Raw genomic sequence first — 72,089 nt, 5'->3', positions numbered from 1 at the left:
ATTGAACTTTTCAAAGGCATGTTTCAATCTCGATTGTGCCCTTCAAGTTTTGTGACTGGGATGCCGAGGATCACAAAATAAGGTGTGAATAACCATGCTAATTCACCTGGTACCCTTAATATTATCACCTAATCAATGTGCCAGTTAACCACACACGCTCCATTGATCTATGACAAACATTAAGTCACCCTTCGTGATCCTTACTAGTCCTAGTTAGTGTGCCGGTTAACCACACACGCTCCACCAACGACTTGGTAAGGTACAAAGTGTGAATTCCATGGACTAGCACCATGTTCACATTTTTCCTAAAATAACTAAGATTGGGAATTAAAAGAGTTTAGTTATTTTATAATATTCATTATACTTTTAATGAGGATTTAAAGTCATTGTTCTACCCGTTCGGCTAACGACCCTCCACCGATCAAGCAAGCAGTGGGTGAGAGTATACACCCATTAAGTCGCCATTTTATAGGCAACAACCTTATACCCACCTTATATACCGGCTTCGTGAATGAGGCCTACTAACGGTAAAATGACTTATTCTTATACATATATATAATAATTAACCATAAATGTTATAAATAGTATAAGGGTTGAATTTTAACTATTAAAACTCTAAGGGTTGGAATTAAAGTTTATTAAAGTGTGTGAAACTTTACAAATTCCAAATCTTGAGGGCAAGTTTTGTAACTTTGAAAAACTCTTAATTTCTTAACTTATGAATTAAAGGTTCATAAAAATGAAGACTCTTCATTTTCATGTAACTTATGTGTTTTAAGTGTGTGTTAAATAAGAGTGACCTTTGGAAATCCATAACTTGAGGACAAATTATGGACTCCATTAAAACACATAAATGATCAAGAATTAATTCTAAACAATTCAGCAAATAATTCCTATCATTTTCTAAATTCATAAGAACATGAACATGATCATCAAAAATTCAAGAATTATATGAACACATAAGATCATGGAATTTTGATATATGCTATTGTAAATGGATTAGAACAACCATTACACCAACTAAAATAAGTTTTATAACACCAAAACAGTTTAGGGTAATGTTTCTAGTCCATTTCCAGCAGCAAAAGTCGAAAAACTGCACTCTTTCGATCCTACTCGTCGAGTGCATGAACTTACTCGTCGAGTAGGTTGAAGTTTACCTTGGACTCGGCGAGTCCCCCCAATGGACTCGGCGAGTCCACCATGCAGACAGCAACGATTTCAACTTTTATCACTATTTTGCATCAAGTATCAAACAAGCAAGCCTAGGCTCTGATACCACTGTTGGGTTTTGAGCAATCTAACACTTCCTAAGTGTGCATGCAACCCTAATAAACCTTGGATCTATGTTTGTCTAAATACATGCAAAATAATAATTTTCCAAGGTTTATAACCTATCTAACATGACATGGAGAACATTTCAACATAAAAGAATTAGAAGAGATTACATACCTTTTGGTGAGTTTGGTTCTAAGGAGTTTAAGGGCCAAGCACCAATAGTGTGAATGCCTCAAATGGAATCACAAAACACCACAAACTCTTGGAAAACTTTGAGAGAGTATACACCCTTGTATAAAATCGGCCACACACATGCACACACACACACTAGTTCACTAGTTTTCTCTTAGGCTCCATTTCATGCTCCATAAGCATGCTTATATAGTGTGCATGGTTAGGGTGAAACCCTAATAACCCATGTCTTTTCCTTTCCAAGGATCCATGGGTTAAAAGCTCCATGGATCATCCATGGACTTCCATATAAGCCTAGCCCATTAACAAATGAGTATTAGCCCACACTATATAAAACAAATAGCCCATAATCTAATTAGTCTTCCTTTTAATCTCTAAATTAATTGATAATTAATTTAAGACTAAAACTAATTAAATAACGTAACTTCATATTAATATATTATAACTCATAATATATTAATAAACATATGTGTATAACTCTCATAAAATTATCCATAATAGTTTGGATGAGATGCAACCCAAATGGACCATGCCGGTCGGGTCAAGTATATACCAAATAAGTTATGGACTTAGACACCTTATCCAACATAAACAAGTCAAGACACCCTAGGACATGCTAAACACCTTTATCAAGTGTTATTAGCCTCTAGGATCGCATCTAAGTGTTTCTAAGGGAAGCTATTGTGTGTAGGGCTCAAGGAAAACTCCACCATGTGGTTCACGACCCTAATGATCCTACTAAATGAGTTTGCGGTCGTAAACTCATGAGTTTACGGCCGTAAGCTCATACTTATGTGACCATTTTCTGTTTGATGCTCTACAAGAACCTAAGAAGCATTTCTACTTAATGGCTTGGTCTATGGAAGAGTTTAGGGCATTATATAACTCCTTTTAGGAGTTTACGGCCCTGGGACCAAATCCCATGGAGATTACAGCCGTAATCTCCCTTGGAAGGGTGTTTTTGGTGTTTTCAAGATCCTAATTTAACTAGGAACTAAACTAGGCTAGTGTACAAGGCTTTAGAAGAGTTTATACCACCATTTGGCACTATTGTTTGGAGTTCACGGCCCTGGAACTTCTTGGGCCGTGAACACCTTACTCTTGGTGTTCTAATGGTATTTTATAGTCCTAAACTCATTAGGATACATGTCTGAACTAGTCTCTTGGCTTAAGGAAGGCTTTTAGGGTGTTTTGGCACCTAAAAATGGAGTTCACGGCCCAAGAACATCCTTGGCCATGAACTCACTTCTAGCCTTTGTTTCTTAATGATTTTGTGGTCTAAACATGTCATTGGAGTTTCTAGGTTGAGTTCCAAGGCTTGGAGGGACATTGGGCACACTTTGGCCCTTATAAAAGAGTTTACTCCCCAAGGTGTTCTTGGACGGTAAACACTCAGATCTTCGTGTTTTCCTATGATTTCTAGTGTATTAAGCATATAAGAAGCCTTAAAACAATACTAGATAGAAGTACTCACTTTCCGGAACGAAAGTCCGAAGATCCTTGAGAGAGAATTCAGCTTTTCTCTAGTTGGAAATGTAACTAATGAATAAATATGGTTCAGAATCCTATATATAGTCCTGGGATTTTTGGCAGAAAATATTTTATTCACGAAATGAACTCTAATATCATAGAGTTTTGAAATAACAGTGTTTCACAAAACCCTAGTGCATCCACTCTCCTGATATCTCCTTAAGTGTAAATCCTGAAATACTCAAACTTATACCCAAAAGTCTGGAAATTATCTGTAACTGTTCTAATCTTCTACTGACTAGATATGGTTTGTATAGAATGGAAATTTCGGGTTCTCACAATGTGAATTTGTTGTAACCATAATCTCAAGACAAGGTTAGTGACAAATTCAAACTCATATGGACTAAACTTGCCCAATCTCATTTTTCTTGCCACCCGGTAGCACAAGGGCCTACCATTTCTTCCAGGTTGTTATGCAAACAATTGTGAACTTATAGAACTCACGAGCATAGTCAACTTAAACTGAATGGGCATAGAAACAGAAATATGTCAACATAATGGGTTACAAACCTCAAGTTGTGCACTAGCGATTAAACAATAGGTTTTATTCTTGATTAGTTCTTGAAACTTTTCCAAGATCTGCAAGACTCCCACTGCCCTCTTGACATATGAGATTCTCTTGACAAGAACCGTTCCTAAAACAAATACTCATGAGTTAGTGTGGATTCTTATCAAGATAAACACTTCACACAATTGGTCTCAGTTGGTTTTTGTCTTATCCAAAACACCACAACTTACCAATCTCAAATGTACAAAAGTAAGAAACATGTTACTCTACATTTGACAAGTGTTATAAACCGTTCTTAAAATTATGTCACTCAAGTTACAATCTTAGAGTATGACTCTAAGACTTGTTTTGGAACAAAGCATGATTTGTCTTTTGATTTGACCATTTCCACACTTCACGATTCCTTTCCTTAGCCGAACAAATGTACTAAGGATTATTAGAGGATCAATTGTGATATGGTTCCATAATCACTAAGATAATCATAAAACAAGATACTCAAGCACTCTCCCATCTCTTCAGATTGGAGAAACTTTTATCTTTCTACCTTATTTGATTCTTCTTATCCGTCCTGCCATATATTGAAACTTTTCCAATGTTTCAGAATTACACTTAAACTTGTAAGTATAACCATATGTACTAAAATTTTGTAAATCATAACGAATAATCTTATCGATCTTTGGGTTAGACTTGACCATCGCACAACCAAGTGTACCCAATCCTTTAGTCCCTCACTTGACCCACACATGCATGTGAGCAAGGTCATAGTCTTAATTTCCCAAAGATATACAATACAAGTTGCATGATTTCAAGTTTCTATCCAACTGAAACTTGGGCGATGAGAATCTTTCCTTATTTGGTAAATTATGACACTACCATAAATGAACGAATCAAATTTTATTTTCCAATATTGCTTTCAATTGAAACATATAAACAACAATTTTTCACAAATGCCATTGTAAGGATAATTAAAATAAATAAAATCAAAACATTTTATTTTATTTTAAAACTTGCGGAAAAACTTATCCTTACAATACAAATACATATGAAAACGTGTTGCTATCTATTCCTAAGCAATATATCATAACTCTTAAGCAGCAGCTCAAAATTCTGATCATCGAACCATGCAATCGAAATCCATCTATTTGCGATCAGAATCAGCTTACTCTTTCCTTAAGCTTCCTTTCTTTTATTTAATTCTACAAAACATCAAAATGTAATTACATTACATCATGTATTAAGAATCTCCAAATAAGAACTTAATAGAGTTACATAATGGAATTTACCTAAAGTAGAGTCAAACTTTTGACTTTACCAGATCTTTTAGGTGAATCTGGCAGCTTTGTAACCAATGCCCCTTCTTTTGGAAAAAGAAACATATGGACTCTTTGGAAATGGTACAGGAAACTATCTCAAACTTATCCTTTCTCTTTAACATTAGGTCAAATGACTTGACTATGGCCGATCCCTTTCCACTGGGAAGAGAAAGCTTTTCTGGACTTCTAATGTTACCATTGTCAAAATCCATGGAAGTTGGGGAAGTTGATCTTCCAATCAAATTTTGATTTACCAGTAACCCAAATCATTGTTGATTTAGCAGCATCAAGCAAATAGGTAAGATCATTAAGGGTCATGTCTTGATCTGTCATCAGGGTTTGACTGAAGAACCAAGTTAAGAGCCAGCTACCTCAAGACTTCGACACCCGACTCTCCCGGCTTGCCAATAGGAATTGAGTGACATTGAACTTTTCTAGTATTTGATCTTGTGGGATAGGGAGAATAATTGGAGGAGGTGGAGGAAGTGAATCATGATTTCTAGTCCCATTAATGCACAACAAAGGGAATAATATTTCACCTTGATCGCCATGTGGGATATCATCTTCAATAGGATAGCTTGATCCTAAAAATTTGGGAAGACTATAGTTGTCTTAACTAGACATCTATAATGGGAGAAATTCAAGTTTAGTTGATTTAAAGTCCCTAATATAACACCCAATATGAAATATTAAGGCTAGGACCCAACAAACTATTTTATAACTTGGAAGAGGGATGCCGTAATCCAAGCTACAAAATCTTTCAAGGTAGGTAAATGACGATCTACCAATTTCCACCATGAAAAAACAAAACAAATTTATTAAGTTTTAATTAGATTTGAAACTCCTAGATCTTTTGAGATTCGTTGAACTTTGAATGGCATGTTTAAATCTCGATTGTGCCTTCTTAAGTTTGTGACTGGGATGCCGAGGATCACAAACAAAGTGTGAATAACCACGCAAATTGACTTGGTACCCTTAATTTTATCACCCAATCGATGTGCCGGTTAACCACATGCGCTCCACCGATCTATGATAAAACTTAAGTCACCTTTTGCCACACATTGTCAGTCCCATGTTAGTGTGCCGGTTAACCACACACGCTCCACTAACGACTTAACAAGGTGCAAAGTGTAATTTCATGGGTTAGCACCATTTCACATTTTCCTATGTAACTATGATTAGGAAATTATAAGTGTTTAGTTACTTAGTGTTTATCATTATACTTTTAATGAAGGGAGAATTATAGTCATTTCCTACCCGTTCAGCCAACGACCCTCCACCAGTCAAGGAAGCGGTGGGTGAGAGTGGACACCCATTAAAGTGCCATTTTATAGACAATAACCTTATACCCCCCTTAGAGACTGGCTTTGTGAATGAGGCCTACTAACGGTAAGATTGACTTTACTCTTATACATACATATATATATATATATATATATATATATATATATATATATATATATATATATGTATATATATATAAGTATTAGTTTTAATATTATAATAGTATATGGGTGTATTTTACACATTTAAAATACTTGATGGTTTAGTCTTATTAATTAAACTATACTCTTAATTTAATTAAACTTAAACCATGTCATTATGGAACTATTAAATCTTTTAATTAAACACTTTAATTAATTTAATGAAGTCCATAAAGTTTGAATTTTAACTTTTAAAATTCTAGAGTTTGGAATTAAAGCATTAATGTGTGTGAGACTTTACAAATTCCAAAACTTGAGGGCAAGTTTTGAAACTATTCAAAACCTTTCATATTCATAACATATGAGTTTAATGTTTCTTTAATAGCAAGACTCTTGAAAATCCATAACTTGAGGACAAGTTATGGAGATCATAAAACAATTTATGGAAAAAAGATTTTTCATGTTTTATAACTTATGAATTTTAATGATTCATCTAAAAGAAAAACCTTTGGAATTCCATAACTTGAAGACAAGTTATGGAGTCCATTAAAATCATTTAAAACAACAATTCAACCAATAATGTTAAAAGTTAATTCTAGATTAAACTCATATGAACTAGGTAATTCAAGTCAAACAAATTCCATGCAATTAGACTTAATCATATAAACTAATAGAAAACATGAAATTTTGACAATTACCTTTCAAATGGATTAGCATGATCATTATCATATCTTTAAAAAAAATTATGATTCAAAACAATTTTGAATAATGATCCTATCCATTTGGGGCAAAAAAAAAAACGTTTTTCTGCACTCTGCCCAGCCAACTCGGCGAGTCCATGAACATGACTCGTCGAGTAGCACATTTTATACATGGACTCGTCAAGTCCATCACCCAGAACGCAGAAAACTCCATTTTTTCAACTTTAAACATTAAGTAGCATCAAGTATAATTGAAAACAAGCCTAGGCTCTGATACCACTGTTGGGTTTTGAAAATTCTAACACTCCTAAGGTGTTCATGCAACCTTAAATACCTTGGATCTATGTTATCACTAATTATACATACAATGGTGTTTCCAAGGTATTAAAGCTATGACTAGCATACAATTGACATATACGACAAATGAAACTAGTTATGATAACATACCTTGTAGTGGAGATTGAAGTCTTGATGTATCTAGCCATAAGAGCTTAGACCCAATAATGTGGAAGCCTCAAGTGGAATCATAAATCACCATCAACAACTTGGAAGAACTTAAGAGAATATGGAGCTCACTAAAATCGGCCACCTTTTCTTTGTGACAACCCGAAATTTCTATTTTGTACAACATTTCAATTCAATAGAAGTCAGAACTGTTGTTGCTAATTTTCAAGCTTTTTGGAATAAGTTTGAGTATTTTAGGATTAGCACTTTAGGAGATATCAGGAGAGAGGATGCTCTATGGTTTATTGTGTAAAAATAATACCCCAAAGATCCAAGAGTGTGGAGTTTACGACCTAAACAAAGGTGTTTACGGTTGTAAACCCTTATTTGGGGGTATATAAGTGACACTTAGTCATTATTTACCTTTTTTTACAAAAACAATATCCAAATCTCAATTCTCTCACAAGTATCATCCAACAATTCTTCAAGATCTTCAATTTTTAAGTGTTTCTAGCCCTATTAAGTTGATATATTACTTAATCTAGTGATCTAACACACTTCCATCCGTGAAATCATTCCAAAAGGTTAGATCTTCAACTTTCACCAAGAACACCAAGAACAAACACTAGAGTTAGGACCGGAAGGTCCACAAAGTTAGGGCCCAAAGGCCCACAGAGTTATCGGACTGGAGGGTCCCACTGAGACACATTGACCAGAGGGTCAAACAGAGTTATAGCCTCGAGTGGCTAATGTGTGTTGCGTGTTGTATTTTGGGGAACTCACTAAGCATTTATGCTTATAGTGTTGTGTTATGTGTTTCAGGTACCAGTGAGGATCATGGGAAGGCACCAGCTTGAGCGTTACACACACAAGGAGTTTTATATTTTGATCTTGGGATATGATGTTACGTTTTGACTATGTGATACAATGGTGTTTTTATAACGATCATGAATGATAATGTGTTTTATAAAATGTGAAAAATTATTTTGGAAATTTGGGTGTTACACTAAGACAAGAGTCAACTCGTCGAGTCCTAGGAAGAACTTGGCGAGTCGTATCGAGTTCCATGTCACGGATTTAATGGCCGACTCGACGAGTCTGGTCTGGGCTGGGAAACCCTAATTTCGGGACTTAATACCCTATTTAAGCATCCTATTCTCCTCTTTAGAATTCCATTTTTCAGCCTCCACTGTCCAGAGCATGAACCACGAAACCCTAGTGTCTCCTTGCGCTTGTGAGCCATTTGTGAGTAATTTAAAAGCTCTTGAAGATTAGAATAAGGAGAAGGAGTTGGAAGATTCAAGGAGAAGTTGTAGATCTAGAACTAGCTTCTCATCCTTATCATTTTCTAGTAATCAAGTTCCTACCTTGACCTATGGTTTCTTACAATCTCTTTATGTCCCTTTTATGAGAGTTTTGGTCCATGGAGCTTGACCTTTGGGACAAGGACGTACCAAGTAGAGATCTGGGCACTCTTGAGCTTGAAAAGCTCAGGGTTGCCAGCTTTATCCAGCTAGGGCTCCATTTTATGGCTTAGACCTTCATTTTAACTTGGATTAAGTGTTCTAGCTTCATAGCACCTTGCATGTGTGTAAAGTTAGCAACTTTACGTGTAATACTATCCTTAAGGGTCCAGATCTATGAGTTGGAAGCATTGGAATGATTGTAATCGAATGAATGGAGATGTCACAAAGTAGACTTGGCGAGTCGGGTCGCAAACCCTAATCCCTTCTGGTTGTGAGTCGAATCAGTGAGTTGAGGTGGTGACTCAGTGGGTTGGACAGGACTTGGACTTAGAGGTTGAAGGACTCGACGAGTCATGAGGTGACTCAGCGAGTCAAGTCACAAGTTGTAGGGTTTTTGAATCTAAGAACTCGGCGAATCAATTGGCTGACTCGGCGAGTAGAGTCAACCTGGAAGGTTGACTTTGACTAGGACTTTGACTTTGACTAGAGTTGACATAACTTGACTTTTGGAAGGCAGTTTGGGACAAAGTGTTGTGCGTTAGTATTGGTATCTCGAGGAGCTAAAGTAGCAACGGTTCGGGAGTTGTCGGATATCAACTAGAAGAGTTTCAGCGGGATTTCAACAGTGAAAGGTGAGTCTCCTCACTGTGTGAATGGGTCTAAGGCCACAATGCTGGCCCATGTAGTTTTGAGTAGGAAGACCTAGGGGTTAGCCATAGGCACTATATGCTAGTATGATCTTCGGGACCAAGGTCTGATGTCGGGTGGGTGCCCGAGGAAGATTTGCATGTTAGATTATACTTGTTATCTGTGTGATACTTGTATGTGTCTGGTAGGGAGGTGAGTGTGGGCGAGGTCCCTTATCTCACCATTAGGAGAGTGTGGATGGGGTTCCATGTCTCATTAGTATAAGAGCAGGGGCGAGGCCCGGGATAAGAGAAAGGTGAGTATGGGTGGGGGCCCGTATCTCACAAATAACAGGAGTTTGGACGGGGTTCCATGACTCACCAGTAGTTGGACAAGGGCGGGGCCCAAGATAGGCGAGGCCTTAGAATAGGAATACAGTAGTGTATGTTTAGTTTAAGTGCTATGTGCTAAGGTTATATTTTTGTATATGTTTAGCAGGCGGGGCCTAGAGACAGGCGGGGCCTAATAGAAACAGATATGTACACCGAGCGGGGCTCGAAGCCAGGCGAGGCCTGATGCCGGACTCATCCGGAGCCCGTCGAGGCCCAGTGCTTGCAGTATGTGGATATGTGTGGTATGTGGTAGATTGGGAAACTCACTACGCTTCGTGCTTACGGTTTTCAGTTTTGGTTTTAGGTACTTCCGGTAGTGGAGGGAAGAGCTCGGGATGATCGCATGGCACACACCACTGGTTTTTAGCCTGGGAGTTTTTACTCTGACAATAATGTTTTGAAACAACGTGACTTATGTGTTGATGGAATGATTTGATGACTTGTGGTTTAATAACTTGAATTAAAATTGAATTTTTTGGTCATGGTTTTTGGGATGTTACAAGTTGGTATCAGAGCCTTGGTTTGAGGGATTCAGGCGCACTCTCGGGTGTGTTTGAACTCAAACTGAGGATCTGGTATACAAGTTTTCAGAAGGAACTCATTTTTACAAAAGAACTTTAAGAAAAGGAAAAGAAGTTTGGAAAAGAGAAAATAACTTGGAAAAGTGAAAAGAACTTGAAAAGACAAAAGAACTTTGAAAAGACAAAAGGGTATGGTGCATGCAATCAGCCGAGCTCAAGTAAGTACCCCAAAATACCCATATAAGTTATGTTATGATATGTTATGATATGCTTATGAGAATTGCATGCTAGATTAGGGCTAAGGATCTAGGAAGGATGCCTTATGTGCTTGTTATATGTGTATGAGCTTTATGAATTTTGATGTGACCTGGTTCCGAACCACTCGTCGGGAAATATTGGTTCCTCTGATCCCAGAGCCTGAGAAGTCACACAAGAAAGGAAAGCGTCAGCCTTCTTCCGGGAGGTGGTCCTGGAAGGACGCTCAGACGGTCAAGTTAGTATGGTGAGGGCTTAGATATTAGAGTATAAGGCTGGATAAGGAATTACTTACCTCGTTGGGACCGTGGTGAGGTCCTTTTAAAGTGGAGATCTTCCTTGGTCTCTGTGATCCAGACATGATCTATTGTCCTTATTGGAGAGCTCCGCTCCACATTCGTGTTCCGCCCAGTGATTGGTCCAGGAGATCGTGCTCTGTCTGGACGCTTTGCCGCCTGGAGCCGTTATCTCTTGGTTGTAACTAGAAGACAATAGTTTGGTGAGGGCGAGCTTTCTACGCGATCGCCCCGCTTGGGTCCAGGGTCGCCTAGGTTGTCGGGTCGACGCCCTGCTGGGGCGTCTCACCAAGGCTCGCTTGTTTCTAGCCCGCTCTAAGGGGCGCGTCATCAAGTCCCCCAGTCCAGTAGTCATAGCGTATGCTATCTAGCTATGATGTTCTGGACTTAAATGCCAGTACACGTGTTGTCGTTTCACTCAAATGTCGCTTCATTTCAAGCGATGTGACTTTTTGACGTGTGCGCGACGGTTACATCAAATGTCATATATTTTTGTAGATCCCGCCCTTTTTTCCCTTTTATTATTCTTCAAAGGGTTTCCTTTTCCATTTCTTATCTTGCCTTTTTACCCTCTCCCCTCTTTCTTCTCTTCTTCTTCCTTCCGACATCGTTGTTGCTCAAGGTTCAATCCCTACCTCTTCCGAGTTCATCACTCTTCAGGAGGCATATGGGCTCACTCCTGCTGATGGGATGGAGTTCCCTGTCTCTGGCTCTTTGATCACTCATCCTCCCTGGGAAGGTGGGTGTTTATCTGAAAACTTTCGATGCCAGCCTTCGTCTTCCTTTGACCGACTTTCAGGAGGAGGTACTCCGTCATAGCGGGTGTAGCGTCCAGATGTTGACTCCCGGTGCCGTGCATAAGGTGGTTGCTTTTGAGATGATCTGTCATGCTAACGGTATCATCCCTGACTACTTCGTGTTCAAATACTTTTTCCGGTTCACTACTACCAATGACAAGTATACCTTTTCTGCTCGTTGGGGAGGGCACAACCTTGTTGTTGACAGCAAACCTCCCAAGAATTGGAAAGACAAGTGGTTGTGGGTCAACAATGAGTTACTTGGCTGTGAGTATCCTCGAGCGACCACGCCCTCTAACACTATTCCCAAACTGTTTCCTCATAACCAAGCGACTGCAGATCTCCTGCGCTTTGTTCAAGTGGATGTGGATGTGATGTCGGAAACTATCCTTGTTGGCGTTGGGATCAGCCCTAGCTGGCGCTCCCGAGGAGAGATGCTTGTGTTCTACATGATCTCTAATGGTGAGTCGTTCTTGCCTTCCTTCTTTCCCTGTTATTCTTCATCTCTCTTCCCCCCCCCCTTTTCTTGCTTTGTTTTTTTTTCTTTTGTATTGATGTATACACATGATTGACAGATGTCGAGTGTTCTGTTTCTATGGAGTCTGTTCTACGATGTCGTTACCAGCGGAAAATGGAGCACCGCGTTGTTCCTCTGTATGAGACTTTGCCTCCCCCTCATCGCCTGATTGCTATTGCTCCGGTACCTCCTCTGCCTGTTGGCAGCTCAACCACATCGGGAAACCGCCCCGGTTCTCACACTGTTGTTACCCTTTCTACCGCGTCTCCCAAGCCTACTGGGTCAGCGACTGATGGTGTGGTGGACAGCAAGGTTGGGATAGTGGCTGGCGCTCGCCGGGTTGCTGAAAAAAGGAAAGCTTTCCAAGCAATGAGTGGGTCAGCGCTGACGGTAGTTTGGGTCCCATTGGGCGGCGGGTGATACAGCGTCGCGGTCTTATACGGCTGCTATCTTCCCCTCCTTCTGATTCAGGGGATGTGTTGGTTATACCTGATGATCACATTCAACAGTTTGAGGGTGTTGAGAGGGCGTCTCATCAACCCATTGTGCCGATTTCTTCTCATGTTGGTGTCAATCCCCCGTCTTCCAGGGGCATTCCGGATCAGTTGTTTCCAGGGTCAGCTGCTACCATGTATACGTTTGTCCCGGGATGGAATTTTTGACCCGATTCGGTTTTTTTTTTGTGCTCTGTTGCTCTTGATTTTACCCGGCATGCTCTCCCTCCTACTACTTTAGATGATATGGATTCTATGAGCAATGGCGTCTCTTCTCACAACCTTGCATACGCGGCCAGTCAATCCATGACATATCTAGCCGCCGGCTCTCAATGATTGCAACGGTTTGATGATTTGGAGCATGAGCATGCTGCCCTTATTGAGAGTAAATCTAACTTGAGGGGCAAAGTGGAAGATATGGGTGCTGCTATTGCACGATTAGAGGATGAGAACATGTCTTTGGTTTCTAGGAAGTTGGTGCAAGAAGATGTGTGTAGCGTATTGGAGGGTCAAGTGGAGTCTTTGACCCAAACACATGAAGGTTTGATGATTTAGAATGAGAGTTTGGAACTGGACATTGTGGATCATGAGCGAGAACTAGAGGTGCTGAGGGCGGACCGTAGCTAGCTCCTCGAGGTTGTTCTTGTGTGTGTCATGGATAAGCTTCTTGAGCATCCAGAGTTCACTGGTTGCATTAGGCGCATTCTTCATGTTGCTTTTGTTGCTGGTGAAGAGTCGGGTTGGTCAAATTTGAAAGCTCAGGTGGATTTCGGGACTTACGATCCTTCGGCTAGTGACTCTCGGTCTAGTTATTCTTTGGCTTTGGATGATGCTCTTCTTGGTTTCACAACTATGGATTTTGTCGGCTTGCTTGGGTTGGGTCATTTGGACATGGTTGGGGTGCGGGCATTGTGTGCCTTTGATGAAGGCGTAGTTGGGTTGGGCGTAGGGGCAGGTGGAGGTGGAGATGGTAATGATGATGGCGTTGCTATTGAGGGTGGCAATGGTGATGGTGATGGTGTTATTGGTGGGGGTGGCAACGGTGATGGTGATGGTGCTGTTGGTGGGGGTGGCAATGGTGATGCTGATGGTGATGGTGGTGGGGGTGGCAATGGTGATGGTGATGGTGTTGCTGTTGGGGGTGGCAATGGCGATGGAGGTGGTGTTGCTGGTGTGTGAAGTTGTTTGGATCTGCCCTTCTGGGGTGTGAAAAATGGTTGCTTGCTTTTCTTTTCTATCCTTTTGTTGTCGTTACATTTTTCTAAGGACAATTTGTGGCCCCTAAGGCCTTTGTTGTGTTTGATGGTTTTTGGGTTTTTGCGAACAAATACTGACTTCACTTTGGTTACTTTACTTATTTTGTTTGTCAGAGCATGCTTTGTGTTAGAATTATTCTGTTTGTTAAACTCATATATGTGTATGTGTGGTGCTTTTGGTATAGTATATGTTGCATCTAGGATTCGCTAAGTATCCTTTGTGTTGCGTTTTTCTAGAGTGTACGTATTGCATTGCATGCTGAAGAAAATGAATGTTTACTTATGTAATTTTCTCATACAACATATACTATTGCGGGTGATCAATCCATCCAAGGGGTGTTTTTCCTTTTTCCCAACTATCTAGGGAGTTTCTCTTTCGTTCTAGGGTTGAATGTCCTTGCCTTCGCTTCTGTATAGGGTTTCGCTGTCATTCAGACGTGGAACTTCCTCATGTTCCTTGTATTCCATGTCCTGGGTATCTGCCTTCCCTCCAGGGTTTCGATGCAGTAGGAGCCATTGCGGTGCGCTTCAACTACCCTGTATGGTCCCTCCCAGGTTTGGCTTAACTTCCCCCGGGGTTGTGCGTGGCTAGCCTCGTTTTTTCGTAAGACATAGTCTCCAACTCGGAATGCCTTGTCCTTTACGCATTGATTATAGTACCTTTCTACTGCTTTTTTGTAAGCGACATGATGTATGCTCGAGCACTCGCGTCGTTCTTCCAGGAGGTCCAAATTTTCCCTCATGCCTTCATCATTTTCTTGTTCCCTGCTACACTCCGTGCGTATCGACCCTATCATTATTTCTACTAGTAGCATCACTTCGGCTCCATAGGCCAAGCAGAATGGGATTTCTTTCGTGCTAGTCCGTGGTGTGGTTCGGTATGACCAAAGGTAGTTCGTCCACCCACTTGCCTTTTGCTTTGTCGAGCCATTTTTTGATTCCTTGTACCGGTGTTCTGTTAGACGTTTCGGTTGGCCCGTTGGATTGAGGATGCGCTACGGATGTGAATCTTTTCTCTATTCCCTTGTCTTTGCACCACTCTTTAAAGGGGTTTTCCGCGAACTGTAGGCCATTGTCGTTGATCGGAACCTTAGGTATCCCGAACCTCATCACGATGTTCTTCCAGGCGAATTTGATTACTTGTTTTCTGTTAATGCATGCCATTGGTTCTGCTTCTATCCACTTCGTAAAGTAGTCGACCGTCACAATCAAGAATTTGACCTTTCCAGGTGCTTCTGGGAAATGACCAACTATGATGATTCCCCATTGATAGAAAGGCCAGGGGCTGACTATGCTTGTAAGCTTTGATGGTGGCACTACTTATGTTGGTGAGAAGGTTTGGCACTCCAAGCAAGTTCGCGTTAGCTCAAGCACATCTTGGTGTATGTCTAGCCAGTAAAGGCCCATTCGCAATATTCTACCCGTAAGTGCCCTTGCTCCTTTGTGACCCCCTACCGACCCCGCATGGTCTTCCTTTAGGGACAGCTTTCCTGTTGTATCATCTATGCATTTGAGCCATGAGGCTATATAGCCATTCCTATACAACGTTCCTTTTACCATTGCATATTGTGGGGCCCGTATCCTCGTCTTTTGAGGCTCTGCATGGTCGTCGGGGAGTATGTCGTGTTGGAGGTAGTCCACGATGGGCGTCATCCAATTAGGTTGTGCTATTGATAGGGATTTGACCTTCCGCTCGTCAATGCTTCTTTCTTTCAGTACTTCTACCAGTACTTCCTTCGAAAGGTGTCCAAAACATGTTGATGCTAGTTTGCTGGGGGCGTCTGCTCTTCAATTGTTTCCACTTGAAATCTGCTTTATTTCAAAACCCTTTAGGGTACTCGTGATTTCTTGTACCACTTTGATGTATCGCTCCATTTGCTTGTCTTTTGCTTCGAATTCCCCTGTTATTTGGTTGGCTGCCAAGCGTGAATCAGTCATAGCTATGACTCTTTCTGCTCCCATTGTTACTGCTAGCCTGAGGCCGGCCAGGAGGACTTCGTATATTGCCTCGTTGTTGGATGTGTGAAAGTCGAAGTGTAGGGTGTATGTGAGTTCTTCCCCGGTTGGGTTGGTTAAGATTAGTCTTGCACATGATCCTTCTATGCTGGAAGCTCCGTCCGTGTACAGGGTCCACTGTTGACTATCTTCTTTCTCTCGAGGTCCTCCGTTACCAACCTTGGCCATCTCTTGTTGGATTTCGCCTGGGACTTCAAGTAAGAAGTCCGCTAGGGCCTGCCCTTTGATGTTTACCCTAGGGTGGTAGGTGATGTTGTGTTCTCCTAATTCGATAGCCCATTTGGCGAGTCGCCCTGACGTCTCTGGCTTTAGGAGTATTTATTTGATCGGGAAATTTGTCAATACTTCTATTTGGTAGGCCCGGAAATACCTGCGAAGCCTTCGGGCTACGTAGACTAGGGCAAGGACCATCTTTTCTATGACCGAATAGTTCACCTCTGGCCTATGTAGTGCCCAACTTACAAAATAAATCGGTAATTGGCGTCCCTATCTTTCAACCATCAGCACCGATGAGATTGGGTCTTTCGATGTGGATAGGTATACTTGTAATATCTCTCCAGGTTTGGGCTGGCTAAGGTGGGGAGTGTGTGAAGTGCCTTCTTTATTGCATGTAGTGCTATTTCAGCTTCAATTGTCCATTTAAATTTGCTCTTCTCTATGCACCCTTTCAGTGTATGGAACAGTGGCATGGCTTTTTTGGCGGACTTGGATATGAAACGGCTGACCACAATTAGCGTTCCATTCAGTGCTTGTGCATCTCTCAGCGTGCAGGTTGAGGTCGTTTCTTCTAGTTCGTTTACGTTGGTTGGACTCGGTTGGATTCCTTCCTTCGTTACGTAGTATCCCAAGAGTTGACCTTCCTCAACACCGAAGGTGCACTTGGCGGGGTTGAGTTTCATCCTGGCTTTTTCTAGAGTTCGTAGTGTTTCCTCCACGTCTTTCAGCAATGTATTCTCGTTCAAGCTCTTTATGACCATATCATCGACGTAAACTTTGATGTTTCGACCGATTTGGTTGGCGAACAAGGAGTCCACGAGCCGCTGGTAGGTTGCCCCTATGTTTTTTTTAACCAGAATGGCATTTTTGTATAGCAGAAAGTATCGTGGTCCGTTTAGAAAGTGGTTTTTTCTTCATCGTTTGTGTCCATAAGTATCTGGTGGTAGCCTTTGTATGCATTGAGAAAGCGTTTCCATTGGAATCCCTGCAAAGACTCCACCTTTTGATCTATTTCTGGTAACGGATAGCAGTCCTTGGGGCATGCTTTGTTTAAGTCAGAGTAGTGGATGCACATACGCCAGCTGCCATCGTGCTTTGTCACCATTACCGGATTTGCGTTCCATGTCGGGAAAATCGCCTCCCTGAGAATTCCTACGTTGGTTAACTTTGTGACTTCCGCATTGATTGCCTTATTTTGGTCTCCTCCCTGCACCCGCTTCTTCTGCTTCATCTCCTTGGTTCCTGGTTTTATCATCAGCTTGTGCTCTATGATTCCTTGGTCGACTCCCACCATATCTACGAGGGTCCACGCAAAAACGTGTTTGCACCTTTGTAGCAGTTCGACCAATGCTTCTCTCTCTTTTGCGGGGAGGGTCGTTCCTACAGTCACCCGTTGATCTGGGTGTTCCCTGTTGACTACCTCTCCTCCGTCTAACGGGTCTGGTTTCGGTCTTTTGGCATCTGCTGAGATATCTTTTGGTTGCAAGATTTCGTTACATTTGAGTTCCCTTAGTGGTGTGGCCAAGATTACTCCCGGGCCTTGGCTTGTGCTGAACTTGACTATCCTGTGGATCATTGACGAGACTACCCCAAACCTTAATAGAGCTGGGCATCCCAGTACGATGTTGTGCTCCGAGGAGTGGCGTATAACTACAAAGTGTATTAGGGCAGTCTGGCGTTTGGTTTTGTCTTGGCTGACTAGTGTAAAGGGTAGGTGGATCGTACCTAGCGGCCACAGGCTATGCCTAGTGAAGCCTGTGAGCTGTCCTATAGCTGGTTGTAGGCCTTCCTTCCACGCGTTTGGCAACAACCTGAAGCAATGCTCATAAATGATGTCTGCCGAGCTACCAGTGTTGATGTATACCCGGTGGATTATCGCGTTCCGAATGGATCCTTGGATAACCAAGGGATTATCCCCATTCCACCCGGTTAGGCGTGGGTCGCGCATGGAGAATGCCAACCCTTGCATTGCTTCTGTAATACCTCGTGTGCTTTCTATGCGCTCTGTCCTACCCCTTTTGTGGTGGATTGCTAGGATCTCTAGTTTTGGTTCTGTCTTTCTGGGGGTGTCTTTTGGGTTGTTTGAGTCGAACTTGGCTCGTAGGCTTTATGCGATCTTTATCACATTCCATTTTATATGTTTCTCTTCAATTTCCTTTTTTAGTACTGCGCAATTGATTGTGTCGTGCGTTCGACTCTGGTGATACTCGCAGTACCGTTTTTTAGTACTATTCACTGCTATCTTTTCTTCGATCGCATGTAGTTCCTCCCGTCTTCCCCGCCTGTCATCTCTAGCGAAGGGTCGGAAACGGCCTGGCGGTTGCCTGTCCCTTCCCATGAACCTGTTGCTTCCCCGGGGGTCAAAATGAACCGCGGGGTAGTTATTGCACCTTCCTACAAATGTTGTCATGGCGTTGAGGTATGCCTGCTTTGACTCCTCTCGTTCTTCTTGGCGTAGGTAACGTTCCAATCGTTACTTAAGTTTGGCCCTCATTTTAGGTTGTTTACCCATGAGTTTCTGAGATAACGATCCTGGCAGCAGTCCCCAGGTGAAGGCGCTTGCGATGAGTCCTTCGTCGTGACCCGGTACATCCATAGTAGCTTTGGTAAATCTTGCAAAGTAGTCCTTAACTGACTCTCCTTCCCTTTGTTTGCACCCGATGATTGAGTGGCAATCACCCTTGTACTTCCGAAGTTGCATGAAGTTTGTAAGGAACAAGTACTTCAATTGGCTGAAGTTGCTGATGCTGCGCGGTCGTAGTGTTTTGAACCATGTCCCTACGTTACCATCCAGGGTGGTGGGAAAGTATGTGCACCAGAACCTTTCACCTAATTTGATAGATGTCATGGTCCATTCGAACGTGTCGATGTGGCTGTCTGGGTTGGTAGTTCCATTATACATTTTGAGGTGGGGCAGCTTGGTGGTGTAGGGTATTTTGTATTCCAAAATTTCCCGAACAAACGGCAACATGACACTCCGTGACGAACAGTCTTGGGTTGGGATTTGCTGGTTAACGTGGTATCCTGGCTGCTGCATCGCCAGGAATGGTTGGATGAGCATGTTGTTATAAGCGGTCAGGTCTGGGATTGGTAGACCATAATGGCTGAACGGTTGGGTCGAAATGGGGGAACTGTATGCCATGGGGATTTGTTGCTGGATTAGGGGAGTCTGTTGTTGTTGGGTCATGGGTGTTGGTTTTTGGGCCATTGGTTTTGGTTGTTGGGCCATTGGTATTGGTTGTTGGGCCACTGGTATTAGTTGTTGGGCCATTGGTGTTTGTAGATAGAAGGAGGATGGTGGCGATATTGTGGCACCTGTTGTTAGGAATTGATGGTTTCGGGGTTGTGGTACAGCGCTTGCGTTGAATATGGTATTGTTTATGCGAAGGTTGTTTGTAGGTGGTGTAATGGTTGTCATTTAGGTGTTATAGGTGGTGCCGGTGTTGAAGAATGGGAGTGGTGTAGCGAAAATCAGCTGGTTTAGAGGTAAGGCGGTGTGTGCAGTGGCGATGATGGGGGTTAGAGGTGATTCTTCCAGCGTAGTTGCCACAACGTGTGGTGGTGGGCCGCCGAGAGTTGTTATCGGCAGCGGGTCCCCGGACAACGATGGCGCTTTGAGGATTGGCAACTTTTCTCCGGGGAGTGAAACAAATGGAGCGGTGGTTACCTCCAGCGTTCCCATCGGTCGTATTGGGCTATGTGGTGGTTATGTTGGTTTCCCGGCTGCTTTTTCCGCCATGATCGATTGTATGAGGGGACGAAGAACGAAGGGTTTGCATATCTGTTGTCACACAAACGGATGGTGCCAAATGATGCAACCTGGATCCGAACCACTCGTCGGGAAATATCGGTTCCTCCGGTCCCAGAGCCTGAGAAGTCACACAAGAAAGGAAAGCGTCAGCCGTCTTCTAGGAGGTGGTCCCGGAAGGATGCTCCAACGGTCAAGTTAGTATGGTGAGGGCTTAGGTACTAGATTATAAGGCTGGAGAAGGAATTACTTACCTCGTTAGGACAGTGGTGAGGTCCTTTTATAGTGGAGATCTTCCTCGGTCCGTACTAGGGACTGGTTCTGTGATCCCGACATGATCCATCGTCCTTATTGGAAAGCTCTGCTCCACATTTGTGTTCCGCCCAGTGATTGGTCCAGGCGATCGTGCTCTGTCTGGATGCTTTTTCGTCTGGAGTCGTTGTCTCTGGGTTGTAACTAAAAGACAATACTTTGGCGAGGGTGAGCTTTCTATGCGATTGACCCGCTTGGGTCTGGGGTCGCCTAGGTTGCCGGGTCGATGCCTTGCTGGGGTGTCTCACCAAGGCTCACTTGTCTCTGGCCCGCTCTAAGGGGCGTGTCATCAAATTGCATGCACGTGCAAATTCATGAGTAAGGGATGGAACAGTTTGATTGGATTATGTGGTTAGTTTTCCCCATTGTCTGAATGCTGCTTTCTTTGTACTTGTGGGACTCTTAGTAATGTGAGCTAGTTATTAAGTGAATATGCTAAGTCACATGTAGCACAGGCTGGATAATCTCAAAGTGATAGATTTAACCTTATTACACAGCTCTCGTTTGAGTCCAACTGTTCTAGGGATGGATCCTTTACTTGAAGGATTATCTTATCTCTGTTGCATGTGGCTGTATTCATGAGGTAGCTAGTTGACATTAGTGGGAAGTCCTTTAGCAGCTGAGGACGGAGTAAGTTGGCGGATACCCTAGGGCAGGTCTAGGATGAGATTAGTGCTGGGAACATTGCTAGAAGTAGTGAAAGGGACCTGGTGGAGTCAAAGCAATTCTTGAGGAAAGTATGGATATATGTGGAAGGTAGTATGGGCTCGAACTACTGAAAGAAGAGGATTCGTACTCGGGTTCAGGAGTCGAGCAGCTCGAGGGGCGGATGAGGGAATTTATATCAACCGAGATTACGTGCAGTGTTCTAGACCAGACTCTTGCGATCTTTTGGTACGGTCAAGGAGGGGATACTGGAGATTTTGGATGAGAGGTTGGGAGCCTTCCGCGCTGAGGTGATGGATTTGGTAGGGGCACGTACCTTGACATTCCGAGAGTTCAGAGCTTGTGGGTCTCCCGATTACCATGGGGCTCGGGACCCCATCGCTAGCAGCAGGTGGTTGGCCGATGTTGCCAACGCTTTCCGTTCGAGCCGGTTTCCTAAGGGGGACAAGGTCCGACTGCCCTCCTATCTTTTGAAGGATAGATCATGGGATTGGTGGTAGGAGGTGATGGGTTTTGGACATAAGAACTTTACCTATGTGCACATACAACCCTATAGCTTGGATCTAAGTTTAACTAATTGAACATGCAACATATCCAAGACTTTCATGGCTAGATCTAACGTAAACTAACAATTAAAACATATGAAAACAGATCTAGAATGATACCTTGAGTTACTTGCTTGAAAACCTTCTTCTTCTTGGAGCTTAGAGTCACAAATGTCACTCCTCTAATGGCTTACAAACACCAACTAGCAAGAAGATGATTTGAGAGAGATGAGGAAGAGGGAAATCAACTCTAGGGTTACTCCAATCACCAGGGTGGCCGATTTCCTCAACCCTATGGGTCTATTTATACTGTGAGCTCCTAGGGTTTCACCCTAAAACCCTAATTGGATAACTTAGCCTCAAAGCAATCCAAATCCCTTCCTAGATAAAGCCTTGGACGATTTCTAGGTGATCCATATCCCTAAAATCATCTAACCCTATATCCATAAAGGTTATCAGCTCAAAATACAACTTTCACACATTTGACAGTTTATACCCCTTTATTCAATTAATCTCCTTAAGTCACCAAATTAAATCCTAATTAATTTATGACTTATATTAATCAAATAATATTATTATTCTTTTAACATATTATTCCTATAGTACATTAATAATAATATCTCTTCTCTCTAAATCACCCTATCAAGTTGCTATGGTGAAGGCAACCCAAAAGGACCATGCACAACGGTATCAAGTACTTACCAAATATAGTTACAGCCTTAGACACTAATCCAACAGTCTCCCACTTGGATAAGTCTAGTAATTATAAATGCAAACACAACCCGATTAGCAATTGTAGCTCTCAAAGACACTGTCAACTCTGATCTTATCAGTAACCTGTCCTTTAGATAAGGGATCGTACAGTCCTCTGTTTTGATATCGTGCAGACAATTTCATGAGACATTGTCATACTCATTGTCCAGTAACTATTTTCTCGATCTCATATTTATTTGACATAGAACTTAATTGAACACATCAATTCAGTCCTGACCGGGCCCGACACATAAGTCAAATCAAATCATCGAGCGGCTGTGATATCGCTTTTACCCTGTTAGAATAAAAGTAACAGATAAACTTCGACTTATATGCATTTACTTATCGACTAACCAACTATACACAACAATGCGTTTTGTGACATCAATTTACTGATGCGGTTTCGCATTATGCGGTTTCGCATTATCAATGTACAACCAATTAGTAAATAATAAACCATATATCTAGGTTTTAAGACCATACGATATTATCGTCTTGCGATCACTCCAAAGTGATTCTAGCAAGCGCGAGTTTATTCCAATGCTCAAAACTTGTTCATAAGCACTCATGAACGTTGCAACAAACCTTTGCTATATCTAATACCATTTAGAAAATCTGCACACCAATTCATGACAATCTTTATTTATACCTACTTCCAACATATGAACGATTGTGAACAGTTTGAATAATTCGATTATTCTTAATAAACTCAATTATTCTGGAAGTCAAAACATGCAAAGTGAAACAATAGCTAAACAACTAACATAAGACAATAACATTACTTATAAATAATACTCCTTTATTTAATCATCAAATGTCAATTACATTTATCTATTATACGTTTCTAATACTATCTAATCTAAACTAATATCACCCTTCAGCCTAATACTCCTAGCATGCTGCAAGTGCTTAACCCTGCTCAGTCCCTTCGTAAGCAGATCTGCTGGGTTATCTTCTGATGATATCCTCTTAACCACAAGGTGTTCTTCTTCTACTCGATGCCTAATAAAGTGATATTTTCTGTCGATATGTTGATATCTACCATGATCCCTCGGTTCCTTGGTAAACGCAACCGCTCCTTCATTATCACAGAAAATTTCCATGGGCTCCTTTATGGCAGGCACAACTCCAAGATCGCCAATGAAATTCTTCAACTATATTGCCTCCTTTGACACTTCGCTCGCTGCAATGTACTCTGATTCGCACGTTGAATCAGCTACAGTTTCCTGTTTGGAACTTTTCCAAGTTACTGCTCCTCCATTAAGGGTAAAGACCCATCCCGAATGTGAATGGTAGTTATCCCTATCAGTTTGGAAACCGGCATCACTATACCCTCGCACCTTCAATTCATCACTCCCTCCGAGGACTAGAAACCATTCCTTGGTCCTCCGAAGGTACTTGAGGATGTTCTTGACCGCAATCCAATGCGCTCTACCAGGATTCCCTTGATATCTACTGACCATGCTCAAAGCAAAGGCCACATCAAGATGAGTACAAGTCATAGCATACATGATTGAGCCAACTGCTGAAACGTAAGGTACTCGGCTCATCTCAGCTATCTCGGCTTCGGTACTCGGACTTTGAGTCTACTCAACTTGGTATTACTCTGTATCGGTAGTTCTCCCTTCTTTGAGTTTTCCATACTAAAACGTTTTAGTACCTTATCTAAGTAAGTATTCTGACTAAGTCCTATTAGTCTCTTACTTCTTTCTCTCACTATCCTTATTCCCAAAATATAGGAAGTTTCTCTGAGGTCCTTCATAGCGAAGCACTTCTTGAGCCAGGACTTTACCTCCTGCAGAGTCGGGATGTCGTTTCGTATGAGCAGTATGTCATCGACATACAAAATGAGAAAGCTAACTATGCTCCCACTGGCTTTGACATATACACATGATTCATCTTCGCTTCGTACAAATCCAAACTCTTTGACTTTCTCATCAAAGAAAAGATTCCATCTGCGAGACGCTTGCTTAAGTCCATAAATGGACTTCTCAAGCTTGCACACTCTATTTGGATGCTTCGGATTGACAAAACCCTCTGGTTGAGCCATGTAAACTTCCTCAGCCAACTTCCCATATAGGAAAGCGGTCTTGACATCCATTTGCCATATCGCAACTGGTGAGAAGGTCTCATCATAGTCAACTCTGGGAGTTTGAGTAAATCCCTTCGCAACCAGTCGTGCCTTGTATGTGTGCACATTCCCATCCATGTCGATCTTCTTCTTGAAGATCCATTTGCACCCAACCGTCTTACATTCGGGCACATTGTCAACCAAATTCCAAACATGGTTGTCATACATGGACTGAATCTCGTTGTCCATTGCCTCTTTCCATTTTGCAGACCTCGGGCCTGCCATGGCATCCTTATAGCAATTAGGTTTATTTAGATTTATTAGTGTACTATCACTAATATACGTGTCCCCTTCGGTAGTAATATGAAAACCATACAACTAGGGTTGAACTCTAACTCTTTCGGAACATCTAAGAGGTAATGACTCGTCAATTGGTTTAACTGGAGTTTCCTCCTCGGGTTGAGCGCCAACAGTATAGGTTCTTCATCATTCGACTCTTGAATCTCTTCAAGATCGATCTGCCTCCCACTGTCTCCTTGGCTTATGAGTTCTCTCTCTTGGAAAACCCCTCTCCTCGCAACGAAGACTGCATTGTCACTTGGTCTATAGAAGAGATATCCAAAGGATTTCTGCGGGTAGCCGATTAAAATACATCGCTCACTACGAGGTTCGAGCTTGTCATGATTTTCTCGTCTTACGAAAACTTCACAACCCCAGACCTTGATATGTGCCAATGAGGGAGCTTTCCCTATCCACATCTCATGAGGTGTTTTGGCAACCTTCTTTGTAGGGACTCGGTTAAGGATATGGGCGGTAGTCTCTAAGGCATACCCCCAAAATGAGATAGGTAGCGAAGCACAACTCATCATAGAACGAACCATGTCCAACAGGGTCCGATTGTGCCTTTCTGCCACACCATTTAACTGCGGTGTCCTAGGTGGCTTCAATTGTGAAACTATTCCACATTCCTTGAGATAGTCGTGGAATTCAAGACTTAGGTACTCCTCTCCTCGATCGGATCGAAGCATCTTGATTTTACTGCCCAAGTGATTCTCCACTTCATTCTTGAACTCTTTGAACTTTTCAAACGTTTCAGACTTGTGCTTGATTAAGTAAATATACCCATATCTACTATAATCATCGGTGAAAGTCACGTAGAAGCGGTTTCCATCCTTTGTGGTGGATCTAAAGGGTCCACATACATCGGTATGTATGAGATCCAATAAACCCTCACCCTTCTCACAAGTGCCAGTGGAGGGTGACTTGGTCATTTTTCCAAGTAAACAAGATTCGCACGTGTCATCTTCCCTAAGGTCGAATGACTCCAACACTCCATCCTTTTGGATTTGGGCTATGCTTTTACTTGTTGACATATCCAAGACGATAATGCCACAAAGATGCTTTATCTATACTATTGGAAGAATCTATACACAACACATCATTTCCTAGGTTATCTACAACCATAACAGTTTCATAAATTCCATTACAAGGCATTGCTTCGAAGTATAAAACACCATTTAGATAAGCATAAATAGAACCATTCATATTATTAAACGAATATCTAAATCCTTGTCTAAACAAACCATGAAATGAAATGATGTTTCTTGCCATATCTAGCAAGTAGCAACAATTGTTTAAATCTAGACCTAATCCATTACTAAGCACTAAAGAATATACTCCAATCTTGGTGACAAGCGACGATCTTCAGTTTCCTATGATTAGATTTATTCTTCCTTGCTCCATATCTCTATCTCTTCTTAGTCCTGCAAATCAGAACAAATGTGGTAACCACATCCTGTATCAAGAACCCAAGAAATAGTGTGTGATGAATTACTAGATTTAATTATGTATATACCTGCAAAAGATGGCTTGATCTTTCCATCCTTGATGGCTTGCAGATATTCCAGCCAGCTTCTCTTCCAATGCCATATCTTGTGGCAATGATGGCACTCTGCCTCCTTCGGGTTATGGTTGGGCTTAGCGGGATCAACTTTGGTCCCACTAGAAGAGGAACCATCTTGGGACTTTCCCTTGCGGTGGCTATTTGAAGGAGCCTTCCTCTTCTTTCCCCTTCCCTGCCCTATCGCCAAAACAGGAGCAGTGGTTGGTGCGGGAGTTGGTGCAACAGAATTGTCCTTTAGGTTGCTCTCAGCAGTCCTTAGGAGACCTTGGAGCTTAGGGTGACCACTTCCTTGTTCATGTGGTAGGTCATCCTAAATTGATTGTAGCATGAAGGCAAGGAATGAAGAACAATGTCGATGGCCAAATCCTCCCCAAAGTTAACATTTAACTTGCAAAGATAATCAACATATCGTTGCATCTTTTGCAAGTGTACAGTCAACGATTCTCCATTTCCCATCTTAGTGGTGATCATGTTAGTGATGATCTCGTAGCGCTCTTGCCTCGCGCTTTGATGGTACCTCTCCATCAAGTCTTGATGCATTTCATACAGATACATGTCCTCATAGGACTTTTGGAATTCTTGGTTCGTAGTGGCTATCATGATGCAATGAACTTTCGTTGCATCACGTTTGTCTGTCTCAAAGAAAGTCATCTCTTTGGGAGTAGCGATTTCCGAGTTGACCTTTTCGAGCTTTTCGTCGAGGACATACTCTTTGTCCTCGTAGCGTGCAATGGTGCGAATGTATCTTATCCATTCGCTAAAGTTCGTACCATCGAAGGTCACCTTTTGGCAAAGAATCATTAACGTGAATGAGTTAGCAGCAGCATTGTTTGCGTTCGACATCTACAAATAGAAAGGACAAAGTTTGATTAGAATTTTGGATCCCTAATTAAACACCCAAAATGAACAATTAGGGCTACGACCCAACAACATTATTTATATATTAGAAAAGGGATGCTGCAATCCAATCATGCAAATAATTTGGAGGTAAGTGAATGACGATTCACTAATTCTTCACCACGAAAACATAACCGTAAGTTTTGTTGAGAATTCCTAGATTTTAGAGATTCATTGAACTCTTCAATGGCATGTTTAAATCTCGATATGCCCCTCTAGTTTGTGACTGGGATACCGAGGATAGAAATTGAACTTTTTCAAACAATAGGGATCAAATAACAAATAATTCAAATTAAACAATTAATTTCATAATTATCTATATTTGACCTAATCCAATTTTAGTCATTAGATAATTACCAAATAATCTTAAATAGTCCAATATTTATCATATAAATAATCAATATTTAAAATATTTGAAATTATCTATATTTATGTCAAGGATAATCATTAAATTAAGTTAAAATTAGGATTTTTACATAATAAAACGATTTAGGTATCAATCCAAGACAAAACAGCAACAAAATCCCAAATTATCCTCTGTCTGATGCTCGGACTCGCCGAGTCAAGCTTTGGACTCGCCGAGTAGGGCCAACTTGCCGAGTCCAAATACTAACTCGCCGAGTTGGGTCGACAGAGGGCAAGAAAAAACGATTTTCAGCAAGTAAAACAGTTAAGCATCATATTCAATTGAAACCAATCATGGCTCTGATACCACTGATGGGTTTTGGACATAAGAACTTTACGTATGTGCACATACAACCCTATAGCTTGGATCTAGGTTTCACTAATTGAACATGAAACATATCCAAGACTTTCATGGCTAGATCTAATGTAAACTAACAATTAAAACATATGAAAACAGATCTAGAATGATACCTTGAGTTACTTGCTTGAAAACCTTCTTCTTCTTGGAGCTTAGAGTCACAAATCTCACTCCTCTAATGGCTTACAAACACCAACTAGAAAGAAGATGATTTGAGAGAGATGAGGAAGAGGGAAATCGACTCTAGGGTTACTCCAATCACCAGGGCGGCCGATTTCCTCAACCCTATGGGTCTATTTATACTGTGAGCTCCTAGGGTTTCACCCTAAAACCCTAATTGGATAACTGAGCCTCAAAGCAATCCAAATCCCTTCCTAGATAAAGCCTTGGACGATTTCTAGGTGATCCATATCCCTAAAATCGTCCAACCCTATATCCATAAGGGTTATCAGCTCAAAATACAACTTTCACACATTTGACAGTTTATACCCCTTTATTAAATTAATCTCTTTAAGTCACCAAATTAACTCCTAATTAATTTAGGACTTATATTAATCAAATAATATTATTATTTTTTTAACATATTATTCCTATAATACATTAATAATAATCTCTTCTCTCTAAATCACCCTATCAAGTTTCTATGGTGAAGGCAACCCAAAAGGACCATACACAACCGGATCAAGTACTTACCAAATATAGTTGCAGCCTTAAACACTAATCCAATAGGAGGTTGGTCATGCCATTGGGGATGATGTCGCGTTGGACGCGATGACATGGAGTGATTTCTCAACCAGGTTCAGGGCCGAGTTTGCACCAGTGATTGAGGTGCAACAGCTAGCACGAGAGTTTCAGGATTTACGCCAAACGATTGAGATTGTGGCGGAGATCACCGCCAAGTTCAGGGAGAGGGCTCTTCTTGTTCCGCAGTATGTGGTATATGAGGAAATGAAGAAGGCCCGATATCATGAGATGCTGAGTAGTTGCATCAGGAAGTTTGTGAGCAGGTCCAACTGCAAGACGCTGGAGGATATGATTGCTCGAGCTAGGTCGAGGAAAATCGAACTAGAGCACATGGGGAAGTAGAAGGCTGAGACCGAGCAGACGACGGGGGTTTCAGGCAAGAGGCCTAAGGGGTCAGATTCGAGATCGAGGGATTATCAGGGCCGTAGTGGTTGTGGCAAGTGTGGCAGGACACATGAGGGTGCGTGCAGGAGTGGTACTGGTGGTGATTCTGGTGCCTTCAAGTGCAACCGGACTGGTCATTTTAGCAGGGATTGTACTGCTACCACCACCCAAGGATCAGACCTGATATGTTTCCATTGCAGTCAGAGGGGCCATAAGAAGGTCCAGTGTCCGAGTTTGCTTCAAGCTGGACAGGTGATGGCACCTGCCCCTGCAACTTTAAAGATCACCGACGGCCATCAGGGCCGAGCGGAGGCGCATGCGGTGAGGACCAGGGCTTTTCAGTTATCTGCAGTGGAGCCGTGAGCAGCACCGGATGTTGTAGGTGCATATTTTTTTGCTTTCCTGTCAGCTTTTATTCATGATTATATTATTATGGTACTTCATCTATGATAAGTGAATGTATGATATGATTTATTCATGTTTGTGTTCTATGCCATCTGCATACCATGGAAATTTAGAGTAGTGGTTCAGGGAGGTTACCTTTGGAGCGGGTTCTCGGGATGCAGTTGATGTAGCAAGGTGGATTGGAACTCAGGAAGTATTCTGTTAATCTTCAAGAACGGATCGGATATGGTATTAGCGAGTCTTGGATCATTGGCAATAATAAGTGTTAGATTATCAGCAGATTAATTATTGAATGGTTGGAAGGAATGGGAATCTTTTCCAAGAAGTGAGCTGTAAAGAGCTAGTTGAATCAAATTGGGGGAGAGCCCCCCAAGTATTCAGGAGTAGTGGCATGCTAGACCAAGAGGAGTTAGTGACCTTAGATAAGGAGAGGAAATTAGTCCGAGGGGCTGTGTGGGTAGAGGAGTGCATGAGTTGTGAGTTTGGGAACTTTCGAACGGTGAGTTCGTGTATTCAAGATTAGATGACGGATGGTTTGGGAAACCAGGTTGGAGGATTTCCAGTAGGACTCGAGGGAGTCAGGGTGTAGATTGTAAGAACGTATAACATGGGGTGCTTTCAGATTAGTAGTTGGTGGTTGAGACCGCGTGGGGAGTGTGATAAGATTGCGGGATAGCCGCAACATTCGTTAGTAGCCAGTTGGAGGAGTGTGGGCGAGGGCCCATATCTCCTAGTTAGCAACGTAGGGATAGACTGTTGAGATTCAGCATAGAGTTGGCCTGCATAGCCATGTGAGGTGAGACCTTATAAGAGGCCGCTCCATGATATAGTAGGGTGAGACCCGTGGGCGAGGCCCATATGTTGGTAACAGCACAGGTGGGACCTAGTAGAGACCTTTGGGTCATGATAGGGGATCAAGGATCCCAGAGCTTATAGAGCCAGAGTGGCAAGGTAGATAGAGAAATTTTAGATAGCCGAAGTTTCCTTTGGGAGTCGCTGGGAGCGACTGATCGGTTGAGTTTGGGTTCAGTAACCGATGGGAGTCCAGTAAATGAGTTGATGGCAGAGTAGTGGGGACCAGGGTGGTCTCGGTTCATCCGGATGGTGGATAAGAGAGAACAAAATCTTCAGTTAGGGGTAGTGAGGATAAGAGAAGTTTGGTGTGGAGCAAATAGTTGACCGAGAAGTGATACGCCTCTCACAACAGGGTTAAATAATCTCATAGGGAAGGTTTTGACCCTGTTGTGCAGCTCTCGTATGAGTGTAACCATTGCAGGGATGAATCTTTTACTCAAAGGATTATCTAATCCATTAGCTGGGATGGGTTTTCAGCACCAGGATTTAGTAAGAGGAAGCAATCAGTGAATATCTATGGTATTGACCAACACTGGGAATGGCTGGAGAGATCAATACAACAAAATGTATACCCTTCCCAGAAATAGACAAGGTTGTTGTTTATGGAAAGTTTCCTTGGGAAGGCTAGGGAACGTGCAAGGTAAAGGGAGGGGTGAACCTCTAGGTTGTCCAGCATAAGTACTTGGGGAATACCAAAAGGATTGTCGGTTGGGAATGATCCGTTCTCTTAGGATTGTTGGTGATTAGAGTACTCTCGAGATTTTTATCTTCAAAGACTAGTTCTAGCTGAATGACAGGACAATAATATTGTGAGCAGACTGTAGGATAGTGGTCGTAGCAGACTTCAAGGACGAAGTCCAATATAAGTGGGGGAGAGTTGTAACACCCCTGATCTAGCAACACCAAGAAAGGAAAGGAAGACCCTAAGACAAGAGTCAACTCGTCGAGTCCTAGGAAGAACTCGACGAGTCGGAGCGAGTTCCGTGACACGGATTAAGTGGCCGACTCAGAGAGTCGGGGGACTGACTCGGCGAGTCTGGTCTGGGTTGGGAAACCCTAATTTTGGAACTTAGTACCCTATTTAAGCATTCTATTCTCCTCTTTAGGGTTCCATTTTCTAGCCTCCATTGTCCAGAGCATGAACCGCGAAACCCTAATGTCTCCTTGAGCTTGTGAGCCATTTCTGAGTAATTTTAGAAGCTTTTGAAGACTAGAAGAAGGAGAAGGAGTTGGAAGATTCAAGGAAAAGTTGTAGATCTAGAAGTAGCTTCTTATGCTTATCATTTTCTTGTAATCAAGTTCCTACCTTGACCTATGGTTTCTTAGATCTCTTTATGTCCCTTTTATGAGAGTTTTGGTCCATGGAGCTTGACCTTTGGGACAAGGACGTCCCAAGTAGAGATCTGGGCACTCTTGAGCTTGAAAACCTCAGGGTTGCTAGCTTTATCCAGCTAGGGCTCCATTTTATGGCTTAGACCTTCATTTTGACTTGGATTAAGTGTTCTAGCTTCATAGCACCTTGCATGTGTGTAAAGTTAGCAACTTTACGTGTGATGCTAGCCTTAAGGGTCCAGATCTATGAGTTGGAAGCATTGGAATGATTGTAATCCACTGAATAGAGATGTCACAAAGAACACTTGGCGAGTCGATTCATGGACTCAACGAGTCGGGTCGCAAAACTCTAATCCCTTCTGGTTGTGAGTCGAATCAGTGAGTTGAGGTGGTGACTCAGTGGGTTGGACAGGACTTGGACTTAGAGGTTGAAGGACTCGACGAGTCATGAGGTGACTCGGCGAGTCAAGTTGCGAGTTGTACGGTTTTTGAGTTTAAGAACTCGGCGAATCAATTAGCTGACTCGGCGAGTAGAGTCAACCTGGAAGGTTGACTTTGACCAGGACTTTGACTTTGACTTGAGTTGACTTAGATTGGCTTATGGAAGGCAATTTAGGACTAAGTGTTGTGTGTTGGTATTGGTAGCCAGGGAGCTAAAGTAGCAGCGGTTTGGGAGTTGTCAGATATCAGCTAGAGGAGTTTTAGTGGCATTTCAGCAGTGCTAGGTGAGTCTCCTCACTGTGTGAATGGGTCTAAGGCCACAATGCTAGCCCATGTAGTCGATTAGCCCTAGGCACTGTATGCTAGTATGATATTCCGGACCAAGGTCCGATGCCGGTCGGGTGCCCGAGGAAGGTTTGCTTGTTAGATTATACTTGTTGTCTTTGTGATACTTGATGTGCCTGGTAAGGAGGTGAGTATGGGCGAGGTCCCGTATCTCACCACTACAAGAGTGTGGACAAGGTTCCATATCTCATTAGTAGAAGAGCAGGGGCGAGGCCCGAGATAGGAGAAAGGTGAGTATTGGCGGGGGCCCGTATCTCACAAATAGCAGGAGTTTGGACGGGGTTCCATGACTCACCAGTAGCAGGACAGGGGCGGGGCCCAAGATAGGCGAGGCTTAAAAACAGGAATACATTAGTGTATGTTTACTTTAAGTGCTATGTGCTACGGTTATATTTTTTGTATATGTTTAGCGGGCGGGGCCCTAAGACAGACGAGGCCTAAGAGAAACAGATTGGCTCGAAGCCAGGCGGGGCCTAGGAGCAGGCGAGGCCTGATGTCGGACTCATCCGGAGCGGGGCGGGGCCCGATGTAGCGGGCGAGGCGCAGTGCTTGTCACAGCCCAAAACCAAGAACGGCGGAAACGTTCTGGGGCGGAGGACGTCATGTAAAGTATCACAACACAGTAAAAGTAAATAAGCAAACAACATCATCCATTTCATTAAATATATAATTTTAATACAAGCGTGTTCTGTACAGTTATAGACACCAAAAATAATGTAAATCAAAATAATATGATGAGCCTTGGATGCGCTCCATCTTCTCAAAAGCTGGCCTCGGTACCTGTATACTAATGACCTGAGAAAACAAGTTATTTTGAAAGAGTTTATCAGCATAAAGCTGGTGAGTTCATAAGTATTTTAGTGTCGATGTTTGTTATCAAAAACATTTGAACATGTCTCAAATGTAAGTTTGTAAAATGTATGTAAAAGTTTGAAAGTGTTTTGTAAAAGTTTGCATCTCTCAGAAAAACCTATATTTTCTATTGAAGTAGCCTTCTACCAAGGCTTAACTGTTTTGTATGCTCGTTTGTTGTAAAAGTGTGTAATTTCCCAAGTATAACTATCATTTAACAAAATATAGTTTGTACATTAATGTTTAAGTGAAATAATCACTAAATATATGTAATGGGTAAATTATTGTAGTACTGTAGTGTTGTATTATAGGCACTACTGTTGTACTAACTACCTTAAACCGGATTTATATTAAGGTATCATGTGATTAATTGCACCATACTACCGACTGGTAACAACGACATATGAATGGTCGTAATAACGGAATGACGTTTGGCACCCGCAGACCTGCAGGTCCGGCTGTAGCTAGCAGCAAGGTGTAGGATAGTCAATCCAGTATATATCTATACGAAAACTCACGCTCTCCCTCCAAGAGAATTCTGGCTACAACTCGGGCCATGACATTTAAGGCATGCTTCGATACAGTGGATCACAATTATTAACGTATTCATGTATATGTAATGAAATTGTTACTTGTTCTAGTATCGTTGTATATGTTATCATCCTAGTATAGTTGTATATGTTCTCTTTCTAGTATAGGTGTATATGTACTCATAGTAATGTAATGTATATGTTCTCATAGTAATAAGTATTGACTCATGAATGAACTGACTCATTGATCTAGAAATTGTAGTAGTATGATCCTGTGTTACCCCGATGGTAACTTACTAATGATGTAACCAATACGCATGAATATGGAAGTACTTTTATGTCTATATATGTACATTTGATATATAATTAATATTGAAACGACCTTCGGATGGCTACCCGAAATCCCACCAGACCACATCCAAATCGAGAAAAAGGAAATAGGGCGGATGGCCTTCCTAAGCCCTTTAAACATTGCTTATATATATATACATATATGGGCATGCAATTTATAAGAAGTATAACAAAGTTTAAATAAAAGTATTTGATAAGAAAAGAGTTTATAAAACATTTTGAAGTAAAGTAGTTTGATAAACAGTTTGAACAGTGATAAAATCATTAGTTTTCTAGTTATTAATCACATGTGATTGATGTAATAACTATAAGTATTTAACTTGTATTCCCCCCCCCCCATAAAAGTATTTAAAACATTTAAAAGTATTTCAAAGGTTAATTAAAGGGGTATGAACTCACTTGTGGTGAGTGGATTGGATTGAAGTGTCGGATACTCTGCTAGGTGACAAACGGAGACTTGTTCACACGCACGAGCCTAGTTATCATATTTTGAACATATATATAACTAATTAGCCAAATAATAACTAATAAATTTAGTTGGGACACTCAGGAACACATAAACACTTTGTATAAGTGTTATAGGTCCTAATGGTTGCATCTAAGTTGTTGTGGGACAAGGCTAAAGGGGTTTAAAGCTTCCAAGGACCTTGTATAAGTGTTTACTCCTCAATAAACTCCACACAAGGAGTTTACGGTCGTAAACCCTTTAGTTTACGGCCATGAACTCCCAACTTGGTGGTAAATGGTGTTTTGAAGTGCTATTTGATTTCTAGAATAAGCCTTACTTGGTGGTTTAATCCTTTGGGTAGTTTAGGGCCTTAATACACTCCTTTATGGAGTTTTCGGCCAAAAGACCATTTCTTTTGGAGTTTACAACCGTAAACTCTCAAGGGATGGGTGTTTTTATTCTTTCAAGTCCCAAGCACAAGTAGGATAATTTCTAGGCATTTGTTTAAGGCTAATGAGGACCCTAGGCACACTTTGGTGCCCTTATTTGGTGTTTACGGCCTATGAGTATTCTCTTGGCCGTAAACTCCCTTTAAGGGGTGCTTTTGATGTTTTAAAGTCCATAAATTAGCTAGGATTAAATGGGGGTTAATGTCTAAAGCTTTAGGAGTGATTAGGGCACATTTTGGCCCTTGAATTTGGAGTTCACGGTCCAAGAAACCCTTGGGCCGTAAACACCCAAAGCTTGGTGTTTTTGATTGTTTTCTAGTCTCTAAATTACATACTTATAAGCCTAAGCTAGTTACATATCAAGGAAATGAGACTAGATAGCCTTTAAGCTTCATTTTGGAGTTTACTCCCCAAGAACATTCTTAGGCGGTAAACTCCTGAATCTCACATATTTGACATGTAATCTATGTTATTAAGCATATAATAAGCATTATATAACAACTAGAGAAGTGTACTCACGATTTGGGATGAAAACCCGAAGATCCGTGAGAGAGAAAGTGGCTTTTCTCTAGTTGGAAATGTGAATAATGAATGAATTTTTAGTTCAGAAATCTATTTATAGTCCTAAGATATTTTTGGCGGAAAATATTTTTATTCCGGAAATGAACGCTAATATTATGAGGTTTTGAAATACTCAAGTTTCACTAACCCATGAGCATCCACTCTCCTGATACCTCCTTAAACGTAAACCCTAATATACACAAACTTATTCGGAAAAGTCTGAAATTCACTGTAACTGGTCTAGTTTCTATTGAATAGATAATGTTCGTACAAAATGGAAATTTCGGGTTGATACAGTGCTTGCAGTATGTGGATATGTGGTAGGTTGGGGAACTCACTAAGCTTCTGCTTATAATTTTCAGTTTTGGTTTCAGGTACTTCCGGTAGCGGAGGGAAGAATTTGGGATGATCACATGGCACACACCACTAGTTTTTAGTCTGGGATATTTTACTCTGATAATAGTGTTTTGAAACAACATGACTTATGTTTTGATGGAACGATTTGATGACTTGTGGTTTAATTATTTGAATTAAAAATGAAATTTTTTGTCATAATTTTTGGGATGTTACAGATGCATATGGACACACAAACAATTCATAAAAAAATGTCACCTTAATATACTTATAGTCATTTGTTTTGTTTTGTTATGTTTAGTAAGTAGCTAAACCCTACATATAAACACACGGACAATTAATAAAAATGACACCATAAAATACTTGCAATCACATATTTTATTATTTTATCATGACAAATGCTAATTATTAACCACACATAATATAATATAACATGACCATAAATTTCTTACAACCTCTTGATTTGTTACGTTTATTATATGCCGCTAAATGATACATATGGTCTTTCAAACAATTCATGTAACCATATGTATTACCTTTTAGCTACATTAAAACCCATTACACATTATTTCACATAAAGCCAACACAAAGACGTGGTAGATGGTCATATTTGGCCACATTATTCGACCGAGGCTAAACAATACATATGGTCATATTTGGCCAAAAACAATTAAAAAAAACGCCACCATAATATGCTTATAGTCACATGCCTTGTTATGTTTATTATATGTTGTTAATTTGATACATATGGTCATACAAACAATCTGTGTGACTGTCGATATTACTTTTAGCTACATTAGATTTCTATATGTGTCACTAAATGATACATATAGTCATATAAACAATTCATGTGACCATATGTATTACCTTTTAGCCATATTAGATTTCTATATGTGAATGTATGCATACTATTCGTCTCATCGAAAACCATTACAATTTTTAAATATGTCGGAAACAATCGATGATTTTACCAATGATAATTTACCACTTTATAACGAAATCGTCACACTCAAAAGTGTAGCTATGCTATTTTTAAAAAGTACGGTCGTATGTTAAAATTGTTGTGGTGAATTATTTTTTTTTTAAAAAGAACTTTAACTTTTTTTAATTATTGCAAAAGCTTAGTGATATTAACTAAACCAACCTCTATTAATGAGTTTATCGCAAAACATAACCATTTTTTCAGTTTTTGAAAACAATCAATTTCTCCCAAACGCCTTTAGACTTGTTTTTCAATTTTTGGAATTCGTTTTTATTTGCACAATTTCTTTCCCGAAGCTCTTTATTTTTCTCCGAAGTGTTTATTTCAAAGTTTCTAATATCATTGTGTTTCAATCAAATATGTTATCATATATAGTTTTTAATATACTATGTTTCTTAAACTTTTTGTTAGATTTTATAAATTAGAATATATTTTCTCAAAATTCCATAATTAAATTTAATTGGATTTCGACTTGTTCTAGAAATTCCATAGTCTTTTTTCTTTTTTTTTTCCCGAAATTTGGAATTCTGGACCTAAATCCAAAATGTCATTAAAAAAATTACCTTTTATCAGAAAAAATATTTTATGTGGTATCCAAAATGCCGTTTTCCGGACTTGTTGGTTATATTGACAAAAAATGGGTAATTTTCTTTAATATTAAATCAAAATATGGTTAGTTTAGTGAATATCCCAAAAACTTAATAGGTTTAGTTGTTTTTGCTTTTTCTTTCTAAATTTTATTAATTAGTAGTTTGAGATTGTTTACAAATAAATAACAAAACTAATGTACACCTATTTTTTTTATTAAAAGAATAAAAAAAAATCAAACCATCACCAGTAATCTCATATATATTCTTTCCGTACCATTACAGGTGATGATATCTATACTTGTAGACCGCTTGGTGACCATGTCTATAGTTGTAGAATGCTTGGTGACGATGTCTGTATATCCGTACAACGCTTATCTCCCATGTAGTGGCGGACGCAGAAAGTTTGAGTAGTGGTGTTACCCAAAAAAAAAATCCCAACAAATCTAAAATAATAGTGACACTCATATTTCAAGACGTTGCATCTAATAGAAAAACATTTTTTTACATTGACGACCGGAATTGGGGTAGTGGCCCGGGACCCCCGGAGCTCCATATAAGTCTGCCAATGCTCCCGTGCTCTTTAATCTTGGTGTCATCGCACCCATATCCGGCCAACATCATGTTCATGTTGCTGCCAACTCCCCATATTTGTACACATCTTTGACATCCCCTTGCTACCATCAACATGGTCTCGCTACTACCCCCTCGTTGTCTCCTATACCCTTCGCTATTACCACCACTCAAATTCTCCATAGACCGTCCATTTTTCCATTGTCTTATTACTGTTTTTTCTCACAAAACAAGACACTCTCTAGTTTCATTTTTTTCTCACACCATCAATGAACTCCGGCTTTCCCTAACTTAATAGAATTTAGGGAAGAACTTCAACAATCCTTCTTGCTAATAAGTCATACTCATTGGGAAATTCATTAACTAGTGAACCTCACATTTTTTTTTCGTTGTTGTGCAGTCAATACCAGTGAGATTAAATAGATAAATATCGGACCTAGAAATAATATAGGTTAGGAATGTGGGTCCAAAATTGCAGTCCCAAAAGCTACGCATATATAGACCATTGGGTATTTTAGCCAATTTTGGGTTAATTTTTAAGCAATATAACTGGGCCAATCCATTGGCTATTTTAGCCCAAATATGAAATGGACTGGATTTTTTTATTTTCTTTCTAACATGCACGCACGCGGCACGCACATCTGGAAATCGGTATCACTCTAATTTGAAGACCTAGTCAACTTCATTAGCGTTCAGTCGTTACTTCCAATTACACCAAGTTCAAGTTCCGACTTCCAACGTCTCTTTTTTCTTTCCTAGATTCAGATTCCACTCCGATTCTGCAACAAAGGTGAGCTTGATCAGGGTTGAATCTAGCTGGATTATTTTTGACACTGCTCATCCCGAAATACTGCTTTCCACACTGTTGTATCATCGCCTCTACGAAATTAAATTTCTTTCTTGGCTCTGTTACTGAATCAGTAGCTTTGCAACTTGCTCACTATCAGCTGATACGTGTTTTACATATCTTTTGAAGAATAATAGGTACTCATTGTATTTTACATGTTGTATCATCCCACAAAAGATCTTTTTCCCATTTCCCTCAGTCGCTCAAGATCTATCCACCTTTATATATGTTATTAATGTTGGGATAATCGAGAAAAAAACTGGAGAGATTTAGCCCAGGGGCATTTTAGGAAAGTTTACTTTTTATGCGTTTTATGTGTTTGAGTAAGACTCTTTTAGAATTAGTATAAGTAGGGTACAAGTTTTTCAGTCAATAATTACTTAGTCTCCAAGTTATAGTTATTCCTTTGCTTACTTCCCCTGTTCGTTCACTTCTGTCATGTTCTTCTGTTTCATTCAACTAAGTTCACAAGGTGTAAATTAGAAGCAGGCTCTAATTCTTCCTGTTAGTACCTTTGTGCCTCTTTTTTATCCCTTTTTTGTTTGAATTTCTTGTGCAAAAGGGCACAAGTTGAACTTGCAAGTTTCCAGTTAAAGTCTTCCATGTATTTTAAAATAATCATATTTTGGTATTTTTTATAATTAATCAATGATAAACCATTTTCCTGATTCCTATTACTATATAATCTAGCGTTATTTTGTTAAAAACTTTATCTTTAAGTTCATTGTAGATTATGGGATGGACTTATATTACGATTACATCATCGGTCTATGGGACAAAGCTAATCAAACCTTACTCAATGCAATGAATCTAGGATGCATTTAAATGCCCAATCCATTACAAATTTTCATCCAATTTCACCTGACAAATTGTTGGTTACTATGTAGATACTTCCACAAAGAAGATTTTCCTGCAATGGATGTTGTCAGTGTCATTCTGAAACCAGTTGTCGAGACACTTATGGAACCTGTTAAGAAGCATCTAGGCTACCTCATTTACAGTACAAAACATGTGAGGGATATGAGTAGCAAAATGAGGGAGTTAAATGCAGCAAGACATGCCGAAGAAGACCACTTGGACAGGAACACTAGAACTCGTCTTGAGATTTCATCTCAGGTTAGGAGTTGGTTGGAAGAAGTGGAAAAGATCAATGCAAAAGTACAAACCGTTCCTAGTGATGCCGTTGCTTGTTGCAGTCTCAAGATTAGACACACAGTTGGAAGGGAAGCCTTCAAGCTAATTGAGAAGATTGAAAGTGCCACAAGACAACACTCTTTGATCACATGGACTGATCAGCCCATTCCTTTGGGAAAAGTTGATACCATGAAGGCTTCCTCCTCCACACCATCAAGTGATCACGATGACTTTCAGTCAAGAGAAAAAACTTTTATTCAAGCACTGAAAGCACTTGAACCAAACAACACATCCCATATGATAGCGTTATGTGGGATGGGCGGAGTGGGGAAGACCACAATGATGCAAAGGCTGAAAAAGGTTGCCAAAGAAAATAGAATGTTCAGTTACATTGTTGAGGCAGTTATCGGGGAAAAAACAGACCCCATTGCTATTCAACAAGCTGTAGCAGATTACCTTCGTATAGAGTTAAAAGAAAGCACTAAACCAGCAAGAGCTGATAAGCTTCGTGAATGGTTCAAGGCCAACTCTGGAGAAGGTAAGAATAAGTTCCTTGTAATACTTGATGATGTCTGGCAGTCCGTTGATCCGGAAGATATTGGTTTAAGTCCTTTTCCAAATCAAGGTGTCGACTTCAAGGTCTTGTTGACTTCACGAGACGAACACATTTGCACATTGATGGGGGTTAAAGCTAATTCAGTTATTAATGTGGGACTTCTAACTGAAGCAGAAGCACAAAGTCTGTTCCAGCAATTTGTAGAAACTTCTGAGCCCGAGCTCTGTAAGATAGGAGAAGTTATCGTAAGAAAGTGTTGCGGTCTACCTATTGCCATCAAAACCTTGGCGTGTACTCTAAGAAATAAAAGAAAGGATGCATGGAAGGATGCACTTTCACGTATAGAGCACTATGACATTCGTAGTGTTGCCCCTAAAGTCTTTGAAACGAGCTACCACAATCTCCAAGACGAGGAGACTAAATCCATTTTTTTAATGTGTGGTTTGTTTCCTGAAGACTTTAATATTCCTACTGAGGAGTTGATGATGTATGGATGGGGCCTAAAGATCTATGATAGAGTTTATACGATTAGAGAAGCAAGAAACAGAATCAACACCTGCATTGAGCGACTATTGCAGACAAATTTGTTAATTGAAAGTGATGATGTTGGGTGTGTCAAGATGCACGATCTGGTCCGTGCTTTTGTTTTAGGTATGTATTCTGAAGTCGAGCATGCTTCAATTGTCAACCATGGTAATATGCCAGGGTGGACTGAAACTGATATTACTGACTCTTGCAAAACAATTTCATTAACATGCAAGAGCATGTCCGAGTTTCCAGAAAACCTCAACTTTCCAAACCTAACAATTTTGAAACTTATGCATGGAGATAAGTCGCTAAGGTTTCCTCAAGACTTTTATAAAGGAATGGAAAAGCTTTGGGTTATATCATACGATAAAATGATGTATCCATTGCTTCCCTCGTTAACTCAATGCTCCACCAACCTTCGAGTGCTTCACCTCCATCGATGCTCATTAATGATGTTTGATTGCTCTTGTATTGGAAATATGTTGAATCTTGAAGTGCTTAGCTTTGCTAATTCTAGCTTTGAATGGTTGCCTTCTACGCTCGGAAATTTGAAGAAGCTAAGGTTACTTGATCTGAGACATTGTCATGGTTTTCTTATCGAACAGGGTGTCTTGAAAAATTTGGTTAAACTTGAAGAACTCTATATTGGAAATGCATCAGCATTTAAAGATTATAACTGCAATGAGATGACAGAACGATCAAACAGGCTTTCTGCGTTAGAATTTGAGTTCTTTAAGAACAAGGCTCAAGTGAAGAATATGTCATTTGAGAATCTTGAACGATTCAAGATCTCAGTGGGACGCTCTTTAGATGGATATATCACTAAGAGTAGACACTCATATGAAAACACGTTGCAGTTGGTGACCAATAAAGGTGAAATATCAGACTGTAAACTTAATGAGTTGTTTGTGAAAACAGAGGTGCTTTGTTTAAGCATAGATGGTATGAATGATCTTGAAGATATTGAGGTGAAGTCGACACATCCTCCTCAATCCTCTTCATTCTGCAATTTAAGAGTCCTTGTCGTTTCTGGGTGTGCAGAGTTGACATACCTATTCAAACTCTGTGTTGCAAACACTTTGTCAAAGCTTGAGCATCTAGAAGTTTACAATTGTGGTAATATGGAAGAACTCATACATAATGGTGCGAGGGGTGGTGGAAAAGAGACAGTTATGTTCCCCAATCTGAAATTTTTATCTTTGCGTGAACTACCGAAGCTATTAGGTCTATGTGATAATGTCAGCCTAATTAAGCTACCACAACTCGTAGAGTTGCAACTCAAGGGCATTCCAGGTTTCACAAGCATTTATCCGCAAAGCAAGTTGGAAACATCTAGTTTGTTGAAGGAAGAGGTAGATATATATGTTTTATGTTTATACTATTAGACAATCTTTTAGTTAATATATATGTTTTATGTTTATACTATTAGACAATCTTTTCAACTAAAAGTTTTAGAATATATATGTAATTTTATTGTATGATGTGTTATTGTTTTCATGTGGCTATTAATGGATGATTATTTTGCAGGTTGTAATTCCTAAGTTGGAGACACTTCGAATTGATGACATGGAGAATTTAAAGGAAATATGGCCTTGTAAACTTAGTAAAGGCGAAAAAGTTAAGCTGAGAGGGATTAAAGTGAGAAATTGTGATAAACTTATGAATCTATTTCCATACAATCCCATGTCTCTGTTGTGTCATCTTGAAGAGTTTGAAGTCGAGAATTGTGGTTCCATTGAAACGTTATTCAACATAGACTTGGATTGTGCCGACACAATTGGAGAAGAATACAACAACAGCAGCTTAAGAAGCATCAGAGTGGGGAATTCAGCGAAGCTAAGAGAGGTGTGGAGGATAAAAGGTGGAGATAAATCTTGTCCCCTTGTTTGTGGCTTTCAAGTTGTTGAAAGAATAAGCATCTGGAGATGTGAGAGGTTTAGAAATGTATTCACACCTATCGCCACCAATTTTGATCTGGGGGCACTTTTGGAGATTCTTATAGAAGATTGCGGAGGAGAAACAGGGAGATTCAATGAATCAAAAGAGAGTAGCCAAGAGAAAAAGGTATGGATTTCAATTGCACTTTCTTACTTAATTAAGGATTAAGCTCCTACCTTTTGAATATCACCAACAACTTTTAAGTTCTGGAATCGGTTCAGCTTAAAACTCTACCAACATAATGCAGATAGATGAGACTTGAGAGCTGATGCTAAATACCTGTATAAAATCCTTTCATCCTTTTTCTTGATCTTGATAGCAAGTGAAATGATTTCAACTTCAAATTGATGAAAAGCATAGGGACATAGGTTGTATGGAAACAATTCGATGACTTGGAGGGCAGATAAATTTAGTAAACTTTAATTGACTATGGTTACTTATTAACTCAATTTCAAACCAAGTCTGTCTTTTGTTTGAAAATAGTTCACATCTTAATTAAAATACGTATTCTTCTTTCATAGGAGCATATGACATCTTTTAATTATTTATCTGTAGGTGAAAGATCCAACTATTTTTAATTTGTTGAGAATTTTCATCATTTGCAAATGTTCCTTGAAACATTGCCTAAAATCAAAGATATCTTTTTCAAATCCAAAATTATAAGAGAGATTTGTGAATGGACGTGAAGTTATAAATCATTTACACAATTCAGTAATGAAGTTACTAATTACATATCTTGTTGGGACATATATACACAGACTAATATTCTGTCAGTGGAAGAGACGTTACAAGAAGTCACTGGCAATATTTCTAATGTTGTATTCCCATCCGGTCTCATACCCTCTTTTCATAACCTCCATAAACTTTACTTGAAGAAGTATAATGGAGTGAAGGTCGTGTTTGAGATAGAGAGTCCAACAAGTACAGAATTGGTAACAACTCCCTATAACCAACATCCTATACTTCCATACCTCGACGAATTGTATCTAACTGATATGGACAACATGAGCCATGTGTGGAAGTGCAACCGGAAGAATTTCCTCAATCTTCCAAAACAAGAATCTGAATCTCCATTCCACAACCTCACAAACATACATATTGGGTATTGCAAAAGCATTAAGTACTTGTTTTCACCTCTCATGGCGGAACTTCTTTCCAACCTAAAGAAAGTCAATATAGAAGGTTGTGATGGTATTGAAGAAGTGGTTTCAAACAAAGATTACGAGGGTGAAGAAATGACTACTTTCACATCTACATCTACCCACACAAGCACCATCTTGTTCCCTCAGCTTGATTCTCTCACTCTATTTGGCCTGAACAATCTGAAGTGTATCGGTGGAGGTGGTGCCAAGGATTGGAACAATGAAATATCTTTCAAAAATACCACTACAACTACCGTTTTTCCTGATCAATTTAAGGTATGTTTTGTGCGTATTCAATTACTTATTTAATTTCTTTGTCAATATCCATTTTTCCTTGCAATATTCTATGAAAATCACCAAATCACATATTAAAGATTTAAACCTTTATTGCACACCCATTACCTACCATGCAAACTCAAGAATTGGATTTTGGAGGCCTAAAATGTTCCATCTGAACAAGTATTACCTTGTATTTGTTATTTATCATAATTCATCTCATTTACTGATGAGATTTCTTTTTACTTTTTTCATTAGAAAATGCACACACATCTAATTAAGTTTTCCATTCTATGTGAATCCTCTGTTATTTTGGACAATTTTTTCCTTGTATAGTCGTAATTCCAGACAGTTATGTATTTAAGTCTTAATTTAGATGATAATGCATTTTATACATACTATATTAAGATAATATTTAACTAAAGGATAAATGCCATGACACATTATATGTTATCTATATGATCATTAAACAATCAATTTTATTTTTCAACAAAAAAAAGGTGAGGATTAATAGGTACCCGGCTAGATTACCAAAAACCAGTTCCAGCACTTCTCCAGAATGTTAACAAAAATTTGAAAAGAAATTTCACAAAGTAAATAAGCTAACCATAAACCATTACAAACCACAAAGATTAACCATTAACCAAAATCCCAACATGTGTATGATTGAAGTGCTAAACCCACAAATCCCTGCATTAATTGTAGATGTATTTAAACTAAAAGAACTTAATTCCACACACAAGTAATCTGTTCATACCTGATGCTGATACATGTTCTAAAATCATCCTCTTGTGACAATTTTGCTACTGCTGTTCTCCAACAATCATAAGAATCAAACTAAAATGACAGACAAAGGTTGGTAGGTATCACATTATGACCAATTCATCACATTATGAAATACCATTTAATTATATCACGTTAGGACCAATTTAATGGTTACATTCCTACAACTAAAGGTTAGTCATTAAAATTTGAGGGTCATGTATGTAACACAACTTGTTAACCCGTTGTAAACTACAGTAATGGTGTATGTTGTATGTCAGAAACTTATCCTCTATCATATATATTTATATATATATATATATATGTGTGTGTGTGTGTGTGTGTGTGTGTGTGTGTGTATATATATATATGTATGTATGTATATGTTTTTGCATTCATTTCCCCAGAAATAAAAACCAAGATATGTGCTATAATCTGAAAAGTAAGAAACAAAAAGGCAGTTGGTATTTTGTTAAATGTAACTTACTTTAGATATTAGGGCGATCAGGTGACACTTGACAGGTATTGTAGTATAGAAATCAACAATTTAAAATATTACTCGAAGCTAATTTTTGTAAGTGGTATGTCTTTTATTGTCTCTTCAATAAATCCTGAAATTAATTAAAAAAAAGTACATTTTTGATGTGTAGAGCAGTTGTGTCATTTAGTATAAAAAAAACTAAATTTTGAATTAATTTTTTTTTTTTACAAAAGTTGTGTCTATAGTTTAATTTTACATTAATTTTCCATTTGTTTTTCTAGTTGTCTGAAGCAGCAGGTGGTGTTTCTTGGAGCTTATGCCAATACGCTAGAGAGATAAAAATAGAAAAGTGTGATGCATTGTCAAGTATGATTCCATGTTATGCAGCAGGACAAATGCAAAAACTTCAAGTGCTGAAGATATGGTTGTGCGATGGGATGAAGGAGATATTTGAAACTCAATTAGTGACGAGCAAAAACAAGATTGGTTGTGATGAAGGAAATGGTAGAATTCCAAGACTAAATAACATTATTATGCTTCCCAATCTAAAGATATTGGAAATCACAATATGTGACCGTTTGGAACATATATTCACATTCTCTGCAATTGGAAGCCTGACACATCTCGAAGAGTTAACGATATATAATTGCGAGTCAATGAAAGTGATTGTGAAGAAGGAAGAAGAAGATGCATCCTCATCATCATCATCTAAGGAGGTTGTGGTCTTTCCTCATCTAAAGTCCATTGAACTAAGTTATCTACCAAAGCTGGAGGGTTTCTTCTTGGGAATGAATGAGTTCCAGTTTCCTTCATTGGATAAGGTTACCATCAAGAAATGCCCCCAAATGAGAGTGTTTGCACCTGGTGGGTCCACAGCTCCCCAAATCAAGTTTATACACACAAGATTAGGCAAACATGCTCTTGATGAATCTCCCCTTAACTTCTTTCATGTTCAGCATCATCAGGTATAAGATATTTCTTTTGCATCATCTAATTAAGAAAGATATCATGCATGTTGTCACTTGGAATCAAAATTTATGTTTATGTTGTCACTTGGAATCAAAAATTTCCATTTTGAACAAGGGAGAAACATCCAAAATAACCTCACATATCTAACATACTTTATGAGATCAAAAATACTTATCCGTTGGTAACTTTAACTTGGAGTAAAATATCATTGTCATGAATAATTATATATATGAAATTTTAAATGTTTTTGTTTGACATATATATTACTCTGGCATTTTCTTTATTGGACTTGTAGATCGCTTTCCTGAGTTTACATGGTGCAACCTCGTGCACTGCGCCTTCAGAAGCAATACCTTGGTATTTTCATAACTTGATCGAATTAGATGTGGAACGGAATCATGATGTTAAAAATATTATTCCATTCAGTGAGTTACTGCAACTGCAAAAGCTGGAAAAAATTAGTGTGAGTGATTGTGAGATGGTAGATGAGTTGTTTGAAAATGCATTGGAAGCAGCAGGGAGAAATCGTAGTAATGGATGTGGTTTTGATGAATCATCACAAACTACTACTCTTGTCAATATTCCAAACCTAAGAGAAATGAGGTTGGATTCGTTAGGTAATCTCAGGTATATATGGAAAAGCACTCAGTGGACACTTTATGAGTTTCCGAACCTAACAAGTCTCTATATTGGTTGTTGCAATAGTTTAGAACATGTATTTACTAGTTCCATGGTTGGTAGTCTATTGCAACTCCAAGAGCTACATATAAGGGACTGCCGCCATATGGTGGAGGTCATTGTTAAGGATGCAGATGTTGCTGTAGAAGCAGAAGAAGAATCTGATGGCAAGACGAATGAGATACTTGTGTTACCTAGTCTAAAGTTCTTAAAACTTGATGGACTTAGATATCTTAAGGGGTTTACCTTGGGGAAGGAGGACTTTTCATTCCCATTATTGGATACTTTGATCATCTATAGATGCCCAGGAATAACGACTTTCACCAAGGGATATTCCGCTACTCCAAAGCTAAAAGAAATAGTAACAAGTCTTGGGTCATTTTACGCAGGGGAAGACATCAACTCCTTTATAAAGAACAAACAAGAGGTAAACTAGATCTTTGTTGCTTTAGTAAGTCTTAAAGTACATTTGAAAAGTTTCATGTAGTTTTTTTTTTGTCATTCTCAAAATCCCCAACCTGTAATTTCAACTTTATAATTATATATTTTATGCAGGCATTCAAAAAAGACCAAGACTCTTATTAACGTGAAGTAAACATTAAAGGTAAATTCGATTTTCACTTCTCCAGAATGCCTATTAATGGTCTTTTAATTCATGATTTTTGGATGTATTCTTCTTCATTATGATGTGAATGCTCCAACTGATTGTTAGGTAGGTTTCTGTCGTTGAATGGTGATGACCATCTAAACCAATTGACTATCTGTTGGTAGTATTGAAGGATAGAACTGTTGATCATATGAAGAGGAACTAAACAAGAGCATGGTTGCTATGAAGATGTTAACGTATCAATCAAATAACAAGCTACTCACTGATCTAAGTTTCTTGGTTGGATGTTGATTTTAATGTTTCAGATTCGTTGGTATCATTATGTGGGTTTATCAGTGTTAACGAGATAAAGAGTGACTTAACCTAGATTGTGATGTTAGTAAATGTTGGACTCAAGCATGGAAAAATAGGAATGACTTATGAAAATATATGCAAATTACAAGGGAAGAATATTGGAAATTTAATTGGTAGGGTTGAAATTCTTAATGAAAATATTATTGGGTATACTTGAAACAAATACCATGAAAGTAGTTAGAAGCAGAATTTGCAGCCATCTTCAGCTACTTATAGTCTATTCTTCTTACCATCGAACTTCAGTGTTATTCCTATTCTTTACAACCCAAGAAAACAGATTGGTGCAAATTTTTGTTAGTGCTAATCATCAGAAAGGCCATAAGTAACTGTGAGTAAAGTTTATAGCTACGAATACACCTCAATAGCTTTGAAAAAGTAAATTCAAAAGATTTGAATGAGTTTCAATCTGTAAACAAGGATTCAGTTGAGAAATACAAAAGTATCCTACAACAATGTTAACAGACTGATGGGACTAAATTTGTAATATAATAAATCAAACTATTCAAGTTGAGCGCATCATGCATTGAGGATTAATAAATTCACATGTTTTGAATGACTATACAGTTTTCATAGGTTTTGCTTCTTTAGTTTGAGGTATTCAGTTCTTCATCAAAATATTTATATATTAAGTTCCAGCGCTTGAATTTGGCTGGTCTTTTGTTGTATAAAATATGGAGGGTTAAATATCGTGGTGCACTTGTCTTCAAGTGTTTATGTATGCATTTATGGTGATTATATTTCACTAGTACAAAAATGACATATGGTCAAACTTTTTGAAAAACGGACTGTCACACTTTTTATTAAAAGTGCGGCCAAAAATCACTAAAAAAATTTGGATATATTTAAATTAGTTTGCGTGATCACTATATAGATAATCAAAACTTTAATCACATTAAATTATAAAAAAACGTGACAATTATTAGCCACATTGAAACAATGTGGTCATATGTCACCATCAACCACGTGTATTGATAAATATTGTGATATTTTTTTTATAAGAGACAATAGATAAGTATATGGTCATATGAGGCAATTGTATATGTTTTTGTATCATGATGCATATTTTAGACACATGAAATCTAAAGTAGCTAACATGTGACACATTAAATATTTGTGTCCATAGAGTGGTGTTTACTAGTGACTTAGTAGAAGCAAGAAAACACATTACTTTTAGTGGTTTATGGTCATGTGCCTTTTATTATATATGTCAAAATATGATGAATTAGCTTTGAAAAAAAACAAATATTGTGAGTGTAAGTAGCATTTGATTATGGTTACAATTATTATGTGTGTCTATAGGTAAATCTAGTTATAGAAGTAAATAATGTATGTTCAATATAATTATAGTGTGTATGGTCATTGAATATGTGACGATGATTATATAATGGACATTCTTTTTGTACTAGTGTATGCCTTAAGTTGAAGAATTGTAACAACTGGTAAAATTTGTCAGAGTTCGTCAGTCAAACTACTACAAACTATTATGCAATAAAGACCAATTGCGTGTAATTTTATGTTTATAAAGTATACGAAAGATATTATATTTAAAATTATTGTTAGAACATCTCAAATAGCTCAAACCTTCTATCATTGGACATCGAATCGAAAATACAAAAAATTAATTTATTGGTGACGTTAAAAAAATAAATTTTTGCATCAGATGTATCTGAGAATTATGGATAAGATATTTGAATAGATTATGTTCTCCTGATTTCGTGGGTATAAAAAACGACATAAATGAAGGTCGTATGAGAAAGTTATGACTCTTTAAATTTATAAAAATCAGTATTTATCCGATTTTCTTGAAACGAACCGTGCCTTGTATAATTTGGAATAACTTTGAATCTCGTAAATTGTTTTTGAGCACGTTTTTGAACTCAAGCTATGTTCTATTATTTTATTATAATTTGATCACATTTTTAATCTCGATCAAAATCAGATTCAAAAAATCTGTTGAATCCGATCCTATAAATCACGAAACTTTAAACGGATTTTCCAGGAGTTCTACTTATCGGATTCAAGATCCATCTGACTTTTTGGAAATCTTATAACCAAGATTATCATTCTTCAATTTCAGAAAAGCTATTTGATATCCAGATCAAGAACATATGAATTGAGAAAGTTAGAAAATATCACCATTTTAGAAATTCCAAATATGACATTGTACTTTTGGCACTTTGAGTCAATCATAATTGATTTTAAATTATAACAATATGACTATAACATCTACACTCACATTTTTCTACATACACAAATACATGTTAATAATTGAAGCAACTCATTGCTTCTAAAATTACCTCAAAATACAACAATAAATAAAATTTAACAACCAAGTATCTTGCTTCCAAGTTACCTTGACCAAATTCACACTCAAAGACTTTGCTTACAAACTTTATCCAAAGTATATCAATAAATAATGTATGGTGAATTATGGTGAATTATCAGCCAAATTTGGAAATTGAAAACAAATGTATCACACCAAAGAAACCCCAAATCCTTTCTTTCTCCTTTCTCTTCTCTTTTCTGATTCATGGACTGCTAAGTACATCACCTGAAATGGTGATTTTTGCCAATGAAGAAGCATCAGCCCCTCCTTTCATCTTCTTCATTTCCTGCCAAGGACCACAGGTTGTGGGTGGCTGTTTCCGGCGAAACCAAGATGGGTAGCATCCCCGTTTTCTTTCTTGTGCCTTACCTGTCAATGGAATCAACCCAAACCTCCACCAGAAGTGGAGATTTCCCTGCAATCAAGAAGACATCAAGCCAAACACACCCTATTATTGTTGTTGCTTTGCCCATATGACTAACATGTGACAAGAAAGGAACCCACGAGGGTTCGCCGGAGAACGCCCACTGCCACTTTGCTCCGCCACCACCGCTGTTGACAACAGCCACCACCGAGCCGCTTTTCTGCTTTCGCATCCTTCCCTTCCGGTTCACCGATCTCAGCCAAATACCCCAAACCCAATCGTTGTTGCTTGTTGTTCTGAATTCTTTTCCGAGTTGTTGCCGTCGGCGACAGAATCACAAAGACCAAGGATGGATCGCCTTTTTTTGACGGACTTCTTCTTCCCTCCTCTTTGCGATTGGTTTCCTCCACCGAACCACCTGCTGCCGCCTTCAATTTCCTTTTCCCTCTGCTTGATAGATGAGAAGCGTATGACTGCTTCATTCGCGTTTCTTTTGGTCGTCCGAAGAAGACGTGTCTCCTTTGCTATATTTGGGGAATGTGGCAAAACAGTCCCTGTGTTTAATACTTTAAATTAAAATTGACCCCTTTGACATAAATCCTTTCAAGGCAAATCCTATTGGACTCAGTCCTTACAAAATGGTCCTTATGTTGTTTTAAAAGATCAAAAATAGTCCCTTTTGGTTTAATTCTTTACCAAAAGGAATTCTTTTGGTTTGATATTTTACAAAACAAACCCGAAAATGTTTTAAAGTCCAAGAATGGTTACTTACGGTTATTCACGAAAAGCTTCACCAAAACGAACCGGGATCGAGATCACGCATCGAATGTGAGTTTCTATGGCCCCTGTTTTACAGTTTTAATATTTGGGGGAGAACACATGAGTGTCTATTAACATCATTAAAAACTAATAAAGAAATCAATAACCTTACTAATGAAATAGCTTTGCATCGTTCAATAACCTTGTAACAAAACAATAACGTCGTTAAAAACTAATAAAGAAATCAATATATTAATTATTGTAACATCCCGGAATCGCAAGAGTAGAGTTGAAGGGCTAAAAGTGTAAGTTTTAGAGGATGACTCGGCGAGTCCATGGCTGACTCGGCGAGTCAGGTCGCGGTCATGGTCGCGTGTCAAGTGGCCTACTCGGCGAGTCCCTAGGATGGACTCGGCGAGTAGGTGCTGTATGGAGAAAACCCTAATTTTCGGGGTTGAGTCCTATATAAAGAGCATTATACCCCTCCACAGCCTCCCTTATCCCCCCCCCCCCCCCCCCCCCTTGAGTTCCAGAAACCCTAAATTCGTGGAGAAATCATTTGTGGAGAAAATTAGAGCTTGGAGAGGTGTTGTTTGAAGAGATCTTGAAGGAGAAGTGGCTTGGATCAAAGGGCTTTGCTTGGATTCGAGTTTGGCTGCTTTTGAGGCATCTTTTGGAGGTAATATCTTCGTCCTTAGGCTGTGCATTCCTAGTTTCATCATTTTGGGGTTTGTGGGGAGTATGTCTTGGAATGTTTTGGAGTTTGGAGGATAGATCTGAGGTTGCTACCTCAGATCTGGAATATTGAAGGCCTAGAGTGCATTAAAGTTCCTGTGTTTGTGTGCTTAGTGAAGTCACCATGTCCCAAACCTTGGTTTTAAGGTGAATATGGCTTAAATCTCGTTAGATTCACGTAAAGTTTGCCACTTTACGTGATGGATGGATTGTAGGAGGTTGGATCTATGTTTTAGATCAATTGCATGGCCTGAGATGCTTCTGTTTGGATTCAGACCGGTGGTACTCGACGAGTCACATGGGTGGACTCGACGAGTTGCTTGAAGATGGCCTGGGACTCGACGAGTTGGAAGAACAACTCGGCGAGTAGGTTGAAGATGGCCTTGGACTCGACGAGTCCATTTGGACTCGGCGAGTCTTATCGAGGAAGTCCCAATATTTCTGGTTGAGTCGATGAATCGGTGAGTCAAGGGATGACTCGGTGAGTTGGGTACGAGTGGACTCAGAGTTGTTGGACTCGACGAGTCTTGGGGTGACTCGGCGAGTTGGGTCGCTGATTGAAGGAAGTTCTGAGCATATGGACTCGGCGAGTCATCGGGTTGACTCAGCGAGTAGGGTCAGTCAGGGGTTGACTTTGACTTGTCCGTGGTTGACCAGTTGTCTTCCAGGGGTATTTTGGTAATTAAGGGTATTTATTGAGTTGTATGTTTGATGTTTAGTGGAGGAGTTCGTGTCAGAGTTCGGAGCAGCAGGATCTTATCTTTTCAGCCGACAGTTTCGAGGTGAGCTATCCTCACTATATCAACAGGGTCTAAGGCACCAAGGCCGGCCCTTTATTGTATGGAGATTCGGTTATGGTTATTATGTTACTGTTTGATGTGTCTGCATCCTGGTAGCTAGGATGGTACATGCTAGGAGGCCTTGCTAAGGTCAGTTTTCCCGATATACAGAGTGATGCTATGCTAGTGACCGGTTAGGTCGGTAACCCGGTTAGGGTAATGATATGCTATGTGATCTGCTTGCTCGGTCTGTTGACTATGACTGTTATATGAGTGTATGTTTTGTGCACATGGTTGTTTGGACTGGAGATGGGTTGAGGCGGGTCCTGCTTTGTGCTATAGGCCAAGATACCCAGGGCGGACCGGTTGTTCCGAAGGCCCAGCGAGCGGTCCGGATAGGCTGTAGGTGATGGGTTTAGGGTTTTACGAGGCCGGTGCATGGTGATGGGTTAAATACCTGCATCCCATATAAACTTTCTACAAATTTGTCACAACCAGCCCCTCCTTACCATATCTTTTCCAAACTAAGCCCAAATTTTACTTTTTCTACCCCAGCTTCGGAAATTCCCTTCAAATTTGATACCTGATTTACCATATCTCCCCTCGGCCTCCAAAATCTCTTTAATGAAGTCCCAATAATTACCCTTTAGTCTCTGCCTTCTATAATACTTACAAATTAAGTCCGGATTTTACACTTTTAACCCCCAATCTCTTAAAGTGTGACAATTAGCTCTACGAGACCATCATTAGATATATAGCTATTTATTTTAGGGCTTCTATTCATTCATTAATTTATTTATTTAACTAATAAATAAACGGGTGTTACATGTGGGCTCAATTTATATGAATTGGTTTAACTAGGTTTCCTTTTTTTTTTAATAAGAGATAAATTAGATCACTTTAATCTCATATTTGATATTGTTGTCATCAAATCCATTCAAGTTGTTTCTGATTTAAAATTTGAAGGAGTTTTTTAGCCCTTAATTTGGTTGCCATTGTTTGAAATTTTGAAAAATAAGGATTGGTGTTTTAGTAAAGGCAAATTGCAATAGATATAAACTCTTACTTGCTATCTAATTTATTCTAATTGCTACATTTACTTTATTTCACTACTTTATTCTAATTGCTACCTTTATTTTATATATATATATATATATATATATATATATATATATATATATATATATATATAAATTGTATTACAAATTTGCTAATTTCAGTATTTGGCCACCAACTATTACTCTTTTAGTAATTTAAGTCCCTTGTCATTTAATTTTACTTGATTAGTCACTAAACATTAATTGGGATTAGTTTGACATGATGTTATTGTGTAGGATTTTCGTGTAGTTCTTGATCAAGAGTTGGGATTGATATTGAAGCTAAGAGACATGATGATTGGTTGGATACATTAAGGGTTTTAGAGCTTCTTCAGACAGCTTAATGACGAGTTACTGAAACAAGAAGGTGCCCCTTTATAGCAATGTAGCATTAGGTTATATAGTTAGGGAAAACCTCTTAATAACAATGTACAATTAGATCCCTTTAATATAAATGTATTACAATTTTTTGACATGATGTTATTGGATGAAATTGATTGTCGTGGTAAATATATGTTTCTATATTTTTGTATTATGTGTAAAAGAGCATCGAAATGCACATCGTATATGCATATCGTAAATGGTTGCTGAAGTTTATGACATGCAAATGTGTATCATCTTCATTTATGACAGGGGATTTAATGATACGCAATGCGTGTCCTAAAGACGCATCGTAAGGTTACGACACACAAATGCGTGCCGTATTCCTTGTTGACAGGTCTTCCTTGATACGCATTGCGTGTCGTAAATGAGTGTCGCAAATGCGTGTCATAAATGCGCATCGTGAATAGACGACGTGCAAAAGCGTGTCGTCTCTCATTATGACATGACCTTCCTTGACACGCATTTGCGCGTCGTCTGAGCGTTTTACGACACGCATTGTGCGTCGTAAAATGTTGTTTTTCAATGCTAATGGGATTATTAGTGACTTAACCTATATTATTTTTAGTAGTAAATGTTGGACTCAAGTATGGAAATATAGCAATCAGTTGTGAAATATACATGGAAATACAACAATTAAACATTGGAAAGTTAAATAGTAGGATTAAGATTTTTAACGGAAGTATCATGAGACAATAGTACATATACACAAATGCAACATACTATTAAAGTAATTAGAAGTGGAATATGCTGCTATCTTCAACTACTTATAGTTTCTTTTTCTTTTCTTACCTAAAAAACTATGATTGAACTTTAGTGGTTATTACTATTCTTTACCACCCAATAAATGAGCTTGGTGCAAATTTTCATATAAAGGCGACAAGTAAGTGAAGAGTTCATAGCTATATAAGAAAACGAGTACCCCTAATAGCTTTGTAAAAGTAAGTTCAAAAGGATTAAACAAGTTTCAAAGTATAAACAAATAGGATTCTGTTGAGAAATACAAAAAGTATCCTACAACAATGACTAAATTCGTATTATAATAAATCGAACTATTCAAGTTTGGCTTATCATGCATTGAGGATTAATAAACTCATAGGTTTTTCATTACTACACAATTTTCATAGGTTTTGCTTCTTCATATATTCACCTAAATTTTTGTATACGTAGAGCAAGTGTTTGAATTTGACATTTTTATAAATTCAATTTCTCTAGTTTAAATTTCTACAAAATGTTACAAATTCCTTCCACAATAAACTAAAATTTTGTTTCGGGAGTATTTTAGCAACCTTGCTTCCATTACTCCTGCCACTCCCAAGTGGCAGAAGTTCTCTTCCTGTTTGAAGGTTTTTTTTTCCCCAAAATTACCCTTTTCATATTATATTTTTTTTTCTAATTTTCCTCAGTTTTAAAATGGAATTTTCCAGGTTGTTTTAAATATATTTGAAGCTCAGCCTTTAAGTGAAGAAGAAAGCAGTACAAACAATCTTGAAGATGAAATAGCAAAATTTAGCTAGCATAAAATATCTTACAAGAATTAACTTAATGGGTCTAGCGGTGGGACCCTCTAATTTATTATTACTTTTTTATTCTAAAAATACTTCAATCTCATTACACTAACCTTTTTTTATTTATAAATTTTGGTATAATATAGTTAAAAGATCCAAGCTTTCGTCGTCATATTCTTGTCTGATGCCTAATTTTATTTGATTATCTTAAGGTAATCATTATTATATATATATATATATATATATATATATATATATATATATATATATATATATATATATATATATATGTATGTATAATTGTATGTAATATTATAATGCTACTTATATATGCAATTGTTTTAAAAAATTTAGGCTCTAGGGAAAGACGAAAAAGATTTGCCATTTGAAACGATGGTTAGTTGGGACTTCAAAATTTAAATACCTTTAAAATTTGACAAGTGATAATTTGTTTATTATTTTATAAACATTGTGATAAAATTGCTATTTATTAAATGCATAATAGTATACACTTTTATAGATGATATTCTTATTGGCTAATAACACTCATGAAACTTATTTCCAAGGATCGTGGGAGTTGCATTAGCAGGTATTGCTTTTGAACATTTTAAAGCTAATGATTATAAAAAAAAAGTTGTATAATTCTTATAATTTATCAATGTTTTATATGATGTATCATGGTCATATGACAGATATTTGTTCATTAGTTGGATCAACAAGAGGAAATATTATGCAAAGTTCATCTGGGATCAGGTTCTGTGTTTCTTCCAAACAATTATATAGTTTGATAGTTTTAGGTTTTGAGTAATGCATTTGTGTTTTACACTTATTATCTTAATTGTAAGACAAGTTTAATTGTAAATTGAAGTAATATTTTGTTACAACCTAAAAATTTCCGTTAGTTTTAACGTCGAAATTAATTACGTCAAAAATTAGCCAAATTTATCCCGAAAATATTTTTGACCGGAATTAAACCCGTTAGAATATTTTAAATAATATTCGTTAAGCGAACCAAAATTAAGGTGGTATAATTTTAAAATGTTGCCGTGTTTAACGGTAGTCGTAAAAAACCCCGTTCGCGGTTGGTGTCAGGTGACCCCCCCCCCCCCCCCCCCCCCAAACCAGGCCATAAACTCCACCCTATATAAGGATTGAGTGGGTTTCATTCCCACCTTTTTCCACCTTAGACACACTCTCTCTCTACAAAATGGGTTTTTCTCGAAAATCGCCCCTTCGAACTTCAAATCGGTAAGTTAACCTTCCTAGCTTGTTGTTTAGCTCATTTAACTTACAAAATCATGTTTAAATTACCCAAAACCCTTAAGAACATGAGTTTACGGTCCAAGAACACCTTCATCGACCGTAAACACTCATAAATGGGGTTTTAATGCTCAAAAACCCTTCCAAACCACTTATGGAGCTTAGTTATGACTTAGAGGCTTACATGAAAGGACTCAGAACACCAAAATCTTAGCAAATGGGGAGTAAACATGATTTTATGGTCTAAGAACATTCTTAGACCGTAACCCATCTTCATGGACCATAAACACCTTTTTGGGTGTTAAACTACCCCTCAAACACCTCCAAAAGCTTCCATGAGTGCCTAGAGCCTTGTAAACCTTCATTTGATGCACCAAAACATAGGATTCATGGACAACATGAGTTTACTACCGTAAAATCATGTGTTTAAGGTAGTAAATTCCCCAAGAACACCTTCTTAGACCGTAAACACCTTTCCAAGGTGTTTAAGTGCCTTTAACACCTTCCTATGCTCATATAAGTGACTAGAACCTTGCATGCATGAGTTAGAACCACCAAACAACAAAAGGAATGGGCTAACATGAGTTTACGACCGTAAACTCATGTGTTTACGGCCGTAAACTCATGTATTTACGGCCGTAAACTCCTCAAGGAGTGGTCATGGACCGTAAACTCCCTAAAATTGTCCATTCGGAACCTAAACCACTTCCTATGACCTAGAATTGAACCTAGCCTAGTTCCATAAGTGTTATAAGACCTTAATGCATCCAAGAACTCACCACCCATGAGTTTACGACCTTAAACTCATGTGGATATGGTATTAGGACCGTAAACTCTATAAAGAGTTTACTCTTGAAGAGTAAACTCCCTAACTAGGCCATACGCTCCCTTAGATGTTACCCGGGACAGTCCTAGCACTTGACCAAAGTGTTTTTCCGCTCATTAGGATGCATATACGTGTTTAATTAGTATTATGATTACTAATTGTATGTAAACATATGTCATCATATATTAATAGGTCACTAAGTGTGTTCAAGTCTTCACTTGACACCGAGCACCCAACCGGCATCTCCATCCGATCCACTTACAACAGGTGAGTTCATACCCCTGAATTAACCTTTTAAATGTTTTTACATGCTTTTATGGGGGGGGGGGGGGGAATACAAGTTAAAACATGCTAGTTATCATATCAATCATATTTGATTGATAACCCGCATGCAAAAGGATTTATCACACTTTCAGTTGTTTTACCAAGTATAATATTATTGGTGGTTTTCCAAAACGTTTTTAATTGTTTAAACCTTTTCTCAAATTGTCTCTCGCGCTGTATGTTTTACTTCAAAACCATTTACAGCAGTATTTTAAACAAAGGTTTTCTTTACTTATATTGTTTTATCAAAATTACATTCAAAACTGTTTATGAAAAGTTTTCAAAGGATTTCCAAAGGTCTTCAAGCTTATTTTACAAAAGGATATTAAGTCACAATTTTCTTAAGTGTAAAGGTTTTCCAAAGTTTTCGTTAGGTTTCCTCCATGCTTCTATGCTACTACTTCGATAAATGCTACTACTTCGATAAATGCTTCTACTTCGTTAAATGCTACTACTTCGATAAATGCTTCTACTTCGTTAAATGCTACTACTTCGATAAATGCTTCTACTTCGTTAAATGCTACTACTTCGATAAATGCTTCTACTTCGTTAAATGCTTCTACTTCGATAAATGCTTCTACTTCGTTAAATGCTTCTACTTCGTTAAATGCTTCTACTTCGTTAAATGCTTCTACTTCGTTAAATGCATGCATGTAATTGTATAGTTATATAAATAATGTTTAAAGGACTTAGGAAGGATAGTTCTCCCTATTTCCTTTTCCTCGTTTGGATGTGGTCTAGTGGGATCGGATATCCGTCTGAAGGTCGTTTAAACATTAATTATATATTATGTATACATGTATAGACATAAAGGTTTACATCGGCCAGTTCTTTTCCCTTGGGTAGCAAGGGCATCCTCCTACTCGTCACTCATAGATCAGAGATGCTAGTAACTATTATAGGAATAGTGAAGAAGCTCTATTTACTCTTTCTAGTACGCGAATTCCGAAGGAGTTAGTTCAGCTGTGAGTCTCTATCATTAGTCCAGTACCTACATCAGAATTCACTATACGAGATGCATCTTCAAGACACGGATCTCCCCGTCATCGAGTTGGTAACCAGAGTCTCCTGTAGGGAGAGCGGGCATTGTGTGTATAGATCTATACGGGACTGACACTCCCGCACCCTGACTACTAGCTACAGTCCACGACCTACCAAGCCAAGGGGTGACAAATGTCACATTTATTCCGATGCTTATAGGGCGTCAAGTACTCTAGTTTCAATAAGTATGGTTACGAGTATCTCCATTTTTACCTTATAATTCATGGCCTTAAGGTAACGATAATTAACACTGTATTCTTGAAACAACACTCTTAGGGCTACTCTTTGTTTTAGACCTTGCTAGTTGTATCTTTCATTTGATACTGTCTGGGGTCTGTGTTCCTTTGTCTTAGACCTTGCTAGCTGTATCTTTCATTTGATATTGTTTGGGGTTTGTGTTTCTTTGTTTTAAACCTTGCTAGCTGTATCTTTCATTTGATACTGTCTGGGGTCTGTGTTTCTTTGTTTTAGACCTTGCTAGCCGTATCGTACATTTGGTACCGTCTGGGGTCTGTGTTTCCTTTTGTTAGACTGAGCCAAGCGTTTTGTTCATTCGATATTCTCGTGGAGTCTATGATTTCCTTTGCCTTAGTCAGCAGTGTTTTCTGCTAAGGAATATGTTATTTTCCCCTAGCATTTTACTAGTGATATTCTCCTACTTTCTTTAAAATCACATACCGTATTTTGGTAATGATAGTATTTCGGGAAAATTACTGTTTAAAACATAACTCTGTCGAGTCTTGGTAGAAAACTGCTTTTATTTAGAAAATATAGGATATTTTGGAAAGGACTCTAATACACCGTAGATTCTAAACTACTACTTTTATAAAGTTATTTTGAATAAAATGCTTACTTACACAAATGACACTAAATACTTATGAACTCACCAGCATTTATAAAAATGCTGATACTCGCTTTCAAAATAACTTGTATTCTCAGGTCAGCAATAGACAGGTACATCCCAGGAGCTTTTGTTGAAGACAATTTAGTACCGAGCTGCATCTATACTAGTTTCTATATTACTTTAATGTCTCTATGAAATATAACTTATGTAAAACTATTACTATTAATGCAATGGTTGTTGTACTTTGATTACTATATTGCATATGTTGTGATACTTGACATGACGTCATCCACCCCAGAACGTTTCCGCCGTTCCGGTTTTGGGGTATGACATATTTTTGGGATTTCCATTTATTATCTAAGTTGTTTTTTATTATATTATATTCTATTTAAATTTATACAAAATGAACCTAATTGTAAAAACTAACATTTGACAAAATGTTATCTCCTGTAGATAAGAGCACATCACTCTATAGTGATGTTACTGTACATTAATACAGTTTTTTTTCTCCTCGATTTAGAGGACTAAGTCAAGGCATGTTCTGAATTCTTTCTCAACACGCAACACCTCCTATACTTACCTCACCACCTTCTACCAATGCTACAAACCTCTGCATCGTCTTCTCTCTCTTCATCTCTCTCCGTCTCTCTGAAGAAAACCACCACCTCTAAACCACGTGACCTTAACCACAACAGAGGAACTCTCAACACCGCCAGCATTAACCTTCTTCCCTCAACTCTGTCGGCTCTCTCTCTCTCTCTCTCTCTCTCTCTCTCCCTGAAATTCTTTCTTGCACACTTCTTTTATCCCTCTTTAAGAAACTTTACCTCTCATGTGCTTAGATTGAGTGCGAGAGGGTGAGTGATGGGAGGTGATAGGTGAGGTAAGGTTAGATCTATTGCTTCTAATGGCGGTGGTTGTAGTGGGTCGTGATGGTGGTGATGGAAATTGTAAATCGTGGCGATGAAGATGATGGTAGCATCAATGTTGAGGGATGATTTTGGTGGCTGAATTTTAGAGAGATGTAAGAGGAATGGGGAAATCTCGTCTCTTACGATTGTTGCTTGACGACCTCACAACTCCGATTTCCCCCAATAGCTTCTCATTATCTTTGGCTCCATGATAGGTAATAATTTTTTCAAATCAACTTTTGTATCTTTGATGACAGGGGGAGTTCGATGGTGCTCATGCTTTGAACGGACTAAAGTTCATCACCAAAGGGTATGTGTAGGAGGAAGCAGGAAAACGACTGGTCCATGTTAGCAAATGTACAACTTTTAAAGCATGAGGTATGGACGTCAAGGTTATGACCAATTTTGTTAACGTTTCAGGCGATAATTGATTCCTCACGAAATCGAGGGTGTAGTAGAGTTGACATTTTGACGATCTAGAAGAAAATTTTCCAACGCTTCAGGTGGTAAAGTGCTTCCATTCCATCATTTAGGGTTGGAAGATTACATTGAGCCCCTCGAGTTGTACTTTAATAGATGCGTAGAGGTAACTTTTTTCTACAATTCGTTTATGGAAATCTGTATTCAAGTGTCATGTGTATTTATTAACTATTCAAACAATATCTATTTGATATAATAGTTAATAATGACTTTCAAATTATCATGGCAGACAGGTAAAATATATTGGTTTCTTCAGGTATGATTTGGTTTGGATGTGCTTTCAAATTTCAAATTAAGAGATAAATTTAGGGTTTCAAAAGAAGAGATTAAATTTTTGAGAAAGCCCATATTTGGTTTTGGTGATTTTGTAGCTTGGAAGAGGTTTCAAACTACTCAGTTTCATGGAGTAGCTGGCATAAACTTCAAAGTAAGTATTATTTTGATTTCCTTGACCTTATGTAATTCTAACATCCTACAAGTTACAAGCTTTGTAAAGCATTTTTACACTATCATGAACTGTTGAATATTTTTTTTTATTCCAGTTGCATGATAAGTCCACTAGAGCAAGAATGTGAGATACAACTACAATTATTGAATAATAGCCATAAAAAACTCCAGTGAGATCTTGGAAATTGGGTGAGAATATATATATATATATATATATATATATATATATATATATATACACACACACACACACACAATTATGTGAAGGCACAACTAATAAGATGCTACTAATTATCTTTGACAATGAAATGAGTGTGAAACATATTCATGAAATCCTTATTGATCTCAATTTTCATGGTTTCCCTATACACTACTGAAAAAAATGCCCAATACATTGCTTGAAAAGAATATCCACTTCAATGAGTAAAAAGTGAATGGTTATTCAGGTTATTTTCTAATTAGTTGGTTGGACTGTTGGATTAGTTTGAATGTAGCCAGTTTGTGTTGACCGAAAGTGTTTACTTTATGGAACAATTATATAACATATATTTTTTGTGTCTTGCTTATCTACTCTTTTAGATTTTCAGTTGTTGTAATTACTACTACTACCACTACCAAGGAGAAATCGCCTATCTCAATTTTTGGATCTGATCTAAAACTTTACCAAGTGGTCCTTCTTTGGATCCTTCCGGTAAGTCCCTATTGCTAGATGTATATATTTAATTTGATCACTTTAGTTCTGTTAACAATGATATTTCTTTATGATAGTGTAGTTGGATTCCTTAAAATCATCTTCTCTATCAGCCAACACTAGAACTCTGGTTTTATATATTCTATAAAAGAAAAATGTTCAAGCCAAAGCTTTGTACTTCACTCCCTATGTTTAAATATGGTGTTTTTTAATAAATAAAAAATGAAAATAGTTTGTGAGTGGAAACATTTTTTGCAATAATACTTTAAAGCATTTAACCATATTGAGAGTTATTGGAAACCGTTGGTAACCACTTTTATTCTCAACGTGTTATTTATGGTATATTATGGTATACAGTTTGTATTTGTTCCAAGATTTTGCTCCATCAACTGCCAGTTGGTTTGATTTTACATTTTAACAACATGCTTTGCTTTTTATACCAATATAAACAATGCTAATTAAAGTTTTTACCCATAATTTGTCTACTTTTTTTTATAATTTCATGCCTTTTGGTCGTTTTATGGTCTTTAATAGATTGCTTAATGTGAAACACAAAATTATAAAATAAGACCATTGTTTAATTGTGTTGTTATAAGTTATAACATAAAGAAATGAAAGTAGGATGGTCTACTATAAACATAAATAAAAGTACATTGTTATTTCTTATGTTTTACCTTTTTATATCTTGAACCATATTCTTTTCATTTCATCTTTACCTTTTGAGCAACATGATTTTAAACCATATTTTTTCTGTTTTACTTGCTTTTGTGATAGTGAATTTATATATGGGCCAAAAATTGCAGGTTCTGCCATGGCATTTTTGTTTGTGACATAGATTGCATGGAAGTTGTTTATCAGGCAGCCCAAAGATCATCCAAAAGAAAATCGTATGATAAGTTCATATTTCAAGGATGGATTGTAGGAATTAAAGTTCAGTTTGCCCTTTAAGACCATTTGAAGATGAGTGCATTCTTTGTTCATGTTCAAATTTATGAATAATTATAATAATAATAATAATATTTATTGGCTTTTAGTACCCAATGTATTTTGGAAGGAGATAGGGTTAAGAAGGTCATTGTTAATGAATTAATTCACATGGATTTGATTACTATAAACAAATCACATGGACCAAAACTATACTATACTCATTTTGTTATAAACGACACTGATTCTAACTCAACAAATTTCGATGGGAAGAATAAAGGTAACTTGGGCAATGCACTCTATTTATTACCATAAGATTATTAGTAAAAATGAAAAGTACGTTGCTTTTTTAGGTAAGATATTACAAGTGGGTGAAACTTGAATTGCAAAAGGACATTTTATCACAAAAAGTTATTGCTTAAACTTCCGCTGCAACGCGCGGCTTAAAAACCTCGTTTTCAAATACAAATGTCATGTGGTATAAAAAAAGTGTAGCTAAAAACTGTAGAAATTGTTTTTATTTTAGTAATTATTTAGTGGCATAAAAAAAGTGCTACAAAAACCAAAAGTCCTATAGGCATAAAAAAGTGTCACTAAAACCCAAAAGGGTTGCAGCAACAAAACTAGGGGTGGCAATTTATGACACGACACGGAATGAAATTGGGACGAAACTGAAATTTGAATTCGTGTTCGTGTCGTGTTCGTGTTAACTGTAAAAACACGATGTCATGTTCGTGTTCAAAATTTAACACGATTTAGCAGTTTTTTATCGTGTTTTTCGTGTTTGTCGTGTTTTTCGTGTCATATTTGATAAAGTATTCATTAAATAAACTAGTTTTTAGTATATGTTATATTTTTCGTGTCGTGTCGTGTTTGTCATTTTTTAATTCGTTTGTTTTCGTGTTAGTTAAAAAAACACGACATCGTGTCGTGTCGTGTTCGTATTACATAAAAGTTTGACGTAAAAACAAGAAACGATAGTACGATTTGCCACCCTTAAACAGGACCAAAATGTGTCACTAAAAGCCTTTAGTGGGAGTGTTTGCGGTGACACATTTTTTTTTGTCGCTAATTGCCAAGAAAGCCTTTAGTGGCACTTATTAGGTTTTTTGGGACATTTTTTTGTACCACTAAACACCATTTTATTTGTAGTGACTTTTTCTTATCCGGTTAACAGTTGTTAAAATTAATAATTTTAATTTTAACTGTTGGATTAGTGTCTAAGTCCATAACTATATTTGGTATGTACTTGACGCGGTTGTAGCATGGTCCTTTTGGGTTGCCTTCACACTGGTGACTAGACAGGATGACTACTGAGGAGAGAGGCTGATTTATTGTTAAGAATAACAAATTAGGGTATAATTATGATTTGTTAATATATTATAAGAATAATATATTAATTAGGAATCATATTTTTAATTTGTGCTTAATCTTAAATTAATTAGGAATTAATTTTGGGATTAAATGAATTAACTAAAAGTACAGGGGCTATTATGTAATTATTTGATAGTTGAGACTTTGGGCCATTGGATCACCTTTATTAAGGCTTGAATGAAAATCTTAGAAGGATCTAGGAGTTTTCGTCCAAGGGCTTAAAGAAAGGAGTCCATGGACTTGCTTAGGCCCTAAGCTAAAGGATTAGGGTTTCCACCTTGAAACCCTAGCTAGCCTTAAGTATAAATAGCCCCCTAGGCTTAGGAATTCGGCCATCCCTTGGGAAAAACCCTACTATAGCCGAATTTTGGAGCTTAATACCTTTTCTCCTCTCTCTCATATTCATCCTCTCACCCAAGTGTGTTTGTGAACCATTAGAGATACTACACTTGTGGTACTTGCTTTCAGAAGCTAAGGAGATTCAAGGAACTAGTTGTTATTACTATATAACAACAAGAGGTATGTATTCTATTCTTCTATGTGGATTTCGAAAATAGTAGTAGCATGCCAGGTTTCTTTTTGTGTTCATAAAGTTGTATGTCTAATAGTGAAAACATAGATCCAACTCTAGGGTTGCATGCACACATAGGATTGTTTGTATCAAACCTAACAGTGGTATCAAAGCCATTGTTTTTTTTTTTTCAATTAGTTTTCTATACAAAAGTATGAATTTGACATATTAGGGTTTAATTGCCTATAAACCCTAAAGGCATCATTTTCGAAATTAGGGTTCATAAACCCTAAATTTCAAAATTTGGTTGGGTTTCCCAAACCATTTCCTTTGTCCCAAGATTTCGAATTCTAGGGTTATCCAACCCTTGAATTTCGAAATTGGCCCCCTCCCCAAGATTAGATCCTAAATTTTAGGGATTTGGATAATGTCATATCTTGTAATTATCTCTTAATTGTTTAAATATGGCAATTAGAGAGTTTTGAATTATCCCATCCCATATTTTTGAATTTTAGGGGATAAAGGGATTAGGTTAAATTAATTGTTGAATTTAATAGAAAATCCTCCAAGATTTAATAATTTAAATTAATTGTTTAATTTGAGATAATTATTAAATCAAAGTTTTAATATTTAAGATTTAAAATTAAAAGGTTTTAATTTCGAAAATTTTAAATATGATTAAAACCCTAGTATTTTTGAAAAAGTTTCAAAAAACTTTCCCTCAAGTTTTGGAATTAAAGTTTTTGATTAAAAGCTTAATTTTAAATTCTAAAACCCTAGTTTTTGAAAAGTTCAAATTACACCCTTATGATTTTATTAAGTTAATTAAAGGTATAATTAAAAGATAGTTAATAAATCCATAATCATATGGTTTATATTTAATCAAATTAAAAGTGTAATTTATAAAATTAAACCACCTAGTATTTTAAAAGTGTAAAATATACCCTTATACTATATATAACATTAAAAGTCTAATATTATATATGTATAACTTAAACTGCTAGTCTTACCGTTAGTAGACCTCATTCACAAAGCCGATCTATAAGGGGGTATAAGGTTATGGCCTATAAAATGACCGTTTTATGGGTGTCCACTCTCACCCACTGCTTCCTTGATTGGTGGAGGGTCGTTAGCCGAACGGGTAGGATAGGGCAAACCCTCTCCTCATTAAAAGTATAATGAATAATAAAGTAACTAAATGTTTTACAAAATTCCCAAATCTTAGTTACTTTAGGAAAAAGTGAATTTGATGCAATTTCAAGAAATTACACTTTGTACCCTTGCTAAGATGTTAGTGGAGCGTGTGTGGTTAACCAGCACACTAATTGGGTTCTAAGAAATGGTGGCAAAGGGTGACTCGATGTTTTTCATAGTTCGATGGAGCGTGTGTGGTTAACCGGCACATCGAATACGTGACTGTAACATTGGAGGCACCATGTATATTTGCATGGTTATTCACACCCTGTTTTGTGATCCTCGGCATCCCAGTCACAAATCGAGGGGCATATTGAGATTTAAACATGAAATTGAAAAGTTCAATGAATCTGAAAAGATCTAGGAGTTTCCAATACATTTAAAACTTAACCTTCTTTTTCGTTTTTCATGGTGGAAATTGGTAAATCGTCATTAACCTACGTTCAAATGTTCTGCAAGTTGGATTACGGGATCCCTCTTCCAATTTGTAGGATATTGTGTTGGGTCCTAGCCTTAATATCTCATTTGGGTGTTCTATTAAGGACTTAATCAACTAAACTTGAAATTTCTCTCGTTTGTAGATGTCAAAGTCTGACAACTATGGTCTTCCTAAATCAATTGGAAAAGGTTTTCCACGTGAAGATGATGGAAATCATGCTTCATTTCCTCCACCTCCTCCAATAATTCTCCCTAACCCACGTGTTCGAAGACTTGAAAAGTTCAAGGTCACTCAAACCCTATTGGAAGTAAGACACAAAGATGGAAAGTCTATGTGTGCACACGTCTTAAAGATGAAGTCACACATTGACAGGTTAAGGATGTTGAGTGTCGATGTCTTAAGGAAGTTGGTTATTGACTTGGTTCTTCAATCACTTCCCGAATCATATGGTAAGTTCCTTAGAGAGTACTATATGATGGACCACGACGTGACCCTCATTGATTTGACTTATTTGCTTATTGCTGCTGAATCATAAATGATTTCGCGCACTGGTAGAGCAAATTTTTCTGATAAATCAATATCCCAACCTTCTATGGGCAATGGCAACATTGGAAGTCCAGAAAGGTTTTCTCTACGGGAGAGAAAGGCTGAGTCTAAGATAGTCCCGTGTACCATTCCAGAAGAATCCATGCATTTATACTACCAAAAGAAGGGGTATTGGTTACGAAGCTGCCCTCACTATCTAAGAGATCTAAGAGATAGGAGAGTCAAGATGTGTGACTTTGCTTTAGGTAAAATCCACTATCTAACTCCATTAAGTTCCTATTTGGAGATTCTTAATACATGATGTGATAAGATTACATTTCAATGTTTTGAAGGATCGAAGAAAAGAAAGGAAGCTTAAACGAAGGAGCAAGCTAGGTCTGATCGTGAAGAAATGGATTACGATCGCATGGATTCGATGATCGGATTTTTGAGCTGCTGCTTAGAGTTATGCTAGATTGCTTAGGAATATGTAATAGCATAGTTTTCATTTACATTGTAAGGATATATATATATATATATATATATATATATATATTTCCGCAATAAAATAAATTTTGATTTTTTCTTATTTATATTTCCTTGTAATGGTAATTTTGAAAATTGATGTTTGTGTGTTTCTATTATAAGCAATATTAAGTGGATGTGATTCTTAGTTATGTTATTTATGTGTCGTAATTTTATAAGTAAGGAAAGATTCCCATCTCCTAAGTTTCAATTGGACAGAAGCATGGAATCATATGATTTGAATCATGTGATGTATGGAAATCTTGTTACTTAGAAATTTTAAGGCCAATTCCTTAACAAAGAGTCAAGTGAAGGACTAGGAGATTGAGTTCACAATGTTGTGCACTAATCGAGTCCACCATAAATAACAACATGATTATTATCATGATTTACTAAAAGTCTAGTAAATGTGATTATGCTTACAAGATTAAGTGTAATTCTGAATCATTGAAAAGTTTCAATGAATGGCAGAACGACTAAGAAGAATTAATTAGGCAGAAAGATAAAAGTTTTTCCAATCTAAGAAGAAAGGAGAGTACTTTTGTATCATGTTTTATGATCATATTAAGAACCATATTACAATTATTCCTCTAAGGACACCTTATTTCACTAGTATGGATAAGAAGAGGAGTCGGGAATTGTCAAAATGGGTTAAGTCAATAAGATGAATCGTACTTCGTTCCAAGATCAAGTCTTAGAGTCAAACTCCAAGATTGTGACTTGAGTGATAAAATCTTAAGTAGGAATGTTCTTATTTTTTCACATTTTGGTGAGTAATGATTTCTAGAATAAGACAAAGACCAACTAGTACCAAATTGTGTGTAGCTTTTGTCTTGATAAAGACACACACTAACTCTTGAATATTTGTTTTGTCAAGGAATGTTTCTTGATAAGAGAATTTTATATGTCAAGAGGTCAGTGGGAGTCTAAATGATCTTGAATAGGTTCAAGAACTAATCAAGAGTAAACCTATTATTAAACACTAGCACACGACTTGAGGTTTCTAACCTATCATGTTGATAGATTTTTGTTTCTGTACCATTTCAGTTTGGTCAACTATGCATGTGAGTTCTATGAGTTCTCAATGGGTTGCATAAGGGCAAGACACCTTGATCAATGGAAAGTACATTGACAGATAGGGTGAGCTGCTCAATAACTTGGAAGCAATGGTGGGACCCTTGATGGCAAGAAATTAAGATTAGATAAGTTCAGTCCATATGAGTTGGATTTGTCACAAACTGTGACAACCCGACACTTTTACACTAAGCAATCGATCCATATATCTATAATTCACTTGAATTTAGCTTCTTTTAATAGTATATTGGGTCCGCGCTAGTTTTTTAGGTTTAATATATCATAGATATGGACCTTATGAAGGATTAGGAAGGGGGTTGTATCACAAAATCCAGCCAAACACACCAAGAGAGGTGTGTGTGGCCGCACACTAGTGTGTGCGGCCAGCCAGCCGCACACCCAGCAGCAAACCCCTCCAGCCTCACACTCAACCCTATATAAAGTGGAGGACCCCTTCCATTCACTTTTGGTTGCATCCTTTCTCTCTCTATACTTTCTTTCTCTTTAGAAAACCACCCAAGAACACCTAGAAGGCCTCCAAAACGTGAAGAACACCATCATTTAGCTTGTCATAGAGGTAAAACACTTGAATCCAAGCCTCAAACTCATAATGTTCTTCATGTTCTTCATCCTATGAAGGAGTGCGGCCGCACACTTTCATCAGGTGGCCGCACACACTCATAATACCCTCCAAAGTGAGAGTAAGGCCACACAATCGACACATTGGACACAAACAAGGAGTGTATGGCCGCACACCCCTGTGTACGGCCGCACACTCTAGTGTGCATCCTCATACACAAGTCTGGCCACATACCCCAGCCGCACACCCACCTTTATGGCCATACACACACACACCCTAACACCCATATTTGGTCTTAAACTGGTATAGGTCATTGGTATAGAACACGAGACACTTAGTCCTAGTGATTTCAATCCCTTAGGGTGATTTCTCATCATGTTTAGTCATGAAACACCCTAGCTCTAACTTATATATGTGTCACCATATGATTAATATGGACTACTTGCGTTCAGAACATCCATTGACACTCAACACTTATACGAATCGCATACTCGAACCCTACATTAAACAGTGAGTTCATACCCCTGAATTAACCTTTTAAATGTTTTTACATGCTTTTATGGGGGGAATACAAGTTAAAACATGCCAGTTATCATATTAATCACATGTGATTGATAACCCACATGCACAAGGATTTATTACACTGTCAACTGTTTTACCAAGTATGATACTGTAAATGGTTTTCCAAGACGTTTTTACTTGTTTAAATCTTTTCTCAAATTATCTCTCACGCTGTATGTTTTACTTCAAAACCAGTTATAGTAGTATTTTAAAAAAAGGTTTTCTTTACTTATATTGTTTTATCAAAGTTATAATCAAAACTTGTTTATGAAAGATTTTCAAGGGTTTCTAAAGGTTTTCAAACTTATACCAAGTCGTGATTTTCTTAAGTGTAAAGGTTTTCCAAAGTTTTCATCAAAGTTTTCTTCCATGTTTTTATACTTCTACTTCGTTAGATACTACTACTTCATTATGCCTTTATTTCGTTAAATGCTCCTACTTAGTAAATACTTCTACTTTGTTAATGCTTCTACTTCGTGAAACGCTTCTACTTCGTGAAACGCTTCTACTTTGTTAACGCTTATACTTCGTGAAACGCTTCTACTTTGTTAACGCTTCTACTTCGTTAAATGTTTCTACTTAGTTACATGTATTCCTGTACTTGTATAGTTATATAAATAATGTTTAAAGGACTTAGGAAGGCTAGTTCACCCAATTTCCTTTTCCTCGTTTGGATGTGGTTTGGTGGGATCGGATATCCGTCTGAAGGTCGTTTAATCATTAATTATATATTATGTATACATGTATAGACATATAGGTTTACATCGGCCAGTTCCTTTCCCTTGGGTAGCAAGGGTATCCTCCTACTCGTCACTCATAGATCAGGGACACTAGTAACTATTATAGGAATAGTTAGGAAGCTCTATTCACACCTTCTAGTACGCGAATTCCAAAAGAGTCAGTTCAGTTGTGAGTGTTTATCATTACTCCAGCACTTACATCAGAATTCACTTTACGAGATGCATCTTCAAGACACGGATCTCCCCGTCGTCAAGTTGGTAACTAGAGTTTCCTGTAGGGAGAGCGGGCATTGTGTGTATAGATCTATACGGGACTGACACCCCCGCACCCTGACTGCTAGCTACAGTCCACAGCCTACCAAGCCAAGGGGTGACAAATGTCATATTTACACTGACGCTTGCAGGGCGTCAAGAACTCGAGTTTCGATCAGTATGGTTACGTGTATCTCCATGTTTACCTTATAATTCATGGCCTTAAGGTAACGATAATTAACACTGTATGC

At 38.2% G+C, this 72,089-nt stretch overlaps 2 protein-coding genes and 2 long non-coding RNA genes across 10 annotated transcripts; all 4 read left to right on the top strand.

Annotated features, from left to right (window-relative positions):
• Positions 1-13,409: 13,409 nt before the first annotated feature.
• LOC111915500 (uncharacterized) lies at positions 13,410-13,934 on the top strand. Its single transcript, XM_023911153.1, has one exon. It carries the CDS (start codon positions 13,410-13,412, stop codon positions 13,932-13,934), a length of 525 nt encoding a protein of 174 aa, XP_023766921.1.
• Positions 13,935-38,774: 24,840 nt separating this feature from the next.
• Positions 38,775-48,888, top strand: LOC111915504 (uncharacterized). 3 transcript variants are annotated; one of them, XM_042898970.2, is made up of 8 exons: positions 38,775-38,884; positions 39,829-42,511; positions 42,687-43,223; positions 43,856-44,515; positions 46,040-46,723; positions 47,023-47,832; positions 47,961-48,009; positions 48,118-48,888. In XM_042898970.2, exons 2-7 carry the CDS (start codon positions 39,857-39,859, stop codon positions 47,988-47,990), a joined length of 5,376 nt encoding a protein of 1,791 aa, XP_042754904.1. In that variant the 5' UTR covers positions 38,775-38,884; positions 39,829-39,856; the 3' UTR covers positions 47,991-48,009; positions 48,118-48,888. The 3 variants fall into 3 exon arrangements, with proteins under 3 accessions (XP_042754904.1, XP_042754903.1, XP_023766924.1); XM_042898969.1 differs by having other exon boundaries at positions 38,776-39,078; positions 48,122-48,888; XM_023911156.2 differs by having other exon boundaries at positions 38,776-39,078.
• A 1,950-nt stretch (positions 48,889-50,838) lies between these two features.
• Positions 50,839-54,923, top strand: LOC122196662 (uncharacterized). Its single transcript, XR_008230111.1, has 3 exons — positions 50,839-52,494; positions 53,270-53,332; positions 54,664-54,923. It is a non-coding gene; the product is annotated as an uncharacterized LOC122196662 (long non-coding RNA).
• A 6,227-nt stretch (positions 54,924-61,150) lies between these two features.
• LOC111915497 (uncharacterized) lies at positions 61,151-64,452 on the top strand. 5 transcript variants are annotated; one of them, XR_008229923.1, is made up of 6 exons: positions 61,152-61,831; positions 61,942-62,107; positions 62,231-62,257; positions 62,373-62,428; positions 63,028-63,139; positions 63,943-64,452. It is a non-coding gene; the product is annotated as an uncharacterized LOC111915497 (long non-coding RNA). The 5 variants fall into 5 exon arrangements; XR_008229924.1 differs by having other exon boundaries at positions 62,201-62,257; XR_008229922.1 differs by having other exon boundaries at positions 61,942-62,257.
• Positions 64,453-72,089: the final 7,637 nt, after the last annotated feature.

The sequence above is a fragment of the Lactuca sativa genome, chromosome 2, assembly GCF_002870075.4.
Source record: "Lactuca sativa cultivar Salinas chromosome 2, Lsat_Salinas_v11, whole genome shotgun sequence".
NCBI lineage: Eukaryota > Viridiplantae > Streptophyta > Magnoliopsida > Asterales > Asteraceae > Lactuca > Lactuca sativa.
Note: the sequence above shows the minus strand (reverse complement) of the source record. Positions and strands in the feature narration are given on the sequence as shown.

Coding starts and splice junctions, on each gene's coding strand:
- LOC111915500 (XM_023911153.1), top strand. CDS start 13,410: ATGGATAAGCTTCTTGAGCATCCAGAGTTCACTGGTTGCATTAGGCGC.
- LOC111915504 (XM_042898970.2), top strand. CDS start 39,857: ATGGATGTTGTCAGTGTCATTCTGAAACCAGTTGTCGAGACACTTATG. Junction 43,224..43,855: donor AGAGTAGCCAAGAGAAAAAG/GTATGGATTTCA, acceptor ATATATACACAG/ACTAATATTCTGTCAGTGGA. Junction 46,724..47,022: donor TTCATGTTCAGCATCATCAG/GTATAAGATATT, acceptor TTGGACTTGTAG/ATCGCTTTCCTGAGTTTACA.